General features: G+C 39.2%; 1 pseudogene; it reads left to right on the top strand.

Moving 5' to 3' along the window:
• The first annotated feature begins 11,469 nt into the window (after positions 1-11,469).
• Positions 11,470-61,684, top strand: LOC122043634 (annotated as a pseudogene).
• The last annotated feature ends 10,405 nt before the right edge of the window (positions 61,685-72,089 follow it).

Here is a 72,089-nt window from a genome sequence, read left to right as displayed (position 1 = left end):
TGGTCGCCGTTTTGAGCTCCTTCTCTCGTTGCTTGATCATCGTTTCGAGCCGAACGACTTTGCTCGCCAAATCGTTAGCCCTTTTCCGTTCGGCGTCCAGCGATTTTTTGGCCTTCGCCAGAGCGGCAGCCGACTGCCCGTTACCCCCAACGGTTTTTTGTTTTTTCAACTCGTCCTCCAGCTCGGCCAATCGATTGCTAATAGCGATCTGCTCCACCCAGTTCTACCAACAAATGTCCACAGGTCAGAAACCTAATTCGAATATGCAAATAAAGAAAAGGAGAGCATACCCCGGTGGCCTGTTGAAGGTTGCTATCGCCGAGCTGCCCGGGAGTCATCGTGGCTATGCGACGCCGAGCATCTATCCAAGCTTGGGCAAGAGGGCCCGTCAGAGTAATCTGCTGCTCGGGGACCACTGGCCGATCAGCAGCAGCCATGTACGCCTCTGAGGGGAGGCGCAGAACGGTCTTTATCAAGTTTTGGCCGCTCGGCTCGCTCTGAGAAGCAGCGACCTTATCGGACGGCCCACCGGCAGAAGAGGAGGGAAGCTCACCCATACGCCTGATACGGCGCAAAGTTCTGGAAGGGCTGGACGGCGGCACCTCCGCGCTGGCCCTCGGAGAGCCCTGAGGAGTTGGGGTACTCTCGAGCGAAACCGTCCCGGATAGCACCGGTGCGCCCGCGCTCCGCTCGGGCAGTGGCTCATCAAGGTTAGCGCTCCGCTCGGGCAGTGGCTCATCAAGGTTAGAGGCAGAGGCAGATTCTGGTCTTCGGCGCTTCCGAGTGCGTAGCGGCACATCATCGGCCGAACGGCCCCCTACCTCAGCCTCGGGAGGAGGTTCCAGGTCACCCGCGGCCTCATTGTGAAAGGCAGGGACATCTGAGGCTTCGGGGACAGTTGGTGCCCCCTCACTTTCTCCACCGGTCGGATCGGATGGAGCAAGGCCCCGCTCGGCGGCCTCCTTGTTCGTCACCTCCTCAATCTGAGCAGCTTTCAGTTTGAGCTTCTCGGTAGCCTTGGCACGCCACATGACTTCCGCTGCAGAAACAAAAAATAAATCAGTTAGAACAAAACAAATGAGAAGACAAGGAAACTTACTCATGCTGTAGGGCAGATCGGCGGGGATAGAAGACAAGCCGAATATATGCATTACTCCCGGAAGGAGCATCTCGTCAATATGATAGCGCTGACCGACTAGCCGTTCGGCTGCATGGAGATAGTCCGCATCACCTCTAAACTTGCCGAGCTCCGGTTGCGCGGGCATAGCCGTCTGCCACTTGGTGCGGAAAGTCGGCCGCTCGGGAAAACGTATATAGAAAAAATGCTCCTTCCAATGTTTGTTGGAGCTCGGCATATGATCAAAAAGCACGAAGCCTATCCTAGACTGGAAAACAAAGGTACCCCACTCGGCTTGCTTGGGATAGTAAAAGTAGTGGAATATTTTTGGGTCCAAGGGGATGTTGTTCAGCTTAAACAAAACTATCACTCCGCTCAGCAGCCTAATAGAGTTGGGAACTACCTGGCCGAGCGGAATGCGGAAATAGTTGCAGACTTCTAAGAAAAATTTGTGAGGTGGAAAATGCAGTCCGGCCAGAAATTGGTCTCGGAAGAAAAGCACTGTGCCGGACGGCGGTTCATGAGGCCGAGCGGCTGGTGTGGCTAACACTATTTGGTGGTCGGTTGGCAGGTCATAAGTCCGGACGAGGCGCAAGGCATCTTCCTCATCAAAACGGCTCTCCATGGTCGTGTACCACAGACCTGGAGCGCCGACAGTCGACTGTGAAGTGCTAGTCATGGTCAAGGGACGAGAATATAGGATGCCGAGGGAAGGGGTGAGCAAAGAATGGAGCAGAAGCCGATTGAAGGAAACAGGTAACAAAAAGAAGAAAGCGCTGGGAACAAGAGAAAAGGCCTTACAAACAAAGAAGATGATTGACGAAGGGCCGAGGTTTGCCGAAGAGTTGAGGGGCGAGAGTGCCGGAGGAGAATGAAGCAACGAGGCGGCGGCGGAAGCGGAGCCGCAAGCTTTATATTGCCGCCCGGAAGCAACCTCCACCGTCCGATCCAGGTCGTCGATATCGAGGTTGTCATCGGATCGTCCGTTTCAAACGGCGGCTGTCCCATCGGAAGTGACGTAACCGCCATACTCTGACAAATGCACGGTCGCCACGTGTCAGCCGGTTACTAGCCGCATTTAATGAGCTCCCCTTACCGTGCGCAGAGCACGTGAGGGGTAGTGTGGGAGAACAACGGACATCGATTCCCAGAAAATACAAGGCATGGACAAAGTGTCGCCGGACAGACAGATATCGCCGCACGGAGGAGCATCTTTATGCCTGGCCGAGCGGCCTAAGGCAATGATCATTGTTCGACAGATCGGCAGTCCAGTCAGTCGGACTTTGCCTCCTTCGACTAGACTCGAGAGGAAGGCAAGTGATCCGGCGGTAAAAATCCGGAACCCCATAAGGAGTCAACGCTGAGGGGAGGTCAAAGGGTCCAGGGGCTCGCCGGAAAAGGGCGAGCCGACCGGACTCAGAAGAAAGAGAAATCTGATAGTAAAAGGCACCCTGGTAGGGACCAGGGGTCCGACGCTCAAATAAAGCAGTGCGTAATGACCGAGCGGAAGGAGGTGCCGCCCGGACGGCGCAAAGAATCAAGGCCGTCCGGACACCCCAGTCAGACGGTGGGTAAAAGACGGGGACATCTTCTGACAGCCGTCAAGTCGTATGGCTGTGCCATACTTCTAGTCTGACAACGGGTGGTCCTGCCGTCCCATCAAAGAACATGCTCGGACTGTGGCAGCATGGTGTCAGGTAAGCTCTCTGACAAGTGCATACCATGGTATGGGTTGCTGACACGTACGCACCTCGGTGGGCGTGCATCAGTTCCTTCTCCGTCTTATATAAAGAGGCTATTACTTCGCCGAAGGTACGCAGAATACGAATTTGGCAGCCACTTTCTCCACCACTTACCTGACTTGAGCGTCGGAGGACCATCGCCGGGACACCCCTCCCGGCTCGGTTTTGTTGCAGGTTCGCCGAAGCACTCGAGGATCCAGCAGAGAGCGCCGCGTGCCCAACGTCCACTGACTCCTGATTCGGACAGGATCATGTGGACATATACAAATTCAAACATTTGTAAGAGGGGGGTTTACCCATTAATTTTATTATCTTGTCAACCTAACTTTATGACCAATAAAATTAATAGTTGGTTTTTCTTCGATCACACAAATAATAGCAGTGACTCCGATGGGGAGGATACTATTAAATGTACCTAAGTGTATACCATTACTTGATACTTAGTCCATTAAATAGGATTGTGCTCCTTCAGATGGAGAAGATCACACAAACCTAAATAATTTCCTATAATCATCCATTAAGGAAGTTTGATCTAGTGATCCGCAAACAAACTCATCCGATGTGAAGGAAGGCACTCAAAGTCAATGCGCAAGTTTGAATGCATCACTTACAAACCAGCAATGGAGACCGTGGAATTTAAATAATTTCTCTCTCACTTAGTTATTTAAAATGAGGAATTTTAACATGCACACACACACACACAACACATATAAACAGCATAAAAGGCAATAAATATGAAAAATAATTTTCCAACGATTATGGCCTCATCCAAAGCTGTCCTCCGTATGCCGCTAACCCTAGCCGCCGCCAACGGGTCATATCGTCACGTCTATCTTGCTTCTTTTTTCGTTGCGCCTCTAGTCCTCAAATAGCACCACGCCTCGCAAGGATACGATCTGCAACAAAAATAAAATTTTACATTTATCGATCCTATATTCCACAAGGGAATGTACATGTAATCAAGATCGAACAAAATGTAAAATTCTAAAACTAATACAACTCCTTCTATATTTAATAATTGCAATCATGCACACACATAAAATGCCCTCGACATGCCCGAGGGTCCAATCACACACAAACACAATAGGGCCATAATAGTTGGAACTAGGATGCCTGCAACCAAAGAGTTAATTTATTTGCACATCCTACTATTATCCTACCTAAATTTATGAATGAAAAGTGCCTAATTTAACTAAAAATCAAACACATAGAGGTAAAAAACTAGCTCTGATACCAATTGTTGGGTGCTACTCAGAATTCCGCTCTGTTTCCCCTGTATAAAAATTTGTACACGCACAGAACTTTTCCTAGAAACTCATGTGTTCTTTAACTTGGATTGGAAATGAAACTTAACATTTTTACTCCAAGTTCAAACCATGTGTTCTTCATAAGTTAAACTTGGATTGAAAATGAAACTTAACATTTTTACTCCAAGTTCAAACCATGTGTTCTTCATAAGTTAAACTTGGATTGGAAATGAAACTTAACATTTTTACTCCAAGTTCAACTCATGTGTTCTTCAGAAGTTAAACCATATTACAGAAGTTGATTAAATATCTATTTCAAGGATTGGCTTCCAGGTCGTTGGCGAGGCACTCGACCTTCTTGGTTATGGGATCATCTACTACTTCCTAGACAAAGTCTTTCAAAGAAATTAAATATTTAAACTCCTCACAGTAAACCCTAGGTTTAACTAAAGAGGCCTCAATCAAAGCACAAGATCGAAACACAAAATCGAAGCATAAAATTGAAACATAAAATTGCTAGCCTCTTGTGTTGGTATTTCAGGATCCATACAAAGAAAAACTAAACTAGTTCGCAGCAGAATAAAAAACTAGTTGTACCTTTCCTTGTAGCTAAAGACCTCTTGATCTTCTGCTGTATTCCTCTCCTCTTCTTAGACGTCGTGTGGGTGATAATCTACCAAGATGAAGACACCCGACCTTCTCCTTCTTTTCCAAGCTTTCGGCCACCAAAGAATACAAAGTGAAGAGGCCTCCTCCTCCTTCTTCTTCTCCTCCAAGAAACCGACCACCAAGGTAGAGTCTTCTCCAAAGGGGTGCCAACCCTAATGAAGAAGAAAGTATGGATGCTGCCAGCCTTTAGGGAAAGAAGACAATAGAAGAAGATAGAAGAAGGGTCGGCCACACAAGAGAATAAAAGAGGAGCCTTAGGTTGTGTAAGTTTTTGGGCACCTCCCTCCTCCTCTTTTATAATCTTTGCTAGCGGCTAATAAGGAAAGTTTTTAATAAAATTTCCTTTTATTTGCTATTGTAGATGGTTACAAAAAAGGAAAGATTTTAATAAAAATTAAAATCTCTCTTTTAAACATTGTAAATAGCTATAAAAGGAAAGATTATAACAAAATTTTGTTTTAAACAAAATCTTCCTTTTATTCCTATAATGGTTGGTTACAAAAAAGGAAAGATTTTAACAAACTTAAAATCTCTCTTTTAACCATTGTAGATAACTATAAAAAGGAAAGATTTTAATAAAATTAAAATATCTCTTTTAATCTATTGTAGAAAGCTATAAAAGGAAAGATTTTAACAAAATTTTATTTTCAACAAAACTTCCTTTTCTCTTCTTGTATGGTCAGCCCCATGCTTGGGCACCAAGCATGGCTTGGCAGCCCACATCTTGGGCACTAAGAGGGCATGGCCGACCCCTTGCTTGGGCACCAAGCAAGGATGTGGCCGGTCCCACATTTGGGTAAGAAGGAAAATCAAAACGGGTGAACGCGAGGCCTCCCGAACACCCAACTCAAGTTCATCAATAATAACTCATACCACTAAAGAGTTATTATTGAACTACAACATCAATCCCATATTACATTATGGGTTTCTTCTTATCATGAGTGTATTAATCTCCCTGTATTTAAGATATCGAATGTCCATTAATTAAATGAGTTACTGACGACTTACTTAATTAATATCTAGCTCTAAGAGTTGTACCATTCAACTTCATTGTCATGTCGGACTAAGTCCACCTGCAGAGTTTACATGACAATCCTTATGAGCTCCTCAAGGGGGCATCATCAACCTAGATAACTAGGACACAGTTTCCTTCTATAATCAATAACACACCATATAAATAATATTATTTTCCAACTTATCGGGCCTATTGATTTAACGAATAAATCTCACATATTGATAAATTAAAGAAATAAATACTAAGTACATGTGCTTGTTATTATTTCGAGATTAAGAGCACGCACATCCATAATAATAGAGGTTATGTTCTTTTATGCATTCAGTATAAAATGAACAACCTAAAATGGTCCTGTTCAATATACACATAGTGTACTAGTGTAATTTTATAGTTAAGATAAACTAGTACCAAATTACACTACAACCATTCCAATGGTTTGTCCCAATCCATCTTGGTTGTGAGCTATTATTTATAATTTATAAGGAACTAATAATATGATCTTCTGTGTGACACCACACACCATGTTATCTATAATATAAATTTAATGAACAATTACATTTTACTAAATGCAAACATTTGATCAATGTGATTCTCATTTCAAAATAAATGTTCATACAAAAACCTAGGCTTTTAGTATATATCCTAATAGGAGGCCAGCATTGTTGTGAATACAATCAATTTTCAATTTATTCTTTATTTCATTGCCAAAGTTTTGAGTCAGCCACAACCAAGGTTTAACCATCACCATGGGCACGTAAAAACTTCCTCATGCCTTTTCTAGACTTGCTATCAATCAATAAGGTTGCAGTAGATAAGCAACATATAATGCATCCAAGTTTTCTCAAATTTATTAAAATCTTGTAGCTTCAGCTAACTCTGTACTTGTGAAGTCCTTCCATAAGTCCTCAACCTTATCGAGCTTTCTTTCATCCAAAACCTTGAACAGGGCAGGAGTTTCAAATAACACTAACATCACAGCAGCACCAACTTGTCCAACATTGTCGACCACTACGGGTGGTGGGGGTTGATTGGAGGTTGACAACACCTATAAGCGATGGTGCAGCTGATGTCAATAAAGGGCAGTAGCAACTACTGCCCGCGGAGGGAGGAGACGGTAGTAATGCTTTGCAGACGCAAAGAGAAAATCAAAAAGGGGAGTCGCGAGAGGGAGTCGATGAGGGCGGTAGAGCACGAGGAACCAACGACATCGACTCTTGTAAAGGGGAATGACAATGGAGGATCGGGGAAGGTGACAGTAATGGATCGAGACAAACGACACAAGAGGGAAGGAGAAAGCGGTTGTGGATCGGGATGAAAAAAAGAGTCGACAATGTACAGAGAGACCAATGACTTATAGTTCGTGGCCTGAGAGGGGTCAGCAGGGCATCCATGGTGAGGCAAGATCATGAGAGGTAAAGGGCGATGTCATCTCGGGGAGAAAGGGGGAGGGAGATCGGCGACAATAGATTAGATTTGGGGGAAAATAATAAAATCTCTTTACAAAAATGATTTTCTCGTTTAAATAAGATACCGAAACTGACTGTCCTTTTACCCCTTTATCCTCATAAAATATAAAATAAGTTATTTAAAATCTAAAAAAAATTCTAATCAATTTTGAAAATTCATATAACCTATTGCGTGATTAATTATCCATTTTTTATTATTATTCTTCTAAACAAATCTAATTATCTCAAATTTTAACCATTTTAATTCTTATATATATTATATTCTCCGTCACTAATAAAAATTAATCCCCAAATTTACTACTCGAATTGTAATAATAAAATATTCTCATCCAAGAGTAACAACTAAACATGACTCCTTTATACTAGTCCATTCTAATACTATTAGAGGCTCTAACTGTTAGGGAATAGAATTTCGAGGTTTTGATGGTATCCAATGCATTAGTGTTGGAATGATCGCACCACTATTTGGATTTGAACCTGTGATCTCTGACATGTTGAATAGTTGCTACTAACTAAAAACTAGATCATAAAATCCCTTCACATCAACTAGTTTCTGTTAACTGCAGACTAGAAGCAGAACAGCCTACAGATCAGCCTTCAAACCTATTCCTATTGTAAACCAGCTTTAAAGTTAGGAATTACAGCACCCGCCATAGGTAGCACAATCCAGTTTAGAAGCTTACAAGCTGATATTAATAGCCTTATTGTAAAACAGAAACACAATCTGAAATAAGCAAACAGAAATGCATATCAACAATTTCGGTGGTCAGGAATTAGTTAAATGTCACGGTTCCCAAGGCTAAAACCCTTCTGAACATAAATAGTAAAAGCTTAAATAAATGTCAGCTTCATCCTCACATCAAGATGAATCAGTCCAACCTCACTAACGAGAACCCTTTTAGTTTCGAAACACCTACAATCGTGTTCCCTCCTAATGGGGTAAATAGTAGTCACCCATGGTATAGTTTTATCCTTTTTCCACCACATTATCACATAACCATTCCTTCTCCAAGGTCAAAATACCAAGAGACTTATGAACAAAATCTCCACTAACCACAATGGTCTCTCACACCTCCTTGAACAAGAGTATTCAAAGAACAAATAATTCATAGATTCACAAGAACAATTGTTTAGGCAGAATGAGTTATGAGCTAATTATTAGGAAATAATTATTATAAGTAAATAATTATTTATTTCTTAGTTATTAGGGAATAATTATTATTAGAAAATAGTTATTTGTTTCCTAGTTATTAAAAAATAATTATTATTAGGAAATACTTATTATTTTCCTAATTTATGTATTTTCCTATTTTCACTTGTAATGATATTTATATATATCATATGTTATCATTAATAATATGTGTGAATTCTATTGTCAATATAGCATCAGAGCTCTAAGCTTAACAGCAACCCTTTTTTTTTCCTTCTTTTTCTTTCTTTCTTTTCTCCACAATACCTACCAGCCACCTTCTACAATGGTTGTCGTCGACGACATCAACCGCTGACTCCAGCCGCCTTCTACAATGGCTGCCGTCGATGACATCACCCGCTGGCTATCTCTCACAAATACTCATGATTCTCCTGCCTCTTTTATGGTTCTCAACATCAATGCTCAGGCACCGTTGAAACTCACCACCTCCAATTATTCTGCCTGGCGCTTGCAGTTCACGTCTCTTCTATTTGGATATGACTTACTGGATTTTATTGATGGCTCACATCCCTGCCCCCTGCGTAGATCATGCCTACAGATGCCACGCTCCCTCAGGTGAATCCTGATCATATTCTCTGTCTCTGCCAGGATCAACTTCTCCTCAACACTATTATAAGTTCGATGTCTCCTACTCTTATGCAATTTGTTTCTTCATCAACTTCATCTAGAGACGCATGACAAATACTGGAGAGAGCCTATGTCGCTCCCTCACGTGGAAGGATTATGACTCGTCGTCAAAATCTTGCCAGTCCTCAACAGGGTAATAGGTTTATCACTGATTATATAAAGGACATCAAAAGAAATATTGACGCTCTTACGCTTATGAATGTCAAAGTTGATTTTGATGAGCTCTCTATTCGTGCCCTGAATGGACTTAGCTAAGATTACTGCAATATCTCACATGCTTTGCAAGTTCGTGATGTTCCTATTACCTTTGATGAGCTATTCGAGCAGCTCCTCAGCTATGAAGCCCAATTAAAAGTCTCAACACCATCTCCATCTTCGATGCCAATGACTGCTCTTGTGGCTCCAACAGGGAATTCTCGTAATTAGTATTCAAACTATCATGGTGGTCGCCAGTAGGTTCCGCCTATATCCCATCAGCTGTGCATGTCTACTCCTGGGCTATCTGCTCATCCTCCTGCACATCCTGCTGTGTTATGTCCCAATCGTTATCTTGGGCATTGTTAGATTTGTGGTCTCCAAGGTCACTCTGCTCGCTAGTGCGGTCATATGACTGCCTCGATGCTTGCTTTGCTTCCACTGGCTCCTTCGCGTCCCACGTATAGTGCATCGTTTGCGCACACTGCCATTCATTATACACCTTCATCTGATTCTCGGGAATGGGTTGTTGACTCTGGCACCTCTCATCATGTCACCACTGATCTCACTACTATCTCGTTGCATGAGCCTTACTCTGGAAATGATAGCATCGTCATTGGTGATGGTTCTAGACTACCTATTACACACACTGGTTCTTTCTCTTTCTCTACTCCATCTTTCCCTTTATTTTTCTCCAATGTTTTATTTGTGCCATCTATGTCAAAAAATTTGATTTCTATCACAGCACTTTGTGCTACTAATCCTGTTACATTTCTTTTCTTTGATTCCTATTTTCAGGTGTTGGATCGTCGTACGGGAGCGACACTGGTCAACGGGGTCCATAGAGATGGTGTCTATTACTGGCCAAAATTTATGTCTACGCTATCATCACCTTCTGCCTTTTCTATGTCTGTCTCGTCATCTATTTCCTTATGACATAGTCGTTTAAGTCATCAATCATTAGATGTTTTGCAATATTTTTTTTTATCCTTGGGTCTTTCGTTTCCTGCGAATACTTTGTCTAATTTTTCATGTACTTCATGCAATATTAATAAGAGTCATATATAAATTGCCCTTTCATAATCTAGTATTTCATCTTGTGCTCCTTTAGATATTATCTTTTTTGATGTTTGGACATCTCCTGTATCATCATTTGATGGACTTAAATATTATGTTATCTTTGTTGATCATTTTACAAAGTATATATGACTTTATCCTTTACGCAATAAATCTGATGTATACTCTACCTTTATTGCATTCAAAACTCTTGTTAAAAATTGATTCTCGATGACTATCAAAATACTATTCACTGATAATGGAGGTGAATTCTTAGCCCTTCACTCCTTTCCTACTACTCATGGTATTAGTCATCTTACCACTCCTCCACATACTCTTGAACACAATGGATACTCTGAACGTCATTATCGCCATATAGTCGAAACTGGTCTCACTTTGTTGCACAAAGCATCTATTCCACTCACTTTGTGGCCTTATACCTTTGCTGCGGCAGTCTATTTAATTAACCACATGCTTAAGGTCGGTCTCTCCCATATGTCCTCTTTTGAAAATTTGTTCACCACCGTTCCTGATCTTTCTAAGCTTCGAGTTTTCGGGTGTCTATGCTTTCCGTGATTGCGCCCCTACTCTCACCACAAGCTTGATCCCAAGTCAACCTCTTGTGTCTTCCTTGGCTATTTTCTCACCTAGAGTGCCTTCCTATGCTATGATGTAGCTCTCAAAAGGGTCATTGTATCTCGTCATGTTAAGTTTGTGGAACATGTTTTTACATTTTCCATCACCTCCTCCTTGGATTCCACAGTAATAGACACTGACTCTGAGCTCTCGACTACACCAGTTCTCTCATGGGACCCTCCAGCACGGATGTCGCAACCTGCCACTAACCGTAGTCGTCTGCAAGTGATTTATTCACCGCTGTCATTATTGCCGCCATCATCACCTCTTGTTGTTGGGTCATCCTCGCTGCCTGGTGGCAACTGACCCTCTAGCCCACTGACTCTTTCTCCCTCTCTCGCTTCTCTAAACCAACATCCCATGCAAACTCGCTCCAAAAATGCCATCTACAAACCCAATCCAAAGTATCTTCTTTATACTAGTCTTCCATAACCTTGTGAACCCTCCTCTGTCACGCAAACGCTCAAAGATCCAAATTGGGTATAGGCCATGCATGAAGAGTATGATGCTCTTCTCCGTAATCAGACTTGGACTCTTGCCCCACCTTCGCTAGACCGAAATCTTGTGGGCAATAAGTGGGTGTTTCGCATTAAGCGTAATTCTGATGGCTCAATTGATTGGTATAAGGCTCACCTTGTTGCCAAGGGTTTTCATCAACACCCTGGTGTTGACTTTCATGATACATTCAACCTTGTTATTAATCTAGTAACAATGCACATTGTTCTTAGTTTGGATGTGAATCGGAGGTGGTGTCTTCGCCAACTTGATGTAAACAATGTATTTCTTAATAGTCATCTTGCAGAGGAGGTTTATATGGCGCAACCTTCAGGTATGGGCAGTGCTGAGTTTCCGGATCATGTGTGTCATTTTCATAAGGCACTTTATGGCCTTAAGCAGGCTCCGCGCTTCTGGTATTTGGAGCTTCACGATTTCTTGGTCTCTCTTGGCTTTATCGCATCCCAAACTGACACCTCCTTATTCGTTTATTCTCGGGATGATACTGTTATCTATTTCCTTATATATGTTGATGATCTAATTATTACAGGGAGTGATGCTTCTTCTGTTGATGTTATAGTATATAAACTTCATGTAAAATTTATGATTAAGGATCTTGGAGCTCTTTCCCTCTTCTGCGGTATTGAAGTTCGCCCATCCTCAAATGGTCTTCTCTTGTCTCAGCAAAAGTATGTCATTGATCTTCTCTCCAAACACAACATGCTTGATTCCAAGCCGGTCTCCACTACTATTGCTGTTGGCTCTCGTCTTACTTTGCATGATGGGTCTTCATCTTTTGATACGACTAAGTTCCGACAAGTGGTTGGAGGCTTACAACATCTCCGTATGACTCGTCCTGATATTTCCTTTACGGTCAACAAGCTTTCATAGTTTATGCATGCTCCTTCAGAGACGCATTGGGGTGCTATGAAGCGTCTACTTCACTTTGTTCAGCTAATCCTATTTTTCACTCTCGGATGAAGCATCTGGCTATTGACTATCACTTTGTTCGTGATCTGGTGTAGGTCTCCGAACTACGAGTTACTCATATTCCTCCTGAGGATCAGTTGGCTAATGTACTTACAAAGTCGCTTTCTCAACCTTGGTTGTTTGCTATTTGTAGCAAGATTGGTGTCATTTCTGGGACACCATCTTGAGAGGGCATATTAGGAAATAATTATTATAAGTAAATAGTTATTTATTTCCTAGTTATTAGGAAATAATTATTATTAGAAAATAGTTATCCTAGTTATTAGAGAATAATTATTATTAGGAAATACTTATTGTTTTCCTAATTTATGTATTTTCCTATTTTCACTTGTAATAGTATTTATATATACAATATACTATCATTAATAATATGTATGAATTCTATCGCCAATACTAATATCCGTAATCTACATATTCTAAACCATGTACCCCAGTTGCATTATTATATTTCGCTCAACTATACATCTACACCAAACTAATTCGTGGACAAAAATATATACCTAAAAGTTTCATCGACATTCTGGTGCCATCTGATTTGAGAGATGTTCATAGAACATATAATATGGTACGTAGCCCTTCTGTGAAGGGCAGTCCTTGTCCCCTAAAGATCATACTCATAAATGGCTCTATAAGAAATTCTATAATTGCAATATCTTAGTATAGAAATGAATCAAGGCTTTATAAATAACACCATTGCAATTATACTACACCTTGTTATATCAAGAAAGAGGATGCTAGATACTCATAAAAGGAGTCAAACCACTTAATAAAGCCTTGTTAAAATATAACTAGATATGCCACAGGTCAGGGATTTCATTACTAGCTTAAGCATTTTATCGTTGAATCACATTCAAAATGACACATTAACAAAAACTCTAAATACATCCAATTGAAGGTTAGTAGTTCCAATTCTTTGTTGGCTTAGTTATATTTCTTACATTATTTAATTTGTATTCAAGAGAGTCCCTAAATGCATTTTTTTAATAGACAAACATTTGTATTGCCCGACAATCATAACTCCTCCCAGAAGGCAGCTAAAAATGTGAGTGGTTGAGCCCTTTAGGCATGCTTGTAAATCCAGTTATCATATTTATCAATTAAATATTTAGTTAAATCTCTTATCTTGTTCACTCTAGGAGATTTATGTTTTTAAATAATAAGAGAGTACAACTATCTTGCCAAATTATTTTTCTGATATTCTCTTTCATGTGAGGTGTTTCCAAAGTAACCCTACTCGTTTTTAACGTTCTTCCTTCACTTGTTGACACACTAAGCATTGAGCTACAAGGTCCATAATGTCCTTCCTACCGTTCCACTAGTTGAGATGATTTAAGTTTTGATACATTTGGTTACCTCTCCATTGAACTGTGAATCATGATAAGGTGCTTCTCGGTGTGGGTCTTCTTTATGTCTACATCCTTTACTCTAAGATGATGACAACTAGATCTTACATCGTTCTTAGAGTATATACGAGTAGGGATGATAATTTTCCCCGTGAGTTTGGGGCCCCGTGGGGAAAACCCGAAATGGGAATGGGGATCCCCGATTTTTCGGGGATAGGGCGGGTTTGGGGCGGGTATGGGAATACTATTCCCATCCCCGAACCCGCCCCGAATATTATTATTATTAATATTAATAAATAATAATATGATTTTTTAAAAAAATACTAATAATAGTGTTAATATTAATATTAAAATTTTTGAAAATATTATTAATAATAATATTATTGATATTGATATTAATATTAATATTATTATTAATAATTATTATTAAATAATAATAATAATAATATAAATTAATTTAGAAATGGAGTGGGGATGGGGAATCCCCGAACCCGTGGGTTCGAGTTCGGGGAATCCCCGAATCCGAAAAAATGGAAACGGGGCGGGGATGGGAATGGTAAACCCGGTCCCGCCCCGCCCCGTTGCCATCCCTATATACGAGTGCCCCTGAGTTAGTCAAAAAAATCCTTGTTGAATCAACATTCATGAATAGTATCTTATTAGCTTGTAATGTCGATAAAAAAACATTCCTTCTTCGTTAATCTCAATGAATTTCCAAAATGGTCAGTCCGGGGTTTTCAAGGTTGCCACCCTTGCTTGATAATCAACTATAGCATGATAAGTGACCAATTAGTCCATGCCTAAAATGATTTCAAATTCCATCATTTCCAATGCTTGTATATTTATGGTGAGGGAATGAGTATCAAAGTCCAAGGAATCACTTAACTTATCTATTGGAAGTCAACAATTTTCCTAATGGTATCCTTACAATTCTCATAATCATTCTCATAAATGTTCGGACTAATGTCTCTTCAACAAGTGCTAATAGAGGGGCCTAGACTTTCAGATCTGATTGTAGACTTCAAGACTTCAGGAGAATGGAACAAACTATCCTAGTTTTGAGCTATTAGGTAGGGCAACATTCAGAGTTAGAGAAAGTTACTAAATATCCAGAGTCATATAGTCGACATATACTAAGTAAGTTAAAATTAAATTTATCAACTAATAAGATTTTTCGAATGATGAAATCAGAACTCAGTTCGATATTACCTGTTCCTATTACTATAAGTTTTCTGACATTGTCAAACGCAACCGACCCTAGGTTTTTAAGTTTTAGCTTGGTGAACTTCAATCAGTCTCCAGTCATGTGTTTGAAGCATTCACTATTCAACATCCATTATCCATTGGTCCAAATCATTATATTTTTACACATAAAATATTAGATTTGGATCCAATTTTGACGGATTATAAGATAGATTGATTAAATTCAATATTTTTTTCCCATCTCACTCAATTTAGGTTCTCAATCATGTTATGCTTATCAATGATTGTGAGATAGTTGATTGAGTTTAAATTAGTTTATGTTTAATTTATTTAAGTTTAATTATATTTAATTGAATTAGATTTAATTGATTTTAGATTTAATTGAATTAAGTTTAATTAGATTTAATTGAATTGGGTTTAATTGAATTAGGTTTAATTAGATTTAATTGAATTTATATTTAATTGATTTAAGTTTAATTAGAGTTAATTGATTTAAGTTTAATTAGATTTAATTGAATTTAGATTTAATTTAATTAATTTTAATTAGATTTAATTAGATTTAATTGAATTTAGGTTCAATTGAATTAAGTTTAATTAGATTTAATTGAATTTAGATTTAATTAAATTAGATTTGGTTTAATTAACTAATTTTTATTTTTAACCTGAGTCCATCTTACCCTTTTCTATGCTGCAAAAGGCGGGTTCCGCCGCCCAGCGGCCCCCTACGCCTGCCCCATGGTATTGTAGGAGGAAGGTAAATCAAGGTGAATGCTGGGTTGGCAAGTTGATGGTTGTTCGAGGCTTTAAGCCAGCAGACGGGGATATTATCCCACATTGCAACTGGCGACACTCGAACCGTCGCTCCATGCTGCAAACATACCACCAACTTACCAACTGATCCAGTCCCTGGGGGCCATCTTACCCTTTTCTAGATATAGGATCGAGATGTGCTAGAGGGGGGGTGAATAGTGCTCGTGACTTTTTCACATATTTCGAAAAGCACAGAGTAACACAATGAAAATAAGAAATAAAGCGGAAGCAAAACAAGCGTTAATACTTTTCTTTTACTTGGTTCGGAGCCTGTGGCAACTCCTACTCTAAGGCTCGTGATTATCGATCGCTTTTGTTGGGTAATCACTATAGATCCGAAAATCCATTACAAGTGTATAAGTGCAAGTAATGAAAATACAAAGTATACCGTGTTGACAGTTCTAAGCATAAAAACACAGAAATACGAAATCTGTAAAGACTCACAGTGATCTCTCACAGATCTGCAATCGGTGACACAATATAATCTTTGGACTTGTTGTCGAAAGAGCGATCACGAACAAATCGAAAAGCTCTTCATGGTTCACAAACCAAATCTCTCTTTTGAGATTGGACAAATCAATCTTGAATGTTCTTCATGCCTCTTTCAATCTTGTGCATATGGACGAACCTTGCACAGAGACCTTTCATATGAGACAAACTCATTCTTTTTGACTTTGCCCAAAAACTCGCACATAGCAAGTCTCCTCTTCCTTTCTCTCTCGTGCTTATTTTTTTTCTTCACTTTCACCAATTGCCTTAGACGCCTATTTTATAGAGGAAGATGACTCTTCATCTTCCTCTACCTCCATTAATGGAGGAATGATAAAGGATTGGAAGGTGAAGGGGAAGGGGAAGAGACACCCTTTCACCTTCTTAACACCAACATCTCCCACTCGTCCAAGTCAATCCATAAAGGTTATCTGGTCACATAGACCATGTCAGTCACATAGACTACAAGATGATCATGTCACAGCGGCAAAGCCAAACATTAATGTAACGCCCCGCCTTCTACTGACAAAACTGTAAGGTCGGGGGTTACGGTTGCTAAACTATTCTGTGGCTACCACTGATGTATGATATACGTAAGGCTGAACTAAATTAAAAACTCAGCTAATTGCTATTAAAACTGGAAGTTATGTTCAAAATACACTTTCATTGTTGTACATACGCTAAAGGAGGGAATCTAAACTTTCCATGCTGTATCATACAATAGAACACCATTCTAAGCTACCATTCTAAGCTATTTAATATATGTTTCTATCAAATTTAGCATGCTTGGGCAATTACTAAGCATATGAGTGGAACCATGAGTTTTGTATCAATACTCATACTAAAACTAAGCATTTATACAAACTAAACATGCCGCTAGCAGCACCCAAACATCCCATTTGATCAAGGAGCTGAAATCAGACGTTTCTAGCTGAAATCAGACTTCCCAATCGATTGAAGCTGAGACTCGATCGATTGAAAGGCTTCAATCGATCCATTGATCGATCCAACGTGCTTTTGTACACGGAAATCCTTTCTGAATCGATCGGCTGATCGATCCAGCCTGGGCCAATCGATCAGCTGATCGATTCAGCAGCTCTCTGTTCGCGGAAATTACTTTCCGATCGATTGGTTGATCGATCCATGGCCAATCGATCAGCTGATCGATTCATCAGCTCTTTGTACGTGAAAAATCACTTCCCAATCGATCGTCTGATCGATTGAGGACCCTCCAATCAATTGGCTGATCGATTGGAGCTCTGATTTCTGCTGCATTCCACCACTAACCCATATACAATGCAAATGTATCAACTTAAAGCATCATAAGATTCCTAGGCATGTCATTACTATCATTATTCATGGTTTATTAACTAACATCAAAATAACTAGTAGTCTAGGCATAACATGGTGCATACTTTCACAATTCATGACATTTAACATTCTAAAGGTGCGGAATAATAAGAAGATAAGAAATTCTAATTCTTTAAACTTGTTAGGCACCAAGAGTCTTTATTCCAAGTTCCTTCTCACACACATCTTGACACATTGCCCTCCAGCCTCCGCTAATCCATCTTCCCTTTACCTTTATCTGCAGTATAAGGAAAAGGAAACTATAAGCCTAGGAGCTTAGTAAGAACCATCTAGCTCACAAAACATGCATTCGATGAAATCATGCTTTTTAAAGATGCTATTTGAAACACATGCTGATATCCATGCTGAAAATGCTAAAACATGGCATACTGATATATGAATCATGGCAATTAAATACTGATCATGGAACTATCTTGTTGTATTAATAAGAAAAGCTGAACTAATACATAAGCTGAACTAAACCGATGCTAGGCTAAAGCTAAATTTGAACTGTATTCACATAACTAAATTGTGAAGTTTTGAAAACTATTTTTCATTATAGATAAAAATAATAATCATGCTGCTCATGGGCCCGACAACTGTACTTGCTATGCGCACATCCCTAACTAGACCCGAGGTAGCTAGTCCCGAATCTAGTAGGGTTTACTAGGTTATCTAAACCTAGGGATAACTATGGGAGCCCAAGCCAAGGACAACTAAGAGTCCAGCACAGTGCCACTGATAAAAGTAAAATACTGATTCATAAGTTGATTTATCTTATCTTCCTCTTACTAGGTTATCTAAACCCAGAGCTAGGTTATCTGAACCTTGGAGCAACTATGGAGCCCACCCATTGGACCGTAGTCCCATATAAACTGAAGCAAGACTAAGCATGCTATTTAAAATGCTTCTATGGCATTTAACTGAGCTATTAAAATGCCTACTGTAGCATTTAACTATACTAGTCATTTTATCGAACACTTGGTGTGCTCTATTTCTCCTCTCTATTAGGGGACCACCTCTAGGCACCCGACAGCGTCTAAAACCCTAAAACTAGAGAGGGAAACATGTCTGGCCTATCTAGAGGTGCTCAAATAAACACTAAACTTACAAGGAGGGTCAAATACACCCTACGTGCCGAAAAATCTGCATATGGCTGAACTAAAACATAAAAACATACGATTAACTACTTATACTGCTGGTGAGGGGTTACTTACTTCCTGCACTAGGTTTCTTACAATTCTGATCGCTAGGTTTTTGAAGAAGAAGATCTCCTTAACGATCTTCTTATGTCTACGCATTCTTCTCGCGGAGATGAGCGTCCTCGTACTAGAGTCGTCGCCGGAAGGTGCTCCTACGACCCTAGGGATGGAACCCTAGGTCCCTTGGGGCTTGGTGTGCCGAGAGGGTGAGGAAGAGGGAGAGGGCGGCAATTGAGGGTGAGGGTGAGGAAGAGTTGCCGATCCAAAATAATAAACCCTCACTTAAATTCCCTATTTATATTAAGTGATTAATATGACCCAACTAAATCATAAATATAATTTCTCTCCTTTTCTTTCAGCACACCCTTGTTGGGGCCTCTTGGTTACTAAAGTCATGTTATAAGTTGTAGGGTCTAATAGGTCGCGAGTTCAATTCCCGCTTAGACTATTTTACGTTTTTATTTAATTTTGCTACTTCCGCTACTCCAAAAATTCCATAAAAATATTCTAAAATTTCAGAAAAATAATAGAATATTTCTAAAATTTATTTGAGAATTTTTGATCGTTACAATCCCCCATACCTTATAAAAGTTCATCCTCGAACTTAAAATAACTCTGGGTACTTCTGTCTCATACTAGCTTCTGTCTCCCAAGTTGTCTCTTCTGCGGTGTGATTTTGCCAAATGGCTTTTACTAATGGTACCTCCTTGTTCCGTAATTTCTTAACTGCTCGGTCTATTATCTGAATAGGCTGATTGTCATAGCTGAGGTCTTCGCGGACTTGTACCGACTGGGGCTCAATCACCTGGGTGGTATCTGGGATATGCTTCTTCAGCATAGAGACATGAAATTAGTTATGAATAGCTGACATCTCCTGGGGTAGCTCTAGCTCGTATGCTACCTTGTCAACTCTTCTAGTGATAAGGTATGGTCCCATATATCTGGGACTTAATTTGACCTTCTTCCCAAAATGTATTACTCCACTCATGGGAGTCACTCGGAGGAATACTGTATCCCCCACTGAAAACTCTAAGGGTCGACGTCGTGTATCAGCATAGCTTTTCTAGCGGCTCTGAGCTGTCTCTATCCTCTGGCGTATCTGCTGTATAGCTGCTGTGGTATCTGCTACTAGATCTGTCTAAAGTTCTAGTTCTTTCTGTTCACCACTTTCATACCAGTAGATTGGAGATCTACACCTCCGCCCGTAGAGAGCCTCGTAGGGTGCCATGCCGATAGTGACCTGATAGCTATTGTTGTATGCAAATTCTGCTAAACACAGATATTTGCACCAACTTCCCTTGAAGTCTAGGCCACACGCTCGGAGCATATCTTCGAGTACCTGATTTACTCGCTCTGTCTGACCATCTGTCTGAGGATGGAAAGCTGTGCTAAACTTTAACCTGGTGCCCAATGCTGACTGTACACACTCCCAGAAGTGTGACGTGAATCTACTGTCTCTGTCTGAAATGATGGTCCGTGGAACTCCATGCAGTCTAACAATCTCCTTGAGATACAACTGAGCTAGTTGTTCCATGGAGTAGGATATCCTGATAGCTAAGAAGTGGGATGATTTAGTCAATCTGTCGACTATTACCCAGATGGCATCAAAACCATTCGTGGTTCTGGGTAGTCCTACTATGAAATCCATGGAAATATCCTCCCACTTCCATTCTAGAATCTGAATAGGCTGCAGAACTCCTCCTGGTCTCTAGTGTTCTGCCTTGACCCTTTGGCAGGTTAGACAGGTACTGACATATCTAGCGATGTCTCTTTTCATCCCAGGCCACCAAAAACGTCCCTTTAGGTCTTGGTACATCTTGGTGGAACCAGGATGCATCACATAAGCAGTCTTGTGAGCCTCGTCTAGGATCTTCTTCCGTAGTTCGTCCTGATCCGGAACACATAGTCTGTCACCAAAATACAATACCCCACTATCAGATACTCCGAACTCTCTACTTTCTGATTCTGCTAACCCTTGCTTGATTTTTTGAATTTCAGGGTCTTAACCCTGAGCTGTCTGGATGTCACCAAGTAGGGTAGATGCTAATGTCATAGTAGAGAGCTGTCCAACTATAAGTTCGAGACCGAAATCTATAATTTCCTTTTGTAGGGGCGGTGACATGGCTACTAGGGATAGTAAGGTGGCACTGGACTTCCTGCTAAGTGTGTCTGCCACCTTATTGGCTTTTCCTGGGTGGTAGAGGATGCCTATGTCATAGTCTTTGACCAGCTCGAGCCATCTGCGCTGTCGCATATTCAGATCCTTCTGGGTGAAGAAGTACTTCAGACTCTGATGATCTGTATACACTCTACACTGAGCTCCATACAAGTAATATCTCCAAATTTTGAGGGTGAAGATAACTGCTGCATGCTCAAGGTCATGAGTAGGGTAGTTCCTCTCATAGTCCTTGAGTTGTCTGGAGGCATAGGCGATCACCCTGCCATTTTGCATCAGTGCTGCTCCTAGTCCCAATTTAGAGGCATCACTGTAAATATCAAAGCTGTCTGTGTTTTCTGGCAGAGTCAGAATGGGAGCACTGGTCAATCTTCTTTTTAGCTCGATGAAGTTGTTCTCACAATCCTCTGTCCACTAAAATTTTCTATTCTTCCTGGTGAGAGCTGTCAGTGGGGAGGCTATCCTGGAGAAATCCTCTACAAATTTTCTGTAATAGCCTGCCAGTACCAAAAAACTTCTGATTTCATTGGCGTTCTTAGGTCTTTTGCAGTTACTCATAGCCTCTATCTTATACTGGGGCCTACCATGACACCATCCTTGGAGATGATGTGACCCAGGAAGGATACCTGATCGAGCCATAATTCACATTTCGTGAACTTAGCGTACAGCTGGTTCTGCTGAAGGGTCTGCAGTACTATCTTCAGGTGCTCTGCATGTTCTTCCTGAGTCCTGGAATAGATAAGAATGTCGTCGATGAACACGATAACAAATTTATCTAAGTATTCTCTGAATACTCTGTTCATGAGATCCATGAAAGTAGCTGGAGCATTTGTCACGCCAAAGGGCATGACTATGAACTCATAATGTCCGTATCTAGTCCTGAAAGCTGTCTTGGGTATATCACCTTCTTTAACTCTCACCTAGTGATATCCCGATCTGAGGTCTATTTTAGAGAACACTACTACTCCCTTTAGCTGATCAAACAGGTCATCTATCCTGGGAAGAGGATACTTATTCTTAATCGTGACTTGGTTTAGTGTCCGGTAGTCTATACACAGGCGCATGCTCCCGTCCTTCTTCTTCACGAACAATACAGGAGCTCCCCATGGTGAGTGACAAGGGCATACGAAACCCTTGTCGAGTAGCTCCTGTAGTTGCTCCTGAAGTTCCTTCAGTTCTGCTGGAGCCATGCGGTAGGGTGCTTTGGAGATGGGATTTGTATCGGGGACGAGTTCTATCTCAAATTCAATCTCTCTGTCTGGTTCTAGGCCCGGTAACTCCTTAGGGAAGATTGCTGGGTAGTCACATACAACTCGGACATCTTCTAGCTTTTGGTTCTTGTCCTGACCGGTACTGACTACATGTGCTAGGAATCCCGTACATCCTGAATCCAATAGTTTATGTGCTTTTAGAGCTGAGAGAAACTTCTTGGCCTTTCTCTTTGGTTCTCCGATGTACCTAAACTGCACTCCTGCTTCAGGTTGGAATATAACTTTCTGTTTACGGCACTCTATGGAGGCACCATACTTGATCAGGAGTCCATTCCCAAGATGACATCATAGTCAGCCATATCTAGCACGATCAGATCACCAAAGAGTTCTCTGTCCGCTATAATGACTGGCACTGCTCGGCACCAGTGCGTGGATGCCATGATTTCTCCGGAAGGTAGTGTTGTCAAAAACTAACCACTGAGTACATCTGGAGATATTGCTAACTTTTCGACAAATGTCCTGGATATATAAGAATGGGTTGTCCCAGTATCGAATAAGACAATTGCACTTTGCTGTAAAATACTGATCTGACCTGTAAAAACTGTCGAAGCATTCGCTACGTCCTCTCTGGTTAGTCTGTAGATTCTCGCGTTTGTCATGGCTGAGGGGGCTTCTAGTCTGCCCTGGTTGATGTGTGGACCATCTAAAGCATCTGACATCTAGTGCAACTGTGCTAGTTTGCCTCCGTACTGCAACGGCTGTGGTGGGGGAAGGTTGGTCTTGTTCGGGCATTGTTTAGCCATATGCCCATCCTAGCCACATTCGAAGCATCCTCGTGTGCCTTTGCGACAAACTCCTGGGTGGAATTTCCCACAAGTGGAACACTTGGGATAGCTAGACTGTTTGCTAGCTGGTCCTCCTTTTGGGTAACTCCCTGGTTTACGTTTGTTACTGGAGTTCCCTTTCCAGTTAGAGCTATGACCACGGTATTTCTGAGTACCTGAGCCTCCTTGGCCTTTAGACTCTAAGAAGGCTTGGTTCTGCTGCTTGATGTTGTTCTGGTAATGCTCGGTGATCAGAGCATTACTTACCAGTTCTTTAGTGGTTTGCGACCTATGGACGCCGCTGGCCACGTTCATTGCTATTTCCGGCCATATCATTCTGATTATCAGCCGGACTCGTTCTCTTTCGGTGCTGACGAGTTCGAGGCACAAACAAGCCAACCTGTTGAATTTCTTCACGGCTTCCTCAACTGAAAGTTTGCCCTGACGAAATTTAGTGAACTCATCGTAGTGGCGATTTGTGACCCTCATGTGAAAGAACTCCTCAAATAATTCCCTTTCAAACTCGGCCCAAGTCATCTGGTTCACTGGGCGCTTCGCTTTAATCCTCTCCCACCACATACGTGTGTCTCCTGCCAGGTAGAAGGAGGCGCATTTCACCTTTTCAGGCTCTGGCCAGTCCAGAAGCTCCATCGTACTCTCCAGTGTTTTGAACCAGCCTTCGGCATCCCATGGTTCATTGGTGCCTGAGAAGTTCTCTGGCTTGATTTTCTGCCACTGGATCAGATATGCTTCTCTCTTTGCCCCCGCTGCTGGGGCTAGTGGTGCTGTAGGTTGGACTGGTTGAACCTCTGCAACTACTAGGGTTACTATATTCGGTTCCGGGGTGACAGTGGGAGTGTTCTGCTGATTAGCCCGTAGGGTGGCTATCTCCTGTTGCTGTTTAGCTAGTTGCTTCTGTAACTAAGCCACTACCTCTGTAAGGTCTGGGGAAGACACTAAGCCGTCCACCTCATGCTGGGGCTCAGTAGCTGGTGCCCTTCTAGCTGGGCGTCCTCGTACCATTTCCTAGAGAAGTAGAGGACATACATAACTACTACAATCATGTTCACATTGTTGGATCATGAAACGTCGATAGAGGGGGGGGGGTAAATATCGATTTGAAAAATAGTGTTAAAAAGAGTTAAACGCAGCGGAATTTAAAAAACAATAGACACAGTAATTTTTACTTCGTTCGGAGCCTGTGACGACTCCTACTCGAAGGCCCGTACTCCGTGAGTACTTTCGTTAGGCAATTCACTAGCAATTCGAAATAATGATTACAAAAATAGTACAATGAATGCTAATGAAAGTTAAAACAAATACCGATAAGAATTTAATAAAAAAGGAAAGGAGCGTATTGTCGGAGCTTTGTTAGCATCGCAGATGCGTAGAGCAGTAGAGCAGGCAGTAGAAGACTTTCTTTTCGTTGTTGTTCTGAAGCTCCCCTCTGACCCTTATTTTATATGAGGCTCGGGGCGCCTCAGATCCCTTCCGGGGGCCCTGGTGGGACGTGGCAGGTCCAACCAGCAAGCTCCACGTGGCGACGCGCAAGTTTGGATAAAACTTACCTCCGGGCGCCCGGATCCCTTCCGGGCGCTTGGACCTCCGGGCGCCCGGATCCCTTCCGGGCGCTTGGACCTCCGGGCGCCCGGATCCCTTTCGGGCGCTCGGATCCCTTTCGGGCGCCCGGACCTCCTATTTCCAGGAACTCCTTCTCCTGCAAAATAGAGTTAGTCCGAGGCAAATATATATCCTGTAAAACAGATTGTTAGCACGGTTAAAGTTCAACAAAGTAATAGAAAAAGAGTATGACTTAAATTTCGTGTTTCCGAGACCGTAATCTAGTCACGATCTTGACTTAGATATCTGAAATGGATCTAAGCCGGATCGACGCCTAATGTTCCCTTCCTGGGAACGCGTCCTCGCAGTCACTCCCCTCCAGTGACTTACCTCACTTACCTGACAGACGTCCGGTCAGTTCGTCGACCCGTCTGGACTTCGTGCCAGCTATCCGGTCAGCCCGTCGACCTAGCCGGACTTCTCGCCAAGCGTCCGGTCAGCCCGTCGACCCGCTTGGTCTTCTTGCCAGTTATTCGGTCAGCCCGTCGACCTAGCTGGGTTTCGTGCCAGACATCCGGTCAGCCCGTCGACCTGTCTGGACTTCTCCTGCACACTCGATCAAAGTGTCAGACAACAACAAACTAACTTAACCTGATTTGTCATTCATCAAAACCTGGGTTAAATCATTAGTGCTAACCGCACCAACAATCTCCCCCTTTTTGATGGAATGACAACCTGGTTAAGTTAGTGAAAACATATGCAAGAAACAATATGTATTTATGTGGTTTTAAAGTTATGTGGTTTTAAAGTTAGTTTGGATTTTCAAATTGATTTAGCTAACTTAAATTGATTTAGCTAACCTAAATTGATTTATCTAACTTAACCACCTAACCCTCCCCCTTTGGCATTCATCAAAAGTAAGCATAGATTAAGTAAGCATAAATACAGACTTCAGACAAGGAGTTTAAAACATGGATTATTTAGCTTTTATTTCTTAAAAAAAACTAAGTCTTGAAAGATAGCTGATTTATAACTTTGTAATTTTGAAAGATAGCTAATTTTTCGAGTATAAAAATTCAAGTTGTCAAACATAAGTTTTCAAAATCAAAATTCAAAAACTAAGTTCGAAAAATCTATTTTTCAAAACTGATTCAAATTTATTTTTCAACACTAAGTTTGTAAAAGATTTAATTTTGAAAATTTAAGAAAAATGATTTTGAGAAGCTTAGTTTGTAAACTTAAGTTTTGAAAAATCAAATTTCCACAATCTTCAATAACAAAGCAATTTTTAAAACTAATTTTTGTAAAAGTTAACTTTCAAATCAAAATGTAAAAATTAAGTAAACTCAAATTTTAAGAACTAGAGTTTTAAAATCAATTTTCAAACCTAAGTTAAATCTAATTTTCAACATCAATTTTCAGGAAAATCCAATCCTTAAAAACAGCTTAGTTTTTTTTCAAAAACAGGTTTAAGAAATTTTTAATAAAATATTTTTCAAACACAAATTTTTAAAATAAAGGGAAAATTTTAATTAATACCTCCCCCTGAACCTGACATTAGATCAAATGTTTAACCAGTTTGTTACTGACTGACTTATCAGAAGATAGCAGCTTTCACTTGGTTAGTCAAGTTAAGTTTAACTTAAACTTGATTAATGTATTTTTGTATTTAACGCCCAGACTTATATCGATGCACTGAAATAAGCATCTTAAGTCTTAGGCAAGTGGCCTACACATCTCACCCCTTTCTATGTTCGTCAAACACAAGCAAGGTAAGCCTAGGGTTTTGGTGAGATGGCCAAAACTAGTCCTATGGGTACATGCTTTCTAAGGATTTTGAACTAGGCTAAGGCTAAAAATATTTTTAAAAGATCTAAAAATAGGAAAGTTTTGAAAATGAAATATGTTTTAACCTATAATTTTAGAATAACCATTTTTGAAAAATATTTTTTGAAATTTGAAACTCCTAGTCTATTAAGATCAAACATAATCAATCCATATCAGAAATAACACTAGATAGATCAAAAAGTATTCTACAAGTGATGCAGATAACTGAAGTGTCATAACTAGAGCTACTGAGATGAGGAAGGGGGTGGTCCAGATCCCAAGGAGCGGAGTAGTGTCATCAGCTCAGTGTGTCGGGTCTGCCCGTCAGCTCGCAAGTCGAAGACCTCTCGCCGCATGTCACGCTGAAAGTCAGAGATCTCCTGCTGGAGACTCGCCATGGATCTCTCTAGCTAGTCCGGTCATGCGGTCAGCTAGAGTTCGTGGTGCGTGACGTGGTGCTCGAGCTGGTGGTGGAGGTGGAACGACCTCCTCCGGAAACAGTGCAAGCATGAACTCATCCTGCTCGACCTCCCCCTGTGCGTCTGGATCGTGCTGGTGCCGTGCCCCCTCCGCCAAGACATAGTACCGTCACCCTCATCTATGTGGATACTAGCTAGAGAGAAGTTCCTAGCTGCTATGACGTCAAACTCAGTCATATAGCGAATGTCTCCTCTAGTGACATCAATGTCCAACGAGGACATATATGCTGTCAGAATGTGACAGAAAGGCATGTGGACTCGTCTATTAGTCACGTATCTAGCAGAGTAGATAATAGTGGAGAAGATATGTAGGCTGATGTCAATATCTAACCTATGACTCAGGGCATAGAGTAAAAATGAATGGAATGGGCGCATCACAGCGATGTCCCGTGTAGTCAGTGGTAAAATGCAGAAGACTAAGATCCTATAAAGAGCGTAGTCCTGGACTCGAAGTTCTATCGACCTAAACTGGGTCACAGTGGGATCTCGCTCTCCCCCAAAAAAATACGAATAAATCGTATCAAGAGTGATATGTGAGTAGGGATCTCCGAATGGTAGATCCCTGGGAGGATAGCACAAAAAGGAACAAGTGGATGGACGTAGCCCTAAAAACTCCCGGATCATCGTAGGGGATAGCGTGATATCAGTACCCGCTGCTCTAGTAGTATAGGTAATGTCGTCTACTTTCACTAGGTTGTTACAAAATTCAGCACACAGACTTATGTTTACCGGACTAGTACATTCAACAAGGTTCTGTAAGTTATAGTGGTTTATAACCTCCATAACGGGAGCACAAGAAACTAGAAAGAACGATCTATCTATACATTTAGTCCTAATGGCCATATAAATGGTTGACTCAAACTTGACTCTAAGTTCATCTGTGGGAAACCTAGGGTCAGTACTAGCGTTAGAGGGCCCAACACCAGTATTCTTTCGTTTCCTACTGTATATAAAAGAGATATTCTAAATGAAAATATCAAGACAAATTTAAAAGAATTCTAAGAAAAAAAATTTACCGAGGAGCTATCGTAAAATATAGAACTGATGACCTCGGTTGAGTCGCAGCAGCGTCATCATCGCTAGAAAAATTAATTTTAGAGCACTCTCACACTGAGGTTCGGATAGAACCTTGGTAAGAGTGAAAGGTTGTGGGGCAATTGTTGGGGGCGCCTGCCCCCCCTATTTATAGGGAGCTCCGGGTGCCTGGGGTTGATTTTGGGCGGGGCGCCCGGATCCCTTCGGGGGCGCCCCGGAAGGGAATACCAGGGGCGCCCGCCCCGTTTTTTTTTTTTTAATTGAAGTTTGATTAATCGAAAATTTAACTTAACTAATTTAATTGACTTAATTCGAATTTTAATTAACTTGATTCAATTCAAAACACCATTTTAATTTTAATTAATTTTAATTTAATTTGAAATTTAATTTAAAGTTAATATCGATTAAATTTAATAATTTTAAAATAGTTTTTAAAGTTAATTTAAAAGTTTAAAGTTAAAATAATTTTTAAAGTTAATTTAAAATAATCTTTAAAATAATTTTTAAAGTTAAAATAATTTTTTAAAATAATTTTTAAAGTTAATTTAATTTTTAAAATAATTTTAAAAGTTAAAATAATTTTTAAAGTTAAAATAATTTTAAAGTAATTTTTAAAGTTAAAGTTAAAATAAATTTTTAAAGTTAAAATAATTTTTAAAATAATTTTTTAAAGTTAAAATAATTTTTAAAGTTAAAGTAATTTAAAATAATTTTTAAAGTTAAAATAATTTTTTAAAATAATTTTTAAAGTTAAAATAATTTTTAAAGTAATTTTTAAAGTTAAAATAATTTTTTAAAGTTAAAATAATTTTTAAAATAATTTTTAAAGTTAAAATAATTTTTAAAATAATTTTTAAAGTTAAAATAATTTTTAAGGTTAAAATAATTTTTAAAGTAATTTTTAAAGTTAAAGTTAAAATAATTTTTAAAGTTAAAATAATTTTTAAAATAATTTTTAAAGTTAAAATAATTTTTTAAAGTTAAAATAATTTTTAAAATAATTTTTAACATAATTTTAAAATAATTTTTAAAGTTAATTTAATTTTAAAGTTAAAATAATTTTTTAAAGTTAAAATAATTTTTTAAAGTTAAAATAATTTTTAAAATTAATTTTAAAATAATTTTTAAAGTTAATTTAATTTTTAAATAATTTGAAATTTAATTTTAATTTAACTTAATTTAATTTTAATTTGAAATTCGAAATTTAATTTTAATTTGAAATTTGAAATTTAATTTTAATTTGAAATTCGATTTTTTTTTTGAATTTCGAAATTTAATTTTAATTAATTTTAATTGAATATGAAAATTTATTAATTTAATCCTTATTCATCTCACCCGATCTAGATTATCAATCAGGGTATCCTATAATTTTGTAAGATGAATTAGATTTAATTATAGAGTTTGGTTTAACTTGTGTTAGATTCAGGTTTAGCTTTGGTCTCTACAAATAGGCATTCTTCGGATAAACTTCTAAGCTTGGTGAGTCACATGGACGTTATTAGAAGTAACCAACCTTTCGAGGTTTTCCGAATAGTCCTATCCACGGAGCTTAGTACTAAATCTTGGTCTGACTAGTTAGGATCCATTTAAGGGTAGCTTTGGTCAGTTCCATTTGGCCAAATGCACCAGATCGAAACCATATCTTTCTAGACATGCGATTCCCAAGCTTCCCTAACGTACTATCATCCAAAAACTTCACCAGTACCATGATTCAAGTTAAACCGGGCCCCTTTTTAACTAATCTTAATTACCCTGTCGGGTTCCTTTATTTGGGTTACCCTGTCGGGTAAGTTAGTTTTGGAGGTGCCAGCTATTCTGGAGCCTCCCCCTGAATTATTGACCCTTAATTTAAATTTTTATTTTAGGTTTGTGTCTTTTATAGTTATAATTAACTTGGTGATAATTTATATTTTGTTGAGTTTTAAAATGTTTAAATTTTGATTTAGGTTTGTATTTTGGTTTTTGATTTGGTTTATTCGAGTTTATATAATATATTTTTTCTTTGGGTATATAATATTGATTAAGTCCTACTTGCGTGGTCAAACACGCTTTCGGAACCCAAGCTTGATTAGTTGATTTGTATTGAGTTATTAATGATTTAAAAGTTTTATTTGAGTTTGACTTGTATCCGAGTCCGGTTTTATTATAACACGCCTTTTGATTATTCAGGATTAAGTCTAGATTTTTTGATCTTGTAGTAAATTTTTCTAGCATTTCTTTTAACTTATTGATTTTTGATTTTAATGATGAATTCTCTTCAAGTATTAGATCTTGAGTCGGATTTGAATTTTTTATTTGTTCCTTGAGGTCTTGATTTTCCTCAAGAAGTGATTTGTTTTCATTTTCTATTTTAACTAACTTACTATTTAAGCAGGAAATAATTTTGAAAATTTTTTTGTTTAAATTAAAATATACCTTATCCAGGCCTTCGGAAACGAGTACGGACTCGTGGCTCGATTCGGGTTCGGACCCGTCTTCCGATTCATCTCCCGATTCGTCTTCCGATTCAACTTCGCGGGCCATCAGCGCGAGGTGACTCTGGTGCTTCTGCTCTTCTACCTCCGATTCGTCCGAGGAGGAGTCGTCCCACGTTGCTTTGAGGGCCTTCTTTTTAGTTGGCTTCGGTTTGTCGAATTTCAGTCTTGGACATTCGTTATTGTAGTGTCCCTTTTTGTTGCATCCGAAGCAAGTCACATTCTTCTGTTCCGCGGGAGAATTGATCTTTTGAAGGTCCTTTTTGCTGAAGCTCCTTTTTCTCCTAGTGAACATTTTTCTTACCAAGTTCACCAGGTATTCTTCATCTTCGGAATCTTGACCGGAATCCTCTTCAGATTCAGACTTGCACTTCTTTTCTTTGGATGGTCCTGCAAATAAAGCAATACCTTTCTCGACTCCAGCATTAGTTTGTTCATGTAATTCTAACTCACAGAAAAGCTCGTCTAATTTTAACTTAGATAGATTTTTCAAAATTTTGTAGGCATCTACGATTGATGCCCATAAGCTATTACGAGGAAAGGCATTTAGTGCGTACCTTATTAAATCTCTGTTTTCCATCTGATGGCCTATCGCGTGGAGTCTGTTGAGGATGTCCTTGATTCTCGCGTGCAGTTGACTTGCCGTTTCCCCTTCCTACATTTTTATATTAAATATTTTATTTAAAAATAAATCTCTTTTTGTTACCTTTGCGTCGCTCGTTCCTTCGTGCAGCTCGATCAATTTGTCCCACAATTCTTTAGCATTCTGATGCGGTCCGACCCGGTTCAGCTCTTCTCATGTTAGGCCGTAGTGTAGCTTATTGATTGCTTTGTTTTTTGTCGACGCCTTTTTCCTCATGTCCGGAGTCCACTGTGTTGGTCCCTTTGGAGGCCGGCAAGAGGGGAGGGGTGAATTGCCCTACAAAATAAAACTCGAACCTTTCTCGGATTTCAACTATATCATAAACACTTGTAATAAAAAGTAGAGACTAAGTAAAGAAATCATACACCAGAGATTTACTTGGTTTGCAATCAGAGGATTGCTAATCCAAGGAAAGTAAGCGCACTATGATCTCCTCTGGGCGGAGAAGCCTCTTTACAACGTTGACAGTACAAATGAAAAGAAAACAACTGAAAGCATAGAAAGAATTGATTACAAGTGAGTTATTCTGAATGTGCAGACCAGTACTCTATTTATAGTACTGGTCCGGGCGCCTGAAAGGAGTTCAGGGTGGCCTGGGGGGGATAAAATTCTATCCCCAATGATCAGATCGCGTTTGACGCGATCCTGGTCAAAATCCAGCTCCAGGCGCCCGGAAGGGTTCAGGGCGCCCCGGAGCCCAAAGTCAACAACGTTGACTTTTTCGCCTCCAGTTCAGCTCGTCTCGGTCCGGGTCTTGTTCGCTCTGGCTCCGCTAGCTTCGGTGATCTCGGTCATCCGGAATAGGGCTCACCCGAACCCAAGTTCCGGCCTTCTCCTCGAGCAGCCTTCCTTCCCGGTTTCTCGTCCCTCGAACGCCGCACACGTTCTTCTCGTCCACCGGTGTACTCTTCCGCGGTCACCTCATCCCTTGGACGCACCGAGCCCGTCGGCTCTCTCCCCGTGCCGTCCTTCTCGCTAGCCGCGTCTTCCGCTCGACTTCCTGTGTTCCTAAGCTCCTGCACACTTAGACACAAGGGTTAAACAAACGTAGGACCTAACTTAGCTTGTTTGATCACATCAAAACACCTTGGGGTTCCAACACATTGTTCCGTGTCTAGTGGATTTCCGGAGTTGTCGGTTGGAGCTCGGTAGGCCTTTATAACGCTGAACCACTGATCGTAATCCGTCTTTAGGTACACCTCCATTCTTTTCTTCCAGTATGAGAAGTCATCCCCGTTGAATAGGGGAGGACGTACTGTGCTGAAGCCTTCTCATTGAGACATTCTGCACACAAGTAAACAATGAAAAAAAATGTTCCAAGACTTGGTCTTGGATTAGTAGTGCAGGAAAAAATAATAGCTGTGTCTAAGTTGGTGTTGCACTAATTTAGATTTAATTGTAACGAGAAAAAAATTCCCAAATTAATAATAATATCAACTTAGAATTAAGCGTAAAGAAAAAAAAAGAAAAAAAATCTTTTCACCCCCTGTCTGATTGGTGGTTGCACCAAATCATAGCGGTACCTGCTCTGATACCACTTGTTGGATCGTGAAATGTCGATAGAGGGGGGGGGGGTGAATATCGATTCAAAAAATAGTGTTAAAAAGAGTTAAACGCAGCGGAATTTAAAAAACAATAGACACAGTAATTTTTACTTCGTTCGGAGCCTGTGACGACTTCTACTCGAAGGCCCGTACTCCGTGAGTACTTTCGTTGGGCAATTCACTAGCAATTCGAAATAATGATTATAAAAATAGTACAATGAATGCTAATGAAAGTTAAAACAAATACGGACAAGAATTTAATAAAAAAGGAAAGGAGCGTATTGTCGGAGCTTTGTTAGCGTCGCAGAAGCGCAGAGTAGTAGAGCAGGCAGTAGAAGACTTTCTTTTCGTTGTTGTTCTGAAGCTCCCCTTTGACCCTTCTTTTATATGAGGCTCGGGGCGCCTCGGATCCCTTCCGGGCGCCCTGGTGGGACCTGGCAGGTCCAACCAGCAAGCTCAACGTGGCGACGCGCGAGTTTGGATAAAACTTACCTCCGGGCCCCCGGATCCCTTCCGGGCCCCCGGACCTTCTATTTCCAGGAACTCCTTCTCCTGCAAAATAGAGTTAGTCCGAGGCAAATATATATCCTGTAAAATAGATTGTTAGCACAGTTAAAGTTCAATAAAGTAATAGAAAAAGAGTATGACTTAGATTCCGTATTTCCGAGACCGGAATCTAGTCACGATCTCGACTTAGATATCCGAAATGGATCTAAGCCGGATCGACGCCTAATGTTCCCTTCCGGGGAACGCGTCCTCGCAGTCACTCCCTTCCAGTGACTTACCTCACTTACCTGCCAGACGTCCGGTCAGCCCGTCGACCCGTCTGGACTTCGTGCCAGCTATCCGGTCAGCTTGTCGACCTAGCTGGACTTCTCGCCAAGCGTCCGGTCAGCCCGTCGACCCGCTTGGTCTTCTCGCCAGCTATTCGGTCAGCCCATCGACCTAGCTGGGATTCGTCCCAGACATCCGATCAGCCCGTCGACCTGTCTGGACTTCTCCTGCACACTCGATCAAAGTGTCAGACAACAACAAACTAACTTAACCTGATTTGTCATTCATCAAAACCTGTGTTAAATCGTTAGTGCTAACCTCACCAACACACATAACTACTACTATCATGTTAGATGCTATCATATATAAACATGCTTTAGTTATCTATAAACATGAAGTTATCTATAACCATGGAAGCAAGAAACATAAATAAGTTGAGGTATTCTTACTTGGAAGCTGCAGGTTCAATGCTGATGTGTGTGTGGAGGAAGTATGGAACTTGCTCTGATACCACTCTGTAATGCCCCGCCTTCTACTGACAAAACTGTAAGGCCGGGGGTTATGGTTGCCAAACTATTCTGTGGCTACCACTGATGTATGATGTACGAAAGGCTGAACTAAATTAAAAACTCTGCTAATTGCTATAAAAATGGGAAGTTATGTTCAAAATACACTTTCATTGTTGTACATATGCTAAAGGAGAGAATCTAAACTTTCCATGTTGTATCATATAATAGAACACCATTCTAAGCTACCATTCTAAGCTATTTAATATATGTTTCTATTAAATTTAGCATGCTTGGGCAATTACTAAGCATATGAGTGGAACCATGAGTTTTGTATCAATACTCATACTAAAACTAAGCATTTATACAAACTAAACATGCCGCTAGCAGCACCCAAACATCTCATTTGATCAAGGAGCTGAAATCATACGTTTCTAGCTGAAATCAGACTTCCCAATCGATTGAAGCTGAGCCTCGATCGATTGAAAGGGCTTCAATCGATCCACTGATCGATCCAACGTGCTTCTGTGCACGGAAATCCTTTCTGAATCCATCAGCTGATCGATCCAGCCTGAGCCAATCGATCAGCTGATCGATTCAGCAGCTCTCTGTTCGCGGAAATTACTTTCCGATCAATCGGCTGATTGATCCATGGCCAATCGATCAGCTGATCGATTCATCAGCTCTCTGTATGCGAGAAATCACTTCCCAATCGCTCGGCTGATCGATTGAGGACCCTCCAATCGATCGGCTGATCGATTGGATCTCTGATTTCTACTACATTCCACCACTAATCCTTATACAATGCAAATGTATCAACTTATAAGCATCATAAGATTCCTAGGCATGTCATTACTGTCATTATTCGTGGTTTATTAACTAACATCAAAATAACTAGTAGTCTAGGTATAACATGGTGCATACTTTCACAATTTGTGACATTTAACATTCTAAAGGTGCGGAATAATAAGAAGATAAGAAATTCTAATTCTTTAAACTTGCTAGGCCCCAAGAGTCTTTATTCCAAGTTCCTTCTCACACACATCTTGACACATTGCCCTCCAGCCTCTGCTAATCCATCTTCCCTTTACCTTTATCTGCAGTATAAGGAAAAGGAAACTATAAGCCTAGGAGCTTAGTAAGAACCATCTAGCTCACAAAACATGCATTCGATGAAATCATGCTTTTTAAAGATGCTATTTGAAACACATGCTGATATCCATGCTGAAAATGCTAAAACATGGCATACTGATATATGAGTCATGGCAATTAAATACTGATCATGAAACTATCTTGTTGTATTAATAAGAAAAGCTGAACTGATACATAAGCTGAACTAAACTGATGTTAGGCTAAAGCTAAATCTGAACTGTATTCACATAACTGAATTGTGAAGTTTTGAAAACTATTTTTCATTATAGATAAAAATAATAATCATGCTGCTGATGGGCCCGACAACTGTACTTTCTATGCGCACATCCCAAACTAGACCCGAGGTAGCTTGTCCCGAATCTAGTAGGGTTTACTAGGTTATCTAAACCTAGGGACGACTATGGGAGCCCAACCCAAGGACAACTAAGAGTCCAGCACAGTGCCACTGATAAAAGTAAAATACTGATTCATAAGCTAATTTATCTTATCTTGCTCTTAATAGGTTATCTACACCTAGAGCTAGGTTATCTGAACCTAGGAGCAACTGTGGGAGCCCACCCATTGGACCGTAGTCCCATATAAACTGAAGCAAGACTAAGCATGCTATTTAAAATGCTTCTATGGTATTTAACTGAGCTATTAAAAATGCCTACTGTAGCATTTAATTGTACTAGTCATTTATCGAACACTTAGTGTGCTCTATCTCTCCTCTCTATTAGGGGACCACCTCTAGGCACGCGACAGCGTCTAAAACCCCAAAACTGGAGAGGGAAACATGTCTGGCCCATCTAGAGGTGCTCAAATAAACCCTAAACTTGCGAGGAGGGTCAAATATACCCTACGTGCCGAAAAATCTGTATATAGCTGAACTAAAACATAAAAACATACAATTAACTACTTATACTACAGGTGAGGGGTTACTTACTTCCTGCGCTAGGTTTCTTACAATTTTGATCGCTAGGTTTTCGAAGAAGAAGATCTCCTCGACGATCTTCTTATGTCTACGCGTTCTTCTCGCGGAGATGAGCGTCCTCGTACTAGAGTCGTCGCCGGAAGGTGCTCCTACGACCCTAGGGATGAAACCCTAGGTCCCTTGGGGCTTGGTGTGCCTAGAGGGTGAGGAAGAGGGAGAGAGCGGCGATTGAGGGTGAGGGTGAGGAAGAGTTGCCGATCCAAAAATAATAAACCCTCACTTAAATTCCCTATTTATATTAAGTGATTAATATGACCCAACTAAATCATAAATATAATTTCTCTCCTCTTCTTTCAGCACACCCCTGCTGGGCCACCTGGTTACTAAAGTCATGCTATAAGTTGAGGGTCTAATAGGTCGCGGGTTCAATTCCCGCTTAGGCTATTTTACTTTTTTATTTAATTTTGCTATTTTCGCTACTCCATAAATTCCATAAAAATATTCTAAAATTCCAGAAAAATAATAGAATATTTTTAAAATTTATTTGAGAATTTTCAGGCGTTACAATCCCCCATACCTTATAAAAAGTTCATCCTCGAACTTAAAATAACTCTGAGTACTTCTGTCTCACACTAGCTTCTGTCTCCCAAGTTGCCTCTTCTGCGGTGTGATTTTTCCAACTGACTTTTACTAATGGTACCTCCTTGTTCCGTAATTTCTTAACTACTCGGTTTATTATCTTAATAGGCCGACTGTCATAACTGAGGTCTTCGCGGACTTGTACCGACTGGGGCTCAATCACCTGGGTGGCATCTGGGATATACTTCTTCAGTATAGAGACATGAAATATGTTATGAATAGTTGACATCTCCTAGGGTAGCTCTGGCTCGTATGCTACCTTGCCAACTCTTCTGGTGATAAGGTATGGTCCCACATATCTAGGACTTAATTTGCCCTTCTTCCCAAAACGCATTACTCCCCTCAAGGGAGTCACTCGGAGGAATACTGTATCCCCCACTGAAAACTCTAAGGGTCGACGCCGTGTATCAACTGTAACACCCACTAAGCTTTTAAGATAAATAAGAGAATGATGAATTTTGCCTTAGAAAAATAATAAGAAGTGAGTTGAAGCAAAAAAAAAGAAAGAAATAAAGTGAAATAAAAAGAAGAGGAGGTCAAGGATTGAACCTTGAACCTCTTATACTATAATAGATAGAATTAATTAGTAGAAACCAATTGGGATAGAGAGAAGATATTGATAGCAAGGAAAGGGAATGCATGATAAAGATAGGAGTAAAGATCTAAGAAGAGAAAGCAAGAAAAGAGCAAGAGAAAGGCAATTTGCCTTCCTCCCTTCCTCTCTCTTTTTCCCTCTCTTGCCGTGACCTTAAATGAAGAATTAAGGGGATTCATTCCCCCTTGTTTCATCATGAATGATGAGAATAAATTAGAAAATAAAATAAATAAAAGAAAATAAAAAAAAGGCTAAGGGAGAAGGAAAGCAAAAACCAAGTTTGCTACCTCTTCCCCCATAACATAAAAGAGAATATGTAAAGGGAAAATTCTATTTTCTCTCATTTTTCTCAGTCACCCTCTCCCTCACCGAAACCTCAGTCCCCTCTCCTCCATCTTCGGCCCCAAGCCAAGGTTTTCTCCTAAGAAAGCCTAAGATACAAGGAGGACTTAGCAAGGGAATCAAGGGAAGGGAACAAGAAGAAGAGGCTACTTCTTCCATCATCACACCTTAGATCCACAAGCGAAAAGGATGTAAGCTTCCCCTCACCTGTGGTACAAGGCTTTTTATATGATTTTCAGATTTTATGAGGATTAGAAAACCTAGAAAAGAATTTAAGAAAATTCGGCCAAAGAAGAGTTTTTTCTAAATCTAGGAAGGTTTAAACAAGTCCTCACTTCATGATATTTTTCTATGCCATGTAGGAAGGTTTTTCCTTCATGTTTTTATACATATATGATGCTTGATCAGAGGAGTACCTAACCCTAGAATTTCGGCCAAAAATATTTTCAAAAGGTTGGAGAAATCATTGTTTAACCAAACTAGTACAAGATTTACCCCATGACTACTAAGGGTCTTTTATTGGTTTTCTTGCTTGGAAGTTACTTGGAACCAAAAGAAATCCACTCATATGTTTCGGCCAAGAAAAGGGCTTAGGGTTAGGAAGACCTTTAAATTTAAGTAACCATGTTTGTATGATAGAATATAGAGTTCTCTTAAAGAATTGCATGTTGAATATTGCTAGAAATTCATGAACTCTTATTTTAGATTTTCGGCCATGAAGATGGATAGCATAGAAAAGCTTAAACAAAATTTTAACATGCTCAAGACCTCTGTAATATTATGATATGGAAGTTTTTTGATGCTCTTATGCTTAATTAGAGTATAGAAAAATTTAGTTACATGATATATGACATGTAAGATCACAAGGGTCCTAGCTTGTCTATGAACCAACTTTGTATACGATGTTCTTAGTAATTTTTACCATGAAACTTACTTAGGTTTCCATGCTATAGGCCACTTAAAACCTAGTTTAGGGATTGGTAGGTTTCGGCCATGAGGAAAAAATAAAAGAAAAAGGGAAAGAAACCTAGGAAGCCTAAGACACAATTCACATGTATGTTTATTATGCTTGTCTTTATATATGCTATGAAACTTGTAAGACTTCTTATGCTTTTAGGCTATTTGAAGCAAGTTTATACACTGATGAGTCTCGGCCAAGTAGGGTTTAAAAGACCTAGAAGCCTTAGAATTGAAACCAATGGTGTTAAAAATGCTTCTTATGGAAATATGATAATATGTTGATTGTGTCACATGCTTGTATAATTTTTCCATGACCTAAATGGACATTGTATGTTTCTTCCACGAAGGGATAGATGCCCTAGAAATCCTAGAACAAAAATTAAATATGCTTATGTCACTCTACATGAAATATGATAAGTAGAAAACCAAAGTTCTCATGCTATATGTTATTTAGTGACCTAAATGAGGCTAGGGTAAGTTTCGGCCATACCTATTGTATGATGTCTTATTATGAATTTATACATGATGTTAGTTCAAGTTCACATGCTTCTATAATTGTTTTTAGCCCTAAGGAATACTTGTTAAAAGTTTGGCCATGACATATGTTAAGGGTTTGAAGAACTTAGTAACGAGCTCAAATGTGCTTACTATGTTACATGGAAAAAAATGCTATAAATATGGTTTAAGGTTTCCATGCTTTCATGACATTTGAGACCTTGTTTCATACCTGATAGGGTTCGGCCACATGAGTTTAGGGACTTGAAGAACATAGAAACCAAGTTAATCATGCTTATAATGCTTCCTATGAAATTGATGTGATGATAATTTAGGTTCCACATGCTTGGAGGTTGTTTTTACCTAAATTGAGATCTAAGGGGGTTCGGCCATGATAAGAACCCAAGGGATTAGGAAGCTTAGAACCCAAGTTAACTATGTTACCATGTTTCTTATGTTAGTATAATCACATGATACACCCTTATGCTTAAACATGTATGCTTGTGATTTATACTTTCCATGATATGTTATGTGCTTAGAATATGCATGCTTTCATGATATGCTATGTGGATAGAAATATGCATGCTTTGATGATATGTTATGTGCTTAGAATATGCATGCTTTCATGATATGCTATGTGGATAGAAATATGCATGCTTTGATGATATGCTATGTGCTTAAAATATGCATGCTTTCATGATATGCTATGTGGATAGAAATATGCATGCTTTGATGATATGCTATGTGGTTAAATTATGCATGCTTGATGATATACTTTATGCTTAAGATATGCATGTTTTTATGATCTATGCCTAAGTGATGCATAATATTATGATATGATGTATGCCTAAGTGATGCATATCTTTATGACATGATGTATGCCTAAGTGATGCATACTTTTTATGATATGATGTATGCCTAAATGATACATACTTTTATGAAATAATGTATGCCTAAGTGATGCATACTTCTATGATATGCTATGTGACTAAATGATGCATTTTTATACATGCTACTTTACTTTGTAAGGCTTGTACCAAGGGTGGACTCCTAATCAGTCCCTAGGCCTTGGCTGTGTGATCCGGGCTAGTAAAAATAAAGGGATGGGCTCCTTAGTACGCCCCTAGGCCTTGCTGTGTGATCCAGGCTAGTAAGGGATGGGCTCCTTAGTACGCCCCTAGGTCTATGGCTGTGTGATCCTGACCTAGTTCCTAGTATGATTCAAGACTTGCTACCTTGGATATACTTAGGACGCGCGCATCTATGTTATCTATGTATGGTACAAGCCGGGGCCCTGAATATGTTGATATTACGTTTAAGTATATATGTAAGAAGAAATGGTTTTAAAGATCATGAGACATACACATGTTTTTCGGATACATGTTTTCAAAATCATATTGCATATACCTTATGATCATGTTGTGATGATGCTATGATTTATGATATGCCATGATTAGATATGATTATGTTATATTTCATGCTATGCTTGATATACCATGCTACCTTATGATGATGCTATGATTTATGATATGCCATGATTAGATATGATTATGTTATATTTCATGCTATGCTTGATATGCCATGCTACCTTATGATGATGCTATGATATGCCATGATTAGATATGATTATGTTATATATCATGCTATGCTTTAAGAGATGATGTGCCATGATTAGATATGATTTTGTTATGTTGCATGATATGCTTAAAGAGTATGATATGTTATGCCATGACTAGTTGAGATCATGTTATGTTGAGATATTCTTTGATCATGTGATGATTTTCGGTTTTAGTGAGTAGGAAAGGAACTTACTGAGCCATAAGTGCTCACAGCTTACTTTCCTTGTACCACAGATAAAGGAAAAAGTTGGATGTGCTAAAGGAGTAGCAGGAGAGGCAAGGAGATGTGTGTGGCTGTGGCTAGGCAACCAAATAAGAACCTGCTTTAAGAACTTTTAAGAATTACGCTTTGGTTTCATAAATTGTAGTACTAAATGGGTGACTTGATGTTATGTTTCTATTTATCTTGTTATCATGTTATGGAAACCATATTAGTGTAGTTCGGGTATGCAAACAAAAGAAAAGTTTTATTAATCTAAGAAAAATTATTTTAAGTCTTCCGCTGTAATATGTACGTAGAGTATCGTAGCCCCGTCCCTTAGGGTTAGCAGGGAGGGCGGGCGTTACAGGTTGGTATCAAAGCCAAAGTTTTTGCCAGCTGACTACACACACATCAAGCCTCCGACCTGCCGCTCCAAGTAAGAATGTTTATGCTTAATTTTATATGTTCATGCTTATTTTCTTGTGTTATATTATTTGCCTGATTTATTCTTTGAATTTCTTATATTGCTTACGCTTAAATTTCTTGTTATATGCTTATGCTTAGTTTCATGTTATACGATTTATGCTTTATTTCCTTATGTCATATTGTTGTCACTCTACTTCTTACATTTCTTTATGTTGTTTATGCTTTAGCTTCATGTTTTACTTGCTTATGTTTAATGCTTTATTCTATTCTTTTAGTGATAATTTAGATTAGGATTTTATATTGGTAGGTTAGGAATAATACCAGGCTAAAAATGACAACCACTTACACTAGTCTATTTGTCCTTATTTAGATAAACATGGTTAGGACACGCAATACCCGAACCGAGGGAACAGTGACTCCACCAGACCTTACGCAGGTAGTCGCAAATCTCCAGCATCAGATTGCCGAGCAACAGCAGCTGATCACTACCTTAATGGGTCAGCAAGGCAACCCAGTTACCCCACCGGCAAATCAGAATGCACTACCGGTTATACCTACAGCCGCGCCAGTGCCCCCGACAGCCCCTACTCCGATGGTCCGACAAGAGGCCTATCTGATTCAGTGGCAAAGGCTTAAGCCTGAAGCATTCTCGGGAAACTGTGAACCATGGGATGCACAAGCCTGGCTCAAGACCGTGGAAAATATAATGGAACTATTGGATTGGCCTGAACACGAGAAGGTCAAATGCGCGTCGTTCTGTCTTACCGGAGATGCCCGGATGTGGTGGGACAGAGTGAAGGCGAAAAGACAAATAAACCAAATGCAGTGGACAGATTTTGAGACAGAGTTCTTAGAGGAATTTTTCCATATGCAAGTGACCAACAAGCACTATGACGAGTTCACTGAGTTCCGACAAGGTGATCTGTCAGTTAACGAAGCCGTCAAGAGGTTCAACCGCCTAGCCCGATTGTGCCCAGAACTGATCCGTACTGAAAAAGAAAGGGTTCGGTTAATGTTAAAGATGCTCCGACCCGTGATAGCTCTGAACGTAGCCGGCGGAGTTAATAGACCGCAGACTGCAGAGGAGCTAGTCAGCAGTGCCCTGATTACCGAGCACTATCAGGAAGCAATGAACAAGGGCAAGAACCAAGCACTGACCGGAGGACAAAAATCGCACAATACCAGAACTGACTGGGTGGAAAGAGGAAACAGTGGAATAAAACAAAAGGTGGTCCGGCCAATAAGCAGACCAAGTACCCTCAGTGTGCCACATGTGGGAAGATGCATTCTGGAATATGTCTTCTGAGCACCAGAAAGTGATACAACTACGGAAAGGAAGGTCATTTGGTAAGAAATTGCCCTACTCAGCCTCAGGCACCACCTCCGCAGGACTTTCAGAACAGGAGTGCCCCCGCACAGCTTCACCAGATGCAAGCTGCCATAGAAGCGACTTCAATCAGCCAAGGAAGATTGGAAGCCCCTCCCGCTATGACGAACGCCAGAGTCTACTCTCTCGCTCAGGATGACATGGCGAACGCCTCTACTGTCATCACAGGTCAGCTAACTAATTTTAGTCAGTATGCTAGAATTTTTATTCAATGCTGAAAGTGAACTGATGAGAGAATCCATCGAGAAACTGAAACATGTTTCGTATCCATTAGTTGAAACCATGTCCGGACGACTCTCTACCCTCACCATAACACCAATGTTATTCGAGAACATGTTAGAGAAGCAAACCAGTGACCTGAGCCTTCAAAGAATTAAGCAAGAGACCGCAGAAGGAAAGAATGACGGGTTCCATATCGCAGACGATGGAATATTATACCTCAGGGATCGATTATGTATTCCAGAGGATCCAGAGTTGCGAAAGAAGATACTGGAAGAAGCCCATACAACGCCTTATGCAATGCACCCGGGTTCCACTAAGATGTACCAGGACCTGAAAAAGAAATTTTGGTGGTCCGGTATGAAAAGAGAAGTGGCTCAGTACATCAGTACTTGTCTGACCTGCCAAAGGGTAAAAGCTGAACACCAGAGACCCGGCGGATTACTACAACCTGTCCAAATTCCAGAGTGGAAATGGGAAGAAATCTCCATGGATTTCATTTCAGGTCTACCCAGGACGACAAACAGATATGATGCTATATGGGTGATCGTGGACAGATTGACGAAGTCCGCACACTTTTTGGCGATCAAGATGACTTATTCAACTGAACAGCTAGTTCAGATATATGTTAAGGAAATCATCAGATTACATGGTATCCCTAAGACCATTATTTTTGATAGAGATGGTCATTTCGTTTCACACTTTTGGGAGTGCGTTCAGAAGACCCTCGGCTCGAAGTTGTTATTTAGTACAGCTTTCCACCCTCAGACCGATGGGCAAACTGAAAGAGTGAACCAAATATTAGAAGATATGTTAAGAGCTTGTGCCCTGGATTTCAAGGGAAGCTGGTGCCGATATCTATACCTGGCAGAATTCGCCTACAATAATAGTTACTAAGCTACTATTGGAATGGCACCTTACGAAGCTCTGTATGGGAGGAAGTGTAGATCCCCTATATGCTGGTATAAAAGGGGTGAAAAGAAGGAAATGGGGTTCCGAACGGAACTTATTGATGACACAACCCGAGCTATACAGAAGATCCGCCAACGAATAGAAACTGCTCAGAGTCGGCAGAAGAATTATGCCGATAAACGGCGCAGGCCGCTAGAATTCAACATCGGAGATTTGGTATTCCTTAAGGTATCCCCCATGAAAGGGATAATGAGGTTCGGAAAGAGGAGCAAGTTAAACCCACGATACGTAGGACCGTATCGGATTTTAGAAAGAGTGGGCCAAGTCGCATACAGACTAGAACTACCTCCAGACATGGCAGCTATTCACAATGTGTTCCATGTATCGATGCTCAAGAAGTGTACTCCCAGCACAGATCAAGTAATTGAACCACAGTCGGTACAGGTTCAAGAGGACCTAAGTTACGAAAGTAGACCTATCCAGATCTTGGACCGAGAAGTCAAGAGGTTAAGGAACAAAGAAATACCCTTGGTAAAGGTTCTATGGCGGAATCAACGATTTGAAGAAGCCACCTGGGAACGTGAGGACGATATGAAACAAAAGTACCCGGAGCTATTTTAAAGTTCGAGGACGAACTTTTTATGAGGTACGGGGTACTGTAACACCCACTAAGATTTTAAGATAAATAAGAGAATGATGAATTTTGCCTTAGAAAAATAATAAGAAGTGAGTTGAAGGAAAAAAAAAAGAAATAAAGTGAAATAAAAAGAAGAGGAGGTCAAGGATTGAACCTTGAACCTCTTATACTATAATAGATAGAATTAATTAGTAGAAATCAATTGGGATAGAGAGAAGATATTGATAGCAAGGAAAGGGAATGCATGATAAAGATAGGAGTAAAGATCTAAGAAGAGAAAGCAAGAAAAGAGCAAGAGAAAGGCAATTTGCCTTCCTCCATTCCTCTCTCTTTTTCCCTCTCTTGCCGTGACCTTAAATGAAGAATTAAGGGGATTCATTCCCCCTTGTTTCATCAAGAATGATGAGAATAAATTAGAAAATAAAATAAATAAAAGAAAATTAAAAAAAAATGCTAAGGGAGAAGGAAAGCAAAAACCAAGTTTGCTACCTCTTCCCCCTTAACATAAAAGAGAATATGTAAAGGGAAAATTCTATTTTCTCTCATTTTTCTCATTCACCCTCTCCCTCACCGAAACCTCAGTCCCCTCTCCTCCATCTTCGGCCCCAAGCCAAGGTTTTCTCCTAAGAAAGCCTAAGATACAAGGAGGACTTAGCAAGGGAATCAAGGGAAGGGAACAAGAAGAAGAGGCTACTTCTTCCATCATCACACCTTAGATCCACAAGCGAAAAGGATGTAAGCTTCCCCTCACCTGTGGTACAAGGCTTTTTATATGATTTTCGGATTTTATGAGGATTAGAAAACCTAGAAAAGAATTTAAGAAAATTCGGCCAAAGAAGAGTTTTTTCCAAATCTAGGAAGGTTTAAACAAGTCCTCACTTCATGATATTTTTCTATGCCATGTAGGAAGGTTTTTCCTTCATGTTTTTATACCTATATGATGCTTGATCAGAGGAGTACCTAACCCTAGAATTTCGGCCAAAAATATTTTCAAAAGGTTGGAGAAATCATTGTTTAACCAAACTAGTACAAGATTTCCCCCATGACTACTAAGGGTCTTTTATTGGTTTTCTTGCTTGGAAGTTACTTGGAACCAAAAGAAATCCACTCATATGTTTCGGCCAAGAAAAGGGCTTAGGGTTAGGAAGACCTTTAAATTTAAGTAACCATGTTTGTATGATAGAATATAGAGTTCTCTTAAAGAATTGCATGTTGAATATTGCTAGAAATTCATGAACTCTTATTTTAGATTTTCGGCCATGATAAGATGGATAGCATAGAAAAGCTTAAACAAAATTTTAACATGCTCAAGACCTCTGTAATATTATGATATGGAAGTTGTTTGATGCTCTTATGCTTAATTAGAGTATAGAAAAATTTAGTTACATGATATATGACATGTAAGATCACAAGGGTCCTAGCTTGTCTATGAACCAACTTTGTATACGATGTTCTTAGTAATTTTTACCATGAAACTTACTTAGGTTTCCATGCTTTAGGCCACTTAAAACCTAGTTTAGGGATTGGTAGGTTTCGGCCATGAGGAAAAAATAAAAGAAAAAGGGAAAGAAACCTAGGAAGCTTAAGACACAATTCACATGTATGTTTATTATACTTGTCTTTATATATGCTATGAAACTTGTAAGACTTCTTATGCTTTTAGGCTATTTGAAGCAAGTTTATACACTGATGAGTCTCGGCCAAGTAGGGTTTAAAAGACCTAGAAGCCTTAGAATTGAAACCAATGGTGTTAAAAATGCTTCTTATGGAAATATGATAATATGTTGATTGTGTCACATGCTTGTATAATTTTTCCATTACCTAAATGGACATTGTATGTTTCGGCCATGAAGGGATAGATGCCCTAGAAACCCTAGAACAAAAATTAAATATGCTTATGTCACTCTACATGAAATATGATAAGTAGAAAACCAAAGTTCTCATGCTATATGTTATTTAGTGACCTAAATGAGGCTAGGGTAAGTTTCGGCCATACCTATTGTATGATGTCTTATTATGAATTTATACATGATGTTAGTTCAAGTTCACATGCTTCTATACTTGTTTTTAGCCCTAAGGAATACTTGTTAAAAGTTTGGCCATGACATATGTTAAGGGCTTGAAGAACTTAGTAACTAGCTCAAATGTGCTTACTATGTTACTTGGAAAAAATGCTATAAATATGGTTTAAGGTTTCCATGCTTTCATGACATTTGAGACCTTGTTTCACACCTGATAGGTTTCGGCCACATGAGTTTAGGGACTTGGAGAACTTAGAAACCAAGTTAATCATGCTTATAATGCTTCCTATGAAATTGATGTGATGATAATTTAGGTTCCACATGCTTGGAGGTTGTTTTTACCTAAATTGAGATCTAAGGGGGTTCGGCCATGATAAGAACCCAAGGGATTAGGAAGCTTAGAACCCAAGTTAACTATGTTACCATGTTTCTTATGTTAGTATAATCACATGATACACCCTTATGCTTAAACATGTATGCTTGTGATTTATACTTTCCATGATATGTTATATGCTTAAAATATGCATGCTTTCATGATATGCTATGTGGATATAAATATGCATGCTTTGATGATATGCTATGTGCTTAGAATATGCATGCTTTCATGATATGCTATGTGGATAGAAATATGCATGCTTTGATGATATGCTATGTGCTTAAAATATGCTTTCATGATATGCTATGTGGATAGAAATATGCATGCTTTGATGATATGCTATGTGGTTAAATTATGCATGCTTGATGATATACTTTATGCTTAAGATATGCATGTTTTTATGATCTATGCCTAAGTGATGCATAATATTTTGATATGATGTATGCCTAAGTGATGCATATCTTTATGACATGATGTATGCCTAAGTGATGCATACTTTTTATGATATGATGTATGCCTAAGTGATGCATACTTTTATGACATAATGTATGCCTAAGTGATGCATACTTCTATGATATGCTATGTGACTAAATGATGCATTTTTATTCATGCTACTTTACTTTGTAAGGCTTGTACCAAGGGTGGACTCCTAATCAGTCCCTAGGCCTTGGCTGTGTGATCCGGGCTAGTAAAAATAAAGGGATGGGCTCCTTAGTACGCCCCTAGGTCTATGGCTATGTGATCCTGACCTAGTTCCTAGTATGATTCAAGACTTGCTACCTTGGATATACTTAGGACGCGCGCATCTATGTTATCTATGTATGGTACAAGCCGGGGCCCTAAATATGTTGATATTACGTTCAAGTATATATGTAAGAAGAAATGGTTTTAAAGATCTTGAGACATACACATGTTTTTCGGATACATGTTTTCAAAATCATATTGCATATACCTTATGATCATGTTGTGATGATGCTATGATTTATGATATGCCATGATTAGATATGATTATGTTATATTTCATGCTATGCTTGATATACCATGCTACCTTATGATGATGCTATGATTTATGATATGCCATGATTAGATATGATTATGTTATATTTCATGCTATGCTTGATATGCCATGCTACCTTATGATGATGCTATGATATGCCATGATTAGATATGATTATGTTATGTATCATGCTATGCTTTAAGAGATGATGTGCCATGATTAGATATGATTTTGTTATGTTGCATGATATGCTTAAAGAGTATGATATGTTATGCCATGACTAGTTGAGATCATGTTATGTTGAGATATTCTTTGATCATGTGATGATTTTTGGTTTTAGTGAGTAGGAAAGGAACTTACTGAGCCATGAGTGCTCACAGCTTACTTTCCTTGTAACACAGATAAAGGAAAAAGCTGGATGTGCTAAAGGAGCAGCAGGAGAGGCAAGGAGATGTGTGTGGCTGTGGCTAGGCAACCAAATAAGAACCTGCTTTAAGAACTTTTAAGAATTACGCTTTGGTTTCATAAATTGTAGTACTAAATAGGTGACTTGATGTTATGTTTCTATTTATCTTGTTATCATGTTATGGAAACCATATTAGTGTAGTTCGGGTATGCAAACAAAAGAAAAGTTTTATTAATCTAAGAAAAATTATTTTAAGTCTTCCGCTGTAATATGTACGTAGAGTATCGTAGCCCCGTCCCTTAGGGCTAGCAGGGAGGGCGGGCGTTACAGGTTGGTATCAAAGCCAAAGTTTTTGCCACCTCACTACACACACATCAAGCCTCCGACCTGCCGCTCCAAGTAAGAATGTTTATGCTTAATTTTATATGCTCATGCTTATTTTCTTGTGTTATATTATTTGCCTGATTTATTCTTTGAATTTCTTATATTGCTTACGCTTAAATTTCTTGTTATATGCTTATGCTTAGTTTCATGTTATACGATTTATGCTTTATTTCCTTATGTCATATTGTTGTCACTCTACTTCTTACATTTCTTTATGTTGTTTATGCTTTAGCTTCATGTTTTACTTGCTTATGTTTAATGCTTTATTCTATGCTTTTAGTGATAATTTAGATTAGGATTTTATATTGGTAGGTTAGGAATAATACCAGGCTAAAAACGACAACCACTTACACTAGTCTATTTGTCCTTATTTAGATAAACATGGTTAGGACACGCAATACCCGAACCGAGGGAACAGTGACTCCACCAGACCTTACGCAGGTAGTCGCAAATCTCCAGCATCAGATTGCCGAGCAACAGCAGCTGATCACTACCTTAATGGGTCAGCAAGGCAACCCAGTTACCCCACCGGAAAATCAGAATGCACTACCGGTTATACCTACAGCCGCGCCAGTGCCCCCGGCAGCCCCTACTCCGATGGTCCGACAAGAGGCCTATCTGATTCAGTGGCAAAGGCTTAAGCCGGAAGCATTCTCGGGAAACTGTGAACCATGGGATGCACAAGCCTGGCTCAAGACCGTGGAAAATATAATGGAACTATTGGATTGGCCTGAACACGAGAAGGTCAAATGCGCGTCATTCTGTCTTATCGGAGATGCCCGGATGTGGTGGGACAGAGTGAAGGCGAAAAGAAAATTAAACCAAATGCAGTGGACAGATTTTGAGACAGAGTTCTTAGAGGAATTTTTCCATATGCAAGTGACCAACAAACACTATGACGAGTTCACTGAGTTCCGGCAAGGTGATCTGTCAGTTAACGAAGCCGTCAAGAGGTTCAACCGCCTAGCCCGATTGTGCCCAGAACTGATTTGTACTGAAAAAGAAAGGGTCCGGTTAATGTTAAAGATGCTCCGACCCGAGATAGCTCTGAACGTAGCCGGCAGAGTTAATAGACCGCAGACTGCAGAGGAGCTAGTCAGCAGTGCCCTGATTACCGAGCACTATCAGGAAGCAATGAACAAGGGCAAGAACCAAGCACTGACCGGAGGACAAAAATCGCACAATACCAGAACTGACTGGAAGGGAAACTCAGGTGGAAAGAGGAAACAGTGGAATAAAACAAAAGGTGGTCCGACCAATAAGCAGACCAAGTACCCTCAGTGTGCCACATGTGGGAAGATGCATTCTGGAATATGTCTTCTGAGCACCAGAAAGTGCTACAACTGCGGAAAGGAAGGTCATTTGGTAAGAAATTGCCCTACTCAGCCTCAGGCACCACCTCCGCAGGACTTTCAGAACAGAAGTGCCCCCGCACAGCTTCACCAGATGCAAGCTGCCATAGAAGGGACTTCAATCAGCCAAGGAAGATTGGAAGCCCCTCCCGCTATGACGAACGCCAGAGTCTACTCTCTCGCTCAGGATGACGTGGCGAACGCCTCTACTGTCATCACAGGTCAGCTAGCTAATTTTAGTCAGTATGCTAGAATTTTTATTCAATGCTGAAAGTGAACTGATGAGAGAATCCATCGAGAAACTGAAACATGTTTCGTATCCGTTAGTTGAAACCATGTCCGGGCGACTCTCTACCCTCACCATAACACCAACGTTATTCGAGAACATGTTAGAGAAGCAAACCAGTGACCCGAGCCTTCAAAGAATTAAGAAAGAGACCGCAGAAGGAAAGAATGATGGGTTCCGTATCGCAGACGATGGAATATTATACCTCAGGGATCGATTATGTATTCCAGAGGATCCAGAGTTGCGAAAGAAGATACTGGAAGAAGCCCATACAACGCCTTATGCAATGCACCCGGGTTCCACTAAGATCTAAGTTCATCAAGAAATTTCCAAGCCATACAGCTTCTTTGGCTACCACATACTCAGCTTCCATGGTGGAGTCTGAAACACATTTCTGCTTAACACTCCTCCATGTTATGGCTCTACCTCCTAAAGTAAACACATACCCCGAGGTTGACTTACTATTGTCCCTATCTGATTGGAAGTCAGAATCCGTATAACCCACAGGGAGTAAATCATCTGCCTAGTAAACCAACATATAATCTCTAGTCCTTTTCAGGTACTTCAATATTTGCTTTACGGTAGTCCAATGTCCCTGTCCTGGATTACTTTGATATCTGCTAATCATGCCCACGACAAAACAGATATCCGATCCTGTACATAGCATCGCATACATTAGGCTTCCTACAGCCGAAGCATAAGGAATTGCCTTCATGTCCTCTATCTCCTTTAATGTCTTAGGACACATCTCTTTAGATAAAGGTACTCCATGCCGAAAAGGTAGAAAACCTTTCTTGGAGTTTTGCATGCTAAAAAGAGCTAGGATAGTATCGATGTATGAAACTTGGGATAAGCAAAACATTCTTTTCTTGCGATCCCTTATTACTTTGATCCCAAGAATATGTCCACATTCTTCCAAGTCCTTCATATCGAATTGCTTGGACAACCATACCCTTACGTCTGACAACACTTTGATATTATTGCCAATGAGCAAAATGTCATCTAGGTATAGTACAAGAAATACCACCACATTTTCATCACTTTTCTTGTATACACAAGACTCATCCAGACACTGAATGAATCCATAAGACTGGATCACTTCATTAAATAAGATGTTCCAAGATCTCAAAGCTTGCTTCAGTCCATAAATGGACCGATTGAGCTTCCATAAAAGATGCTCTTTGCCCTCTGCAATGAATCCCTCTGGTTGCTTCATATAGATGTTTTCTTCAAGACTTCCGTTAAGGAAGCTGTCTTGATATTCATTTGCCAAATCTCATAATCCATATGAGGAGCAATCGATAAAAGAATCCGATAGACTTGAGCATGGCTACTGGCGAAAAGGTTTCCTCATAATCGATTCCCTCTTTCTGAGTATACCCTTTTGCAACAAGCCTTGTTTTGAAGGTTTCCACCTTCTCGTCTATCCCTCTTTTTCTTTTGTAGATCTATTTACATCCAATGACTTTTACACCATTTGGTGGTTCTACAAGCTCCCAGACTTGATTAAAGTACATAGATTCTATTTCAGAGTTCATTGCATTTTGCCAAGATGCTGCATCTTTATCTTGGAGTGCTTCATCATATGTCCAGGGTTCAGCTTCATGTTCACCAGGGATCAAGTCCGAAGATTCTCCCAAAAACATGAATCTATCAGGTTGCCTAATAACCCTTCCACTACGACAAGGCACTACTTGTAATTGTGCATCATTTGTGACATGTGTTGCAATTTCTTGTGGTATCTCATCTTGTAACGTTGGTACTAAAGTAGACATGCCTTTTCTTATTTCCTCAAGAACAATTTTACTCATGGGCTTGCGGTTCATTACATAGTCCTCTTCTAAAAATCGGGCATTGGTGCTAACAATGACCTTTTGATCTTTGGGACTATAAAATAAACCACCTTTCATTCCTTTAGGATAACCCACAAACAAGTGAACTTCTGTACATGATTCTAACTTATCAGCGTCACCTTTCAGTACATGTGCTGGACTACCCCAAATCCGAATATGTTTCAGACTAGGCTTACGTCAATTCCATAATTTTGTGAGAGTAGAGGTTATTGACTTAGAAGGTACCAAGTTCAGAATGTATACTGCCGTTTCCAGAGCATGTCCCCAAAATGAATTTGGTAATTCTAAATAACTCATCATTGATCTAACCATTTCCATAAGAGTCCTATTCCTTCGTTTTGCCACACCATTCTGTTGGGGTGTACCAGGTGCAGACAATTGAAATTTAATCCCGGTCTCTGATAAGTAACTCCTAAACTCTCCTAAGAGGTACTCGCCACCATGATCAGACCGTAGTGTCTTGATACTTTTACCATGATATTTCTCCACATCAGCCTTGTACTCTTTGAACTCATCAAAGCACTTAGACTTGCGGTGCATCAAGTAAATGTACCCATATCTCGAATAGTTGTCTATAAAAGAGACAAAATATTCGAAACCACCTCTCGCCTGGATAGTCATAGGTCCACATAAATCAGAATGAACCATTTCCAACACTTCTTTGGCTCTATACCCCTTGACCTTAAAAGGTCTCTTGGTTATTTTTCCTTCCAAGCAAGACTCGCAGGTTGGACAGTTTTCCACCACCAATGAACCCAAAGGTCCATCGACTATTAGCCTTTGAATCCAACTCAAGTTTATATGACCAAGCCTTAGATGCCAAAGATATGTTTGGTTCATTTCCGAAGGTTGCTTTCTCTTATTAGAATTAGAAGATGTGTTATTAATTTCCATTTGTTGCGTCATGGGAGTTATTGGATTTAGAGTGTACAAATTGTCAACTAACGTACCAGAACAGATAACCACCCTATTTTTCTTGATAACTACTTTGTCATCAAAAGAAACAGAATGTCCATCCATAAATAATTTAGAAACTAAAATCAAGTTCTTTCTAAAAGATGGTATGTAAAGATAATTTCTCAAAATCAAAGTTTTATTCCTATCGAAAGATAATAAAACATCTCCCACTACAATAGTCGAGACTCTCGTAGCATTACCAATGTAGATGGTGATTTCTCCTTCATGTAGTCGTCGGGTTTCCTAGAACCCCTGTAATGAATTACAGAAATGATCAGTGGCTCCCGTATCTACACACCAAGTACCGGTAGATAGCAACACTAAACATGTTCCGACAACTAATGAATAAGATACACCTTCATTGTTTTCATTTCTACAAGGGCAGTCCAAGTTTTGTTTCCAATCAATATAATTAGGACCAGTAAGTTTGTTTTCTTTTAAAATAATAGCGAGAGGATTGAAAGCCATTTTGAAATCCTAAGAATCACAAAATAAGATATTTGGTCAAAACATTAGAATTTAAAATAATATTAATCCCTAAAACAATATAATTTAAATTCACTAACACCTCAAAACACCATGAATTTAGTATGCCATGATAGTGTGGACGTATACTAATTCAAACATTTGTAAGAGGAAGTTTTACCCATTAATTTTATTATCTTGTCAACCTAACTTTATGACAAATAAAATTAATAGTTGATTTGTCTTCGGTCACACAAAATAATAGCAGTGACTTCAATGGGGAGAATACTATTAAATGTGCCTAAATGTATACCATTACTTGATACTTAGTCCATTAATTATGATTGTGCCCCTTCAGGTGGAGAAGATCACACAAAACTAAATAATTTCCTATAATCATCCATAGAGGAAGTTTGATCTAGTGATCTGTAAATAAACTCATCCGATGTGGAGGAAGGCACTTAAAGCCAACGCGTAAGTTTGAACGCATCACTTACAAACCAATAATGGATACCGTGCAATTTAAATAAATAATACCTCTCCCACTTAGTTATTTAAAATTGAGTAATTTTAACATGTACACACATCACAACACACATCACGACACATAAAACAGCATATAAAGGCAATAAATATGAAAATTATAATTTCCAACTATTATTGCCTCATCCAATGTTGTCCTCCAATATGCCACTGATGGATCAAGCCATTGTGCATGCAGCCAATGGGTCATTTCGTCGCGTCTATCTTGCTTCCTTTTTTGCTGCGCCTCTGGTCCTCAAATAGCACCACGCCTTGCAAGGATACGATTCGTGACAAAAATAAAATTTTACATTTATCGATCCAATATTCCACAAGGGAATGTACATGTAATCTATATCTAATAGAATGTAAAACAACAATAATAATAATACGGCAACCGACCATATTTAATTATTATAATCATGCACACACAACAACCTCGATATGCCCGAGGGTTCTAATCACACACAAGCACATAAAAGCCATAATAGTTGGATTTAGGATGTCTGCAACCACAGAGTTAATCTATCTAGCACATCCTACTATTATCCGGCTTAAACTTATATATGAGAAGTGCATAATTTAACCGAAAGTCACACAAATAGAGGCAGAAAACTAGTTCTGATACTGTTAGTTAGAGCTCTAGAGCCAATCATTTGATGATTGTTGTATGGACTCGTTGTATCATATTCTTATATATATAAAAGGCATTCATTTATGGTTATTATGCTTACTTGTATTGGTGCCAAATAACTAAGTATAATAGCGTCCTTGAGTAGAAGGTTCTTACCTATATCAATCGGTTAGTTGAATCGATAGTGAGATGATATAAGGAACACTACTCTTAATCATTGCTAGTCAAGTATTAGCATTCAAGGACAATGTTAATGCGATGAGACTAGCATGTAGGTCAACTCGATGACTTGATCTCACAAGTCATGGATATAGAGATATCAAGTTGACACATGGGTATGCATTGGAGAATGTATACTGAATGGCCCGCCATGAGAAAGTATCATGGATCATTATATGAGTGTTATATACTTTCTCATGTGGCTATTAGTATGACTATTAGTCCTTGGACCTGAAGTCACCAGGGTTCCCTACAGAAGGAGTTACATACTTTGGCTTCGTTAAACGTCTCTCGTAACTGGGTGGACTATAAAGGCGATTACTAGGTATGTAACAAATTATGTGGAGGAATGTGAGTGATGTAGATGGGATCTATCCCTCCTATATGACAGGAGTGACATCGATATTCTTGATAGAGTGAGACCACTAAGTGCATGGCCATTCCCAAATGAGTCAATATGAGATGTTGAGCTCATTTGAGTGAGTGAGTCTACTTGGGATTCAAGATTTATATTGATTAGAGGATGACACGGTCTATGCCTCACATTAATCAATCTAAATGTCTAGGATAGAAGGACACTTGTCATATATTGTGAAGAGTCACAATTAGTAGTCACAAGGTGATGTTGGATCTCAACATTCTTATAACTTGGGTAGTAATGAAGTGTTGCTAGATACCGCTCATTACTTATGCTTCTAAATAGGTTTAGGAGCATTGCCAATGTTATAAGAACCTATAGGGTCACACACAAAGGACAATTAGATGGAGATTAGGTTCATTTGATGAACCTAAAGGATTAGGTCCATGTGATGAACCAAATTGGATTATGAGTAATCCAAATTAGGCTAATTGAGTTGGACTCAATTTGGTTCATGTGTTAGATGAGTCTAATTTAGACTTAGACTCATTGAATTAATTTAATTCAATGAATAGAGATTCATTAAATTAAAATTGACTTGAACCAATGGTTAGATTTGATCAACCATGGGAGAGAAGTGGCCAAGTTTGACTTGACTTGAGAGGAAGATGAAGGGTCAAGTTTGACTTGACCATTTGCCACCTCATTGGTGAGTTGACATTAAGTGGCTAATGGTGATGTGCCACATCATCAAGGCTAGCACATGTGTGTGCCACCTTATGAGGGAGATCAAGAGCCTTTACTCTTGATATTCCATGGGGTTTAAAAGCCTTTCATGAAAGTGGTCAGCCACTTAATCATCTTGGGAGTTTTCATTTTGTTTCGAAAACCTCCATCTTCTTCCTCAAGCTTTCTTCTCTCCCTCTCCTCCTCTTTGGCCGAATCTTTCAAAGGTTCTAGCATACCTTTTGTTAGGTTTCTCCATCATTTGTTCGTGTGGATACACATAGAGGGTTGTACACTTGACAACCTTGAGATCCAGCGAACCTTGGACGAGCGGGATTAAGCGAAGGGCATCGCTTCAAAGGTATACCTTCTGATCTTGTAGATCTAGTGTAGATCTAGGAGTAGAACACATGCATATGAAATTTTATTTATTCGCACGGATCCGGTGGCGGGGTTTCGGGGTTTCCGCAACGAAAAAAAAGCGGTTTTTGCGGCCCGAAAAACCCAACAGTGGTATCAGAGCCACGTACGAAGCGCGTACGTGTTTATTTTGTGTTTTTATGAAAAACTTTTAGTTCTGTAACTTTCTGTGAATTTCCTAATTTTATGTGTTTTATGGATAATTTTCTCATAGAAGCGAAGCAACAAATGTTTCGACACTTGTAGGCTTCGACTACCGAGAAAACCTTTTCGAAACGGCAAGGTTTCGCCCAATTCATTTTGGGACAGCGGACTAAGGTACTGTAGGATCGCTTAGGAACACTTGCAATGGTTATATCGCGGGTAGGGGTGCTGCCCCTAACCCCGCAAGGGGCTTCGTTCCGTGATTGCGCCCGAAAATCGCTAAACGGGACCGCCGGGAATTTTTACTCATAAAATTATAAAAATTGTGGGAAAATTTAAAGAAATTTAAAGAAATTATATAATTTAGAATTATGTATCATTTTGTGATGGTCATGGCCTAAAGACCCCAATTTGATTGGAAAAATTGTGTTGTAATTTATATTATGGCCTGCGTGCCATTTTCTGTGATGTGCGTGTTGTATATGATACGCGACCTGCGCGTCGTGCCTTTCCTATTTTATTTCCTATTGTAAAATAGTTTAGACTCAAATGTAACTCGAGTTTCACCTTTGTAATGTACAAAATGAAGCGGTGGAAGGTCCACTCGAGACGGAGTTACGAGGAGGGTGCGAGCAAAACAAGGTGGTCACCGGAAGGAGCTTGAGAAGTTGTTGACCTTAGGTTGACCATCCGATCTTCTCATTGGCTTGAGAAGATCGTAGTAGGGCCATGACTAACACTACAACAAAAACTGCAAACGACAACACCACTACGACAACGATTTTAAGAGAAAGTGTTGCTTATTTGCTCAAAGACAACGGTTTTTGCCAAAACCATTGTCTTTGAGCTCCCCATTAAATATAAAAGACAACGGTTTTGGAAAAACTATTGTCATTGAGCGATTTTTTTTAAAACGACAACACTTTTTACAACGGTTTTATAAACCGTTGTCTTTATCCGCGTTTTTAGCGGCTACGACAATAGTTTTGAAAAAACTGTTGTAATTGAATTTGGTCATTCCCCCCCCCCCCCCCTCGTTGTTTTCCTTTCCCTCGCTGTTTTCTTTTCGGCACCGTGTTTTTCCTTCGCGCTCCCGAACCTAAGGCAATTTTCTTTCCCTCTTCTCATACAATCTCTTCAAGCCTCTGCTGGATCTTCCTCCACTACGATGTGCTCCTCTCATTTCTTGGTGAGCGGGTTTCTGAGTTCGACGAGGCCCTCTGACCTTCCACTGCTGCTTCTTTCACTCGTGGAACCTTTTGATCGGACGAGGTGTATTTCTTCGCCAAAGGTGGCACTCCTACTCCGTCGATTCATAACCTAGGTCTTGTCTTCTTTGGATTTGTGCTAGAGCCATAGTCAAGGTAGATTTATAACCTAGGTCTTGTCTTCGTTCATAAAGTTTGTCTCAAAAAACGAAACCTACTTTTGATTCCACTATGCTTATATTTGCAAGCGTAACATTCTCTTTTCTTCTTCCTTTTAGCTTTTGATTTGTTTCATCATGCCCTTTACCTGCTCATATGTCAAAGTTTGTGGTGTTTGATCTCTGAAGGTGTCGGTTTTAAGCATCAATTTCTGTTTATTATTCACTTTTATTGGTTGAAATAGTGTGTTCGGATAGGTTTTCTAGGTCTTGCACTGCTCGCCACTTTTATTGGAATAGTGGACATAGTCGTATCTGTGCTAACTGAGAGGTTGACTTATTGTTGTATTCTTGCAACTCCAGTGATGGCAAGCTAGAGATAGTGGTACCATCATTTGTCCATTACCTCGAAGTATTGGAGGGTTCTGATGGTGATAAAATGCCAGGTATCTCTTTAATGTTATTTCTGTTATCTAGTCATTTATCTATAAATTTCAATATCTCGTTGGTAGCTCCTTTGCATGCTTTTTGTAGTTACTCAACACATAATAGCATATAGTTTCCATTGATGTGAAAATTCCAAATTCATCAGGATGGCCTGCTTTTCACCAATCGACAGTCCATTCCAGCCCTCTCTTATATGATATAGACAAGGATGGTACAAGAGAAATAGCGTTAGCTACCTATGATGGAGTTGTAAATTTTTTCAGGTAAGTAGCTTCAACAATTGTTTGGTGGATTGCTGCACGTTGACATAAATCTGGTGGCTGGCTATCTGATGATGGATAAACTAGAAGTACCTCGTAGAAAGGTTTGTAAAAATTGGTATGCTGGCTTGGATCCAGATCCAGTGGATCGTTCACATCCAGATGTCCATGATGATTCAATTTCCAAGGAGGCTTCTGCTAAGAACTCAATATCTTGTATGTGATCACAACCCAACTGCAATCACCTTGCTTTTATTTCTATTTCCTGAGGATGTTGGCCAATTAGCCATATTATAATTGTACTGATTGTTGTTGTTCGTGAACTTTTTGTGTTTGCATTTTTATACATATTTAAATGTGAAACACTGTGTTTTGAAACTCCTGTAACATATTTAAGATGCCTTAAATAGCTTTGCTATGGTAAATATATTAGGATCAACACGTCAAATTTTGTAAGTATGTTATACAATGATTGAGAAATTAGCATATGGGTTTATAAACTAATATTCCAAGTATCATATATTCCTTTTTGAAATTCTGATTATGAATCAAATTAGGAAAATTCTGTTGCTTTTTATCCAGATATAAATGGGAGCATGAATGGGTCAAATAATTATGATTCTACAAACATTGTGAACAACCTCTCAATGAATACATCTAAGCTTGAGGACAGAGGAAAACTTGATTTTGCCCAAACTAGTCAATACAATTGAGTGTCAAGCAATCTTAATGACACAATCAAAAGGGACGCTTCATTGGAAAATGGTAAAGAGGAAAATCAAACACAAACGCAAAGAAGGTTTCTTGAAGAAATTGATAATCAAGGGGCTCACGATGGACATTCGAAAGACCATAACACTGGTGATGGAGTGCAAGGAGCAACTGTGGAAAATGACCAAGAACTTGAAGAAGAAGTTGATTCATCTTTTGATTTGTTTAGAGATACAGATGAGTTAGTTGATGAGTATAATTATGACTATGATGATTATATTGATAAATCAATGTGGGAGGATGAAAATTGGACAGAAGAGAGCCATGAGACAACAGAAGATTATGTTAGCATAGATTCACACATACTTTGCACTCCAGTAAGTTCCATTGGAGTTGATCATACATAAAAAGGAAAAAATCAGGGAATTTAATTCCTAAAAGCTTGACCCACATTTTTAATATTCTATGAAGGTAATTGCTGACATAGATAATGATGGTACTAAAGAAATGGTTGTGGTTGTTTCATACTTCTTTGACCGTGAGTAAGAATTTTTACTTTATACATTTGTGGTATTTTTACATGAAAAATTGCCCATAATGATACGAAAACTATTTCTAGTACTTTCTTTTGGATGTAATTATTCTGTGGAAAAGTTTGTGGTAAGCAACTTCTCTGCTTTTTGTTTAAAAAGTTTTCTTGTACGATGATATCATCTTCCTAGACATTCTGTTTCTTGAAATGATAATTGGTGCCAAAGTCATAGACTAATTTGATACTTTCTACATCTGACATATGATATATTAATCTTATGTAGGTTACAATGTTACAATAACAACTCAATATTGATGGAAGTTTATTACAGGAAGAATCAGCATACTTTTTTACACTGCTTTTCATGCAATTTTCAAAAATTTAATGGTTGTATGCGAACCGTGTGTAATTATTCTTACTGGTCTTAGTCTTAGGTCATGATTCTTAATGTTGGCTTGTCTAATTGATTCTTCATCTGCCCAAACTATGGTTGTATTCAACTGAGATACTACTATCATTTTGTTCTTGTATATTTAATGCATTTGTACTGGTTTTTTTGGTGAATGTCATATATATCTAAGGTTGTTTGTGCATTCAATTCTTTCTTATTACAGTTGATAAGTTGGCAGGTATTATGATAATCCAGAGCATTCAGTTGAGTTAGGGGGTATCAACATTGAAAAATATGTAGCAAGTGGGATTGTAGTTTTCAACCTTGATACAAAGCAAGTCAAATGGATTCAAGATCTTGATTTAAGTGTCGATTCGGGGAATTTCTGTGCATATGTTTATTCTTCTCCTACTATGGTTGACTTGGATGGTGATGAAAAATTGGACATTCTTGTTGGCACTTCCTATGGCTTGTTTTATATTTTGGATCATCATGGTAATTTTTTTTTATTTCATTTTATAGTTGTAATTATTATCTTTGGTAAGTCAATGTGTTCTTTGTAATGTTATTAACTGCAACATCTTCATGTTTATATACTGCAATTTACCCAATATATATTGGAGGAATTGCATCTTTACTATTGTGGTAAATTTTGCAGTTTGAGTAGGATTTTCTGTTAGAACTTGTAGAAATTTAGAATACAAACTAAAACCTCTCTGAATAGAAGCCAGTGAATTATTTAGAAGAAATAGGAATTTGACATGAGATCAAATTTTGTGGTTGTGTATCCTAAGGGTGGATTTAGTTTAGTTGCTGACATTAGAGTTTGTGGTATATGTTTGGGAATTAGGGTCCGCACCAAGTTTCACTAATCTTGAACTGAAATGGACTAGGTCTATTGGCAAACTCGTGCCTTTATTTACTTAAGAGTTTCCTATATGTGACACTTATGTGACATTAATATCTCTTGTATTTCATTTTCAAAAAGAGAAGACAATGTAAATTTAAAGGATATTATTAACATGTCTCTTGCTCTTTCTCTATCTTAAATATGCAATTATGTAATCTTAAATTATCAGAACCGAGCACAAAGCTTCGATTTCTTGATTTTATTTTTGAAAGCAATTTCGTGTAGGCCAAGTGAGAAACAAATTTTCTCTTGAGATGGCTGAGATTCAAGCACCAGCTGTGGCAGCTGATATTAATGATGATGGCAAAATTGAAATAGTGACAGTTGACCCTCATGGAAATGTTGCAGCATGGACTGCACAAGGAGAAGAAATTTGGGAAGTGCATCTTAAGAGTCTAATACCACAGGTAAGTTTATTTCATTTCTATCTGGATGTCATTTAAACTTGATTCATTTCTTCTTAAGGTGATCTTACCTGTACTTGTGCATATTTATGTTAGATTTGATTGTATATACTCCATGTAGGATAAATAGTATTTTTTTTTAAATATTTTGATTTGAACAAATAATTTCAAATCCGATGGAACTTATATAGAGAATCATAGTGTTATAATACTAAATGTCATTTTGTTCATGTGGCATGAATATGACTTGGATTGCCATTTTTCTCTCTCCACTAATACTGAGATATGCATTTCACAGTGTTCTGTATGATAATATTAAAATATTATTGTTCTTAGAGATTTATAGCAAGCATGTTTTACCAAATGAAATACCTTTCACTGAACAAGCATGTTTTGAGGCAGATGTGAAACCTTGATTTATCCTATGAGCTTGCCCTATGCATGTTAGTGATTGCTTGAAAATGAAATGAAGAGCTTGTAAAGGCATTTCGTGTATGATCCATAGTATATTGATATAGAAAACATCTATATACTGCAGTTTGATTTCTTAATAGTTCGCTCGATATACTGCATGTTAGTTTCGTCAAACGAGTGACAAGGAGGTATAATTCTCAAGGAAGAAAAGATCATTCCATCTTTTGTGTTGAGTATAATGGAATTTTGTCCTGCGTGAATGGATGTTGCCGATTGTTTCTTGATACACACTGATTTGTATCATTTTGTTTGACTTGTGTAGCATGAAACAACACCTAATATCTATTCTATCTTGTATTGCTTGTTTTCCAGGAATTCGTGTTGTCATGTACACTATAATATGGAATTCTGAAATTTGATAAGTTTTGTTAAATTTTTCTCTAGCAGGTCAGGCAATTCGTGAGGCTTGAGTTTTTTTTATGCAAGAAGTGAGCTTTGTTAGGATGTAGCTTGCCTTGCTAATTTGTAAATTAAAAGCCATATGGAGAACAACAAATGGAAAACATGTGATTTAATGTATATGGAGAACAGTAATGGAAAACATGTGTATTTTGATGAGTGACAACTCATTTTTGTATATTTTTGTATATGTGTGGCTACAAGATGAATTATATATGGATATTTATTTTGGATTTAATGTAGTAAATATTTAGTTTTGTATTGGTAGTTTACTTATATTAAAAAAAGCAAAACGAGTAAATATTATCTACTACAACGGTTTATATTTGTTGTAAAGAAACTTTACCACAACGGTTTATTTCTGTTATTGAAATTATCTACCACAATGGTTTTAAAACGTTGTCGTATCCTTCGTAAACACATTTTGAGCATATAAACAACAACGGATAAAAACCGTTGTCAAATGTCTACAAAGACAACGGATTCAAAACCGTTGTCGTAGGACAATACATTCTACAACGCCCTCAGTTACAACGGTTTTATGACCCTATGACAACGGATAATATCCGTTGTTGTTTGCAGTTTTTGTTGTAGTGTAATCACAAAAAGTTTAATTAATTGATTGTGTGTGTATATGTGATGCATGCTAGATTAGTAATTAATTAGTGCCTTAATGATTAGATTAGATCTAAGTCACGCACATGATGCACCTCCACGATTAGATTAGATCTAAATCGAGTATATGATACACATCGACGATTAGATTAGATCTCAATCGTGTCAACTCGAAATGCCTACCATGCCGTGATACCCATCACTACCTCGATCACATGTTGTTGAATCTGCCAAAGCAGAGCAACGCATATTATCTTGGTAGGATGTGGAGGGACAATCATGGTCCCGCCTATCAACGCATGGGTGAGTACAACTCAATTAGATTGAGTAACTAGTTAACTCAAATGGATCGAGTTTAACTATAGGAATTTTCCAATGGTTGGTAGACAGGTCAAAATCTCGTTTATATTAACTCTTGGGCGTATTAGCCAAAGCTAACTCGAGTTTTAATATAAATGCAGATCTTGATCCTATAAACAAGAGTTGGATAGAGATGTAATTGGTAATTAGTTACCTACCGATCATACTAGGTCTTGGGCGATTTAGCCAAAGCTAACTCAAGGCGTAGTATGATGTGGATCTTGTCCCACTTGAATTGTAGAATTCAGTGGGAGCATCATTTAATTAAAGGCCTAATTAGATGATTAATTGGAATATGATATTTATTTTTCTGCATTTTTCTGTTGTAGATTACCATGTCGTCAAACACGAACTCCTTCTCCCTGCGTTCTGTCCTCGATAAGGACAAGCTCAATGGAGCTAACTTCCTGGACTGGTACAGGAACCTGAGAATAGTTCTCACACAGGAACGAAAACTATACGTCCTGGAGCAGCCCATTCCTGAGGCACCTCCTGCCACTACCACGCGAGTTGATCGTGATGCTTACTAGAAGCATCAAGATGACGCATTAGATGTGTCATGTCTTATGCTCACTACCATGAACTCTGAGCTTCAGAAGCAACATGAGTTGATGAGCGCTTATGATATGGTTGAACATCTTCGTCAACTATATCAAGGACAAGCGAGGCACGAGAGATTTGAGATCTCTAAGGCACTGTTTCAGTGCAAGATGCAAGATGGGACTCCCGTAGGCCCATATGTACTCAAAATGATTGGGTACATAGAAAACCTACAGAGGTTGGGATTTCCCCTTGGCCAAGAGTTGGCCACTGATTTGGTCTTGTAATCCTTGCCAGAGAGCTACAGTCAATTCATCATGAACTACAACATGAATGAAATTGACAAGCCACTGCCTGAGCTTCTGAGTATGTTGAGAACTGCTAAGATCAACCTTGACAAGGTTAAGCCCAACTCCATTTTGATGGTGCAAAAGGGCAAAGGCAAGGGCAAGCCTAAAGGTAAGGGAAAGTCCCAAGCCAAGGGCAAAGGCAAGGCACTGAAACCCAAAGGAGGGGTTACCAAGGATACTACCTGCTTCCACTGCGGTCAGACCGGGCACTGGAAGAGGAACTGCAAAGTCTACCTGGAAGATCTTAAGAAGAAGAGAAGTGAGACTTCCACTTCAGGTATATATGTTATAAAAGTCAATCTATCTATTTCTTCATCATGGGTATTAGATACCGGATGTGCTTCTCACATTTGTACTAATGTGCAGGCACTTAAAAATAGCAAGGCATTGACGAAGGGCGAGGTGGACCTACGCATAGGCAATGGAGCACGGGTTGCTGTTGTTGCTGTAGGAACTTATTATCTATCTCTGCCCTCTGGGCTTGTACTAGAATTGGATGATTGTTGTTTTGTGCCTGCTTTGACTAAGAACATTATATCAATTTCTTGTTTAGACAAGAAAGACTTTTCATTTATAATAAAGAACAAATATTGTTCAGTTTATTTAAATGATATGTTCTATTATAGTGCACCTTTGATGAACGGACTCTATATTCTAGACCTTGAAAACCCTATCTATAACATAAGTACAAAGAGGTTCAAGTCAAATGACATGAACCAAACCTATATCTGGAACTATTGCTTAGGTCATATAAATGACAAACGCTTATCCCAGCTCCATAAGGATGGTTTACTGGACTCATTTGATTTTGAATCTTATGAGACATGCGAGTCATGCCTATTGGGAAAGATGACCAAGACTCCCTTTAGTGGGCACAGCGAGAGAGCGACTGACTTGTTAGGACTTATACATAGTGATGTATGTGGCCCTTTCAATGTCGCTGCCAGAGGTGGTTATAGGTACTTCATTACATTTACTGATGACTTCAGTAGATATGGTTATGTGTATTTGATGACACATAAGTCAGAATCCTTTAAAAAGTTCAAAGAATTCAAGAATGAAGTACAAAACCAGCTTGGCAAGAGTATTAAGATACTTCAATCAGATCGAGGTGGAGAATACCTTAGCCATGAGTTTCGTGACTATCTAGCTGAGTGTGGGATCCTATCCCAACTCACTCCTCCTGGAACACCACAGTGGAATGGTGAATCCGAAAGGAGGAATCGTACCTTATTAGATATGGTACGGTCTATGATGAGTCACACAGATCTTCCCATGTATCTTTGGGACTATGCTCTAGACACAGCAGCCTTCATTCTCAACCGAGTTCCATCTAAGGCTGTAATAAAGACACCATATAGGATATGGACTGGGAGAGATGCCCAGGTGTCTTTTATGAGGATTTGGGGTTGTGAGGCTTACGTTCGACGTTAAGTCTCGGAAAAATTGGGACCCAAATCTGATAAGTGCTATTTTATTGGATATCCCAAGGAAATGAAGGGATATTACTTCTACATTCCCAGTCAACACAAGATAGTTGTGGCTAAGACTGGGGTATTTCTAGAAAGGGATTTTGTTTCTAGAAAGACTAGTGGGAGTACGTTCGATCTTGAAGAAGTTCAAGATGTAAACCATAGCACTGAAGACTCGATGGAAGTTGAACTGGAACCACAAAGTATTGTGGATGATGTTGTTCTACAAGGAGTTGAGGAACAACAACCAGTTCAAGTAGACCTACCTCTTCGTAGGTCTGATAGGGTACGTCGTCAGGCTGAGAGATATTCATTTCTTTTGTCTGACCATGATGACGTTGTGCTCATTGAGGATGGGCCTACCTCCTATCAGGAAGCTATGATGAGACCAGATTTCAAGAAATGGCTAGAGGCCATGAGATCCGAGATGAAATCCATGTACACTAACCATGTATGGACTTTGGTTAATCCACCTGAAGGGGTCAAACTCATTGGGTGTAAGTGGGTCTTTAAGAGAAATACTGACATGGATGAACTTATTTATAAGGGTCGCTTGGTAGCTAAAGGTTTCAAGCAAATTCATGGTATTGACTATGATGAAACTTTTTCTCCAGTAGCGATGTTTAAATCCATTCGGATCATGCTTGCTATTGCAGCGTACCACGATTATAAGATCTGGCAGATGGATGTCAAAACCATGTTTCTGAATGGAAACATGCTCGAGGATGTGTACATGACACAACCTGAGGGTTTTGTAGATCCACAGCATACTAGTAGAGTATGCAAGCTGCATAGGTCCATTTATGGACTAAAGCAAGCTTCTCGGAGCTGGAATCTTCGATTCGATGATGCAATCAAACAGTTTGGTTTCATCAAGAATGAAGATGAACCTTGTGTCTACAAGAAGGTTGTAGGGAACACAGTTGTCTTCCTTATATTGTATGTGGATGACATACTACTCATTAGGAAAGATATCCCTTTGCTGCAGTCTGTCAAGACTTGGATAGGGACTTGTTTCTCAATGAAGGACTTAGGTGAAGCATCCCGCATTATAGGCATACAGATCTATAGAGATAGATCTAAGAGATTGCTTGGCCTAAGTCAGAGTACATACATTGACAAGGTATTACTTTGGTTTTCCATGCAGAACTCCAAGAAGGGATTTCTGCCGATGTCACATGATGTGAGTCTTTCGAAGACTCAATGTCCTTCTTCTAGAGAGGAGAGAGACCGCTTGGATCAGATCCCTTATGCTTCAGCCATATGATCTATCATATACGCCATGCTATGTACTCATCCTGATGTCTCATATGCTTTGAGCATGACGAGCAGATACCAGTCAGATCCAGGTGAAAGTCACATGATAGCGGTCAAGAATATTCTTAAGTACTTGAGAAGGACTAAAGAATATTTCTTGATATATGGATGCGATGACGAGCTAGCTGTAAAGGGTTACAGTGATGCTAGCTTTCAAACTGACCAAGATGATTATCGATCACAGTCGGGGTTCGTGTTTTGCATAAATGGTGGTTCTGTAAGCTGGAAGAGATTGAAGCAGGACACAGTCGTTGATTCTACAACAGAGGCCGAGTATATTGCTTTATCAGAAGCAGCAAAGAAGGCAGTTTGGATCCTCAAGTTCATTACTGAGCTTGGGGTGGTTCCTAACATAGCTGATCCCATAGAGCTCTATTGTGACAACAATGGAGCAATAGCACAGGCTAAGGAACCTTGCTCATACCAGCGGACCAAACACATACTACGGTGCTTCCATCTCATTCGAGAGATCATCGATAGAGTAGATGTGAAGATTTGCAGAGTACCCACTGAGGCTAACATCGCAGATCCCTTGACCAAGTCTTTGGCACAGAGAAAGCATGATGGCCACACTAGGTCTTTGGGCCTTAGAGCCTATACTGATTGACACTAGTGCTAGTGGGAGATTGTTAGTTAAAGTCCTAGAGCCAATCATTTGATGATTATCGTATGGATTCGTTGTATCATATTCTTATATATATAAAAGGCATTCGTTTATGGTTATTATGCTTACATCTATTGGTGCCAAATAAATAAATATAATAGCGTCCTTGAGTAGAAGGTTCTTACCTATATCAATCTGTTAGTTGAATCGATAGTGAGATGATATAGGAAACACTACTCTTAATCATTCATAGTCAAGTATTAGCATTCAAGGACAATGTTAATGCGACGAGACTAGCATGTAGGTCAACTCGATGACTTGATCTCACAAGTCATGGATATGGAGATATCAAGTTGACACATGGGTATGCATTGGAGAATGTATATTGAATGACCCGCCATGAGAAAGTATCATGGATCATTATATGAGTGTCATATACTTTCTCATGTGGCTATTAGTATGACTATTAGTCTTTGTACCTGAAGTCACCATGATTCCCTATATAACGAGTTGCATACTTTGGCTTCGTCAAACGTTACCCGTAACTGGGTGGAATATAAAGGTGATTACTGGGTATGTAACAAATTATGTGGAGGGATGTGAGTGATGTAGATGGGATCTATCCCTCCTATATGACGAGAGTGACATCGATATTCTTGATAGAATGAGACCACTAAGTGCATGGTCATGCCCAAATGAGTCAATATGAGATGTTGAGCTCATTTGATTGAGTGAGTCTACTTGTGATTCAAGATTTAGATTGATTAGAGGATGACACAGTCTATGCCTCACATTGATCAATCTAGATGTCTAGAATAGAAGCACACTAGTCATGTATTGTGAATAGTTACAATTAGTAGTCACAAGGTGATGTTGGATCTCAACATTCTTATAATTTGGGTAGTAATGATGTGTTGCTAGATACCGCTCATTACTTATGCTTCTAAATGGGTTTAGGAGCATTGCCAATGTTATAAGAACCTATAGGGTCACACACAAAGGGCAATTAGATGGAGATTAGGTTCATTTGATGAACCTAAATGATTAGGTCCATGTGATGAACCAAAAGGATTATGTCCATGTGATGAACCAAATTGGATTATGAGTAATCCAGATTAGGCTAATTGAGTTGGACTCAATTTGGTTCATGTGTTAGATGAGTCTAATTTAGACTTAGACACATTGAATTAATTTAATTCAATGAATAGAGATTCATTAAATTAAAATTGACTTGAACCAATGGTTAGATTTGATCAACCATGGGAGAGAAGTGGCCAAGTTTGACTTGACTTGAGAGGAAGATGAAGGGTCAAGTTTGACTTGACCATTTGCCACCTCATTGGTGAGTTGGCATTAAGTGGCTAATGGTGATGTGCCACATCATCAAGGCTAGCACATGTGTGTGCCACCTCATGAGGGAGATCAAGAGCCTTGACTCTTGATATCCATGGGGTTTAAAAGCCTTTCATGAAAGTGGTCGACCACTTAATCATCTTGGGAGTTTTCATTTTGTTTTGAAAACCTCCATCTTCTTCCTCAAGCTTTCTTCTCTCCCTCTCCTCCTCTTTGGCCGAATCCTTCAAAGGTGTGGATACGCATAGAGGGTTGAACACTTGACAACCTTGAGATCCAGCGAACCTTGGATGAGCGGGATTAAGCGAAGGGCATCGCTTCAAAGGTATACCTTCTAATCTTGTAGATCTATTGTAGATCTAGGAGTAGAAAACATGTATATCAAATTTTATTTCTTCGCACGGATCCGGTGGCGGGATTTCGGGGTTTCCGCAACGCAAAAAAAGCAGTTTTTGCGGCCCGAAAAACCCAACAGATACCACTTGTTGGGTGATACTTGGAATACCGTTCTTTTTCCTCTGTAAAAACAAATTTATACAAGCATAGAACTTTTCCTAGCAACCCATGTGCTCTTCAGAAGTTAAACATGGATTGGAAATGAAACTTAACATTTTAAAAATTGCAAGGATTAAATATCTATTTCAAGGATTGGCTTCCAGGTCGTTGGCGAGGCACTAGGCTTTCTTGGTTATGGGATCATCCACCACTTCCTAGACAAAGCCTCTCCAAGAAATTGAATATTTAAACTTCTCACAGTAATCTTAGGTTTAACTACAGAGACCTCAATCAAAGCACAAGATTGAAACAAAAAATCGAACCACAAAAATGAAAACACGAAATCACTAGCCTCTTGTGTTGGTATTTTAGGATCGATACAAAGAAAACAAAACTAGTTGTGCTGCGGAATAAATAACTAGTTGTAACTTTCTTCATAGATAAAGACCTCTTGATCTTCTATCATATTCCTCTCCCCTCTTCTTGGGCGTCATGTGGGCAACGATCTACCAAGACAAAAACACCCGAACTCTTTTTGTTTTCAAGCCGCCTACCACCAAAGGATGCAAAGAAAGGAATGCCTCCTTCTTCTTCTTCTCCTCCAAACTGCCGACCACCAAGGTGCTTCGTCTCTTCGTTTTCTTTTCCTCCAAGCTCCCTCCACCAAGAGAAGATGGGGAGCCGACCCTAGAGGGAAGAAAAGGGAAGAAGAAAAGAAGTGGGGCGCTGGCCCTAGAGGAAAGAAAAGAAAGAATGGGGTGCCGGCCTTAAGGGAAAGGAGAGGGTTTTTGGTTGTGGAGAAAACTTATCAATTCTTAATTGATTGATTTTTGTCGCACAACTCCTCTCCTTTTATAACCCTTTTTCCCCAGATAAAAAAGAAGAAAAAGTAATAGATTTTGTTTACAAAAAATCTCTAGAAAAGAATTAACATAATTCTTTTTAGAAAAATTTCTTAAGAAAGAATTAGTATAATTCTTTTTAGAAAATTTCTAAGAAAGAATCAACATAATTCTTTTTAGAAAAATCTCTAGGAAAGAATTAACATAATTCTTTTTAGAAAAATTTCTTAGGAAATAATTAATGTAATTCTTTTTATAAAATTTCTAAGAAAGAATCAACGTAATTCTTTTTAGAAAAATCTCTAATTTTGTTGAGAAAAATTCTCCCCCTTTTTTTCTTTTCTTTTTCTTTTCTTTTCTTTTTCTTTTGGTTTGGTCGGCTGCCCCTTGGTTGGGCACCAAGCAAGGCTTAGGCAACCCCTTTCTTGGGTAGGAAGCAAGGCTTGGCCAGCCTTTTGCTTGGGCACCAAGTAAGGATGTGGCTGATCCTTTTCTTCGGTAGGAAGCAAAACGAAAACGGGTGAATGTGAGGCTTTATAGAGAGGCTACAATAGGGACCGAGAGGAGGAATTGGTTTTAACCTCCTGATGGACTTGAGCTTCCTGTATTCGACCCGAACACCCAACTCAAGTTTATCAATAATAACTCATACCACTAAAGAGTTATTATTGAACTATCGCATCAATCTCATATTACATTATGGGCTCCTTCTTATCATGAGTGCGTTAGTCTCTCTGTGTTTAAGATATCGTATGCCCGTTAATTAAATGAGTTACTGACAACTCACTTAATTAACATCTAGCTCCAAGAGTAATACCACTCAACCTTATTATCATGTTGGACTAAGTCCACCTGTAGGGTTTACATAATAAATCTTATGAGCTCCTCAAGGGGACATCATCGACCTAGATTACTAGGACACAATTTCCTTTTATAATCAACAACATACCATATAAATAATATTATTTTTCAACTTATCGGGCCTATTGATTTAACTAAATGAATCTCACTCTTTAATAAATTAAAGAAATAAATACTAAGTATATGTGTTTGTTATTATATTGGGATTAAGAGTACACACATTCATAATAATAGAGGTTTTGTTCTTTTATGCATTCAGTATAAAAAGAAACAACCTCAAATGATCCTACTCAATACACACATAGTGTACTCGTGTAATTTTATAGTCAAGATTAACTAATACCAAATTACACTACAACCATTCCAATGGTTTGTCCCAATCCATCTTGGTTGTGAGCTACTATTTATAATTTATAAGGAACTGATAACTTTATCTTCTGTGTGACACCACACACAATGTTATCTACAATATAAATTAAATGGACAACTGCATTTAACTAAATGTAGACATTTGACCCATGTGATTCTCATTTCAAAATAAATGTTCATACAAAAAGTTAGGCTTTTAGTATACATCCTAACACGATCAATGTTAACAAAGTTGTTACACTTTACTTAGCCGCTCTTCTAAATGAATTAGAGACATTCTCATAATGGCACAGAGCCTCTCTTCTAGTGGAACATATCCATTATCTAGAAAACATTCAATCTCCCAGTGGCACACAGCCATTATCTTGGAGAGTTCCATTTCTTGCTATTTATCCAGATTAAATAATCTTCATTTACATCAATATGAGAATCTCTAATCCCTTATAATGACCATTATGTCAAAAGCATGTTTCATATTCAATAT

This window comes from Zingiber officinale, chromosome 2A, assembly GCF_018446385.1.
Source record: "Zingiber officinale cultivar Zhangliang chromosome 2A, Zo_v1.1, whole genome shotgun sequence".
NCBI lineage: Eukaryota > Viridiplantae > Streptophyta > Magnoliopsida > Zingiberales > Zingiberaceae > Zingiber > Zingiber officinale.
The sequence above is the reverse complement of the archived record's forward strand: the minus strand, read 5'-3'. Positions and strand labels throughout refer to the sequence as shown.